Below are 72,089 nucleotides of genomic sequence, written 5' to 3' on the forward strand. Positions count from 1 at the left end.
AATAGTCAAGAAAATGCATACTGTTCTGAAGTAGGTTTTGGACAAAATATTACGTTATCTCTCTACTCTTAAATCCAATCCATAGATTGAAACTGTGATGACATTAGCTCTATATTGAGTGAAATAGACAACTTAATGTCTCAACTCACGACATGTTAGAAAGAAATGAAAAAATGGGATTATATATAAACTTTTTTTTATCAATAACAAAAAAAATAAATAAATAAAAACCATTTCAGACTTATTTAATAATAGGACAGTTTAATGTTTAACTACAAATAGGTTATGTATGAATAACTTAAGATAACTTCAAACACAACAACAAACATTTGTGTTACATTGATACCAAAAGAAAAGTGACATAGGATGAAGCATTAAAAGTCACACACACAATAATCGAAACTTAGATTTTGTAGAGAAGACGCAGAGCTCGTATGAATTGGAACACAGCAAAAATGAGCACAGCAATTCCCACCACAGTGGAACTTGCTCTCCAAAGGTCCCTAAAGTACACCAACCTCAACGATGCCATGGTGTGGTACCATTTGTTCTTGTAATGCTGGTTCAGATCATTTATGGTCTCAAAGTAGCATGTTGATGAGTTTGTCACCACATGTTTGCACAAACCATTGACAAGAGATGCCACGTCCTTGTGACTCCCCAACTCATGCACAATCACTTCCTTCTCAACCAGCAACTCCACATCAAGCTGAGTGTGGATAAGAGAGTCAATAAGAGACACATAGTTGCAAATGTAAGTCTCCTCAGGATAGTGGCACTGCTCAAAGGCAATCAGGTTCCTTAACAGACATTCAGTGTTGTGATCCACCTTCAACTGGGGTATCCTAAAACGTGCCTTGAAGTGGTTCATGCATTGCAAAAAACCTAAACAGAGACACAAACTCAGAATTTGTTTCTTCTCAAAGGTTATGTCTAGTAGCTTTCTCTTCCCATCACCTTTCTCGAAGTACACTCCTGAGTCTTGCAACTTTGTTGCGGTTCTTAGAATATGAGAAGCTTCCTTTTGTTGTTTCTTAGTGGGAAGGTAAGAGAACCTTATCAGATCAGTGAAGTGTGCATGATTACCTTCGCTCTTTGGTTTACAAGTTTCCTTGGAGCTGCAGATTAGGCCATTTTCAACAGAAGAAGACACGTGAGGGTCATAGAATTCGAAGTACTTTAAGGCTAGATTAACAAAGCTAATGTGGTGTTCCTTGCATTGGTTATGTAGGACAACCGTTTCATAGAGTTCCACAAGCACAAAAAAGGGTATTTGATTCTCCAGAAGGATCAAGTCCCTAGCGATGTTCCTGGCGAGGCAGAACTGTTTCATGATGAGATCATCACGCTTTTGCTCGTGCGTAGAACTCTGTGATTTCAACTCATAGTTTCTCAAGAAAAGCTCCATGATGAACACAGCATCCAACAGCATCATGTCCACGAATTTCTCTGTGGGCAATTTGTCAGTGAACTTCTCCAAATAGCATCGTCGAATGTCTTGTTCTTTATCCTCGAGGTAGTGTTTGTAGCTCTGCATGAATGGTTCGTTTGACACACGATTCCAGAAGAATTTCATGTATCTTAGCTTGTATTCTTGCATTGTCTCGAGTCCTTGTTTTCCGAGGTGAATTGGGCCTATTGAGATGCACTCAGGAGTGTAAGCATCCTTGTTCACTTCTCGGAGATTGCTACGGTCAGACAACCTTAGCTCTTCTGGGACTCCAATGTCGATCACGTGCTTCACCATCTCAGCAAATTTGGGTTGAGATGAGGAAGAAGCAACATCATGCACCATTGTTGCACCAACCAGTTTCAACTTCCTTTAATTGTGCAGGAACATGACTTTAGTATGAAGGAACAAGAATTCAAGTTCCAAACCATTATCGTACAGTGAAAGTCCTTTTGTTTTCAATTAAAGTTTTCAACCACAAAGCATATACGGCAACACCAATTCGTAAATGACTCCACCTAACATATTAACTAACCTTGTATATAGGTTTAGAAATAAATATACATTCCTTAAAGATAAGTTTAAAATTAAATGATGTGAAAAAATATTAAAATAATAATATTGAAAATTATAATGTGTGATATAAAAAATAAACTGGTCAATATATCATTACCCAAAAATCAAAGGATTAAAAAGGAAAATCATATTTCCACCACCACAGATTTTAAAAAACTTGTTTTAATAATAAAATATTATATTCATACTATACTTTAATAAATAAATATAGTGTTACTTTGACAATGTTGTATCATATATTATATTATATCTGAATTGAGAAATTGTGTGATTTTACAGTTATAAACGGATTTATTTTCACTATTTTCTCAAAGAAAAATTTCTATTTGTAATATAGTATAAAGGTTGTAAATAGTATTTTATATTGTAAATAAATTTTAAAATAAAATAATATTATATTATACTGTAAAGAGTTGTATAAAATATAATCTCAAGCTAAAAAAATAAAATATTTATATATTTTATTGAAACAAACTTATTTTAACACTTTATAATTATTTTATGGTTACACTTTTTTGGACAACCTGTATTATTTAGTTTCCAGTGTTATATTATACATCCTAGAAGCAAGTTTCATAAGAAAATAAATGGAAAATATTACATATTGAAAGACACTATATTATATTATAATCATATTATATTATAATTGTCATCTGGTTAATACAATTTCAAAATCGATTTACTTTAATTAAATTTATTTTTCTTTTTAATTGTAATTTGATGCATAATTATTAATATATAAGTATGAAAGAGTGTTGCAGTAAGAAAACAAAGACAGTAAAACGAGTTTTATATAAAATTTATTTTGAATGCACTTTATTGACATATCTTTGTTTCATGTGACATCTTTTTCACGTGGCAAAATCTAATTTTGCATATATTTGACATCTAAGAATTATACATAGAACAAATCACATTCAAGATACAGAAACAAACATTATAATACTCACTCAAAGTATGTAACCATGGCTCTTTTCAACCTTAGTTGAAAAACCTGCAATATTTTCATTTTTCTCATACCAACATATCTGAGATGAAATGGTTGAAAACCATTCTGAAAACAAACATAATTTTCCTAAGAGGCTTCTTAGTGAAAAAGAAAGTAGTTTAGCAGACTTCAACCCCAGCCAGTATCTAAAGAAATCACAAAAAGTGAGGTGTGTTGCAACAAATAGCTAATGAATTATGTTTCTGAGAGAACTAGCAAATTCAGAACATGTAACAAATCAGCAAAGAGATATGAGGAAATCAGTAGATACCATGATTAAAACACCAAAATGGACACAAAAAAAGGATATAGTTTGAGAAATTGAGAATGGATACAGAACCTGTTAGTGGAGAGAAATTGGAGCTTTTGTTTCCCTTCAATAGTAGTTGTGACAGTGTCACTCCTTCTCTCTCACTTTATGTTGCCCAAAGGTATAGAGTTTCACTACAAAGACTTCATGCAACTTTATTGACTTTATGAGTGAGACAAGTCTTGGCTGAATTTTTTAGGGAAAAAGTATTTAAAAATAAAATCCCAATGGAAAAAAAATCCCAAACTGGACTGCTTTTGGGTTAATTTCCCACAGTACAATTGTCAATGGGTGTGACTCTGCTATTGAATCATAATAAAACTCTACGACATCATCATTAAAAAAATAAAATAAAATAAAAATAAAATAAAATAAAAATATATATATATATATATATATATATATATATTTTGTTGATAAAAACGACGTGAATGAACTAAAATCGATGCTTAAAACGTTAGATTTGTGATGATCAACCATCGAACGAAAAAGTTGCGAAGCAAAGTGATATTTCCGTCGATCACCGTAAGCGACTCACATTACGTGGATCAAATCGACAAAAACCGAACAGTTGGTCAGACTGACATAAAAACAACCTAATATGTGACACAGATGTAAGAAAAACGTGTATGCGTCGATTTATGGTCAACAAAATTAAATTAATGAGTTACTAAATAAAAACTAAATTTAGATACAATAAATAATTAGTTACTATATTGATTAAATTAAATATTATTTTATAAATTAAAAAATTATGAGTATTTAAAATGATTTTTATTATTAAAAATATTTATAAAAGGTTTCTAAATTGTTATTTAAACTAGTTATTAATGTTTTATCTACTAATATTTTATATTCTAAATTAGTTTTTAAAAAAATAAAAATTAATAAATATTAAAATCTTAATAACTAATAATTACATACCAATTTATAAACTATATTATAAATTTTTATTAATAATAGAAACTATTTTACAGATAATAATATTTTAGTTTAAAGATAATCTTTAAACTAATAATTAAAAAGGAGAAAAAGTAGTGATAAGCACTGGTTTTTAAAATATCTTAATTGGTAAAATTATTTGAAGTGATATTTATAGATAGTGTGATAGGAATTTTGGAGTTTTCATCTAACATGCTAAGTCATTACCGTTAAAGTCCTTTCTTTTCAATTAAAGTTTTCAACCACAAAGCATCTACGGCAACACGAATTTGTAAATGACTCCACCTAACATTATATCATGTTCTCTTATTTATATAATCATAATAAATGTTTTTGTTTTACTAGAAATAAATGTTTCATATTTGTCAAATTTCAGTGAAAAGAATAGTATGCATTTTTATTTCATAACCAAAAGAATATATTATCAAACTTACACCTTTCCATCCCATTATCATCCCTAATTAGGAGGTGATGGAGTATATTTTGAATTATATTTATCTTAATCAAATTTATTGAACATTTTAAAGGATTTCTATTTGTAATTTGCTAAGATATTAACTAACCTATATTAATATAAAAGATTAAAAAGGAAAATTATACTTACACCACCACCATTTTAAAAAACTTGTTTTAATAATTAAATATTATAATTTTTGCAAGTGATAAAAAAACCTTTTCAAGGACGATCAAGCCTGGACTGTCACAAATTAATATTTTCTTCATGATTTATATCATTATTAACTTGTATTAAATTGATAGAACTGACACTACAAGAAAAAAAGTTTTTAACGTTCGTTAATTTCCAAAGGTTTATTTTAAAACCTCCACAAAATAACGAAGGTTTTTTTAACCTTTGTTAATTTACAAAGGTTTATTTTAAAACCTCCATAAAATAACAAAGATTTTTTTAACCTTCGTTAATTTCCAAAGGTTTATTTTAAAACCTTCGTTAAATTCTAAATATTTATTCTAAAATCTCATCAAAATAATAGAGTTTTTTAATTTTTTTTAAGTGTCAAAAATTTATTGTAAAACATCAATAAAATATATTTTCTCAATTCTTAATAAATAGATATAATTAAATTTTTTAGTGAGTTTAGCCTAAACTGGTATACATATTTAAATATGCTTTGAACTTAGGTCTTAGAGGTTGATTCATTAATTGAAGTTAGAAGGCACTTCATTAATTGAAATTATTATTTAATTCTTAAAGATTGTTTTTATGAATTTCAATAAGTAAAAATAAGTTGTGTGTGAAGTGACATTAACTTATCACATATATACATCATCATAATTTATTTTTTGGTTACATGTGCAGTATCAAATTTTGAAGAATCATACACTGGAAACTATTCATTATAATAATATTAATAATAATATTTATAATAATATTAATAATAATATTTATAATAATATTAATAATAATATTTATAATAATATTAATAATAATATTTATAATAATATTAATAATAATATTTATAATAATATTAATAATAATATTTATAATAATATTAATAATAATATTTATACTAATATTTATACTAATATTAATAATAATATTAATAATATTAATAATAATATTTATAATAATATTAATAATAATAATAGTAATAATATTAATAATATGAATAATATTAATAAATATTAATTATAATAATAATATTAATAATATGAATATAATATTAATTATAATAATAATATTAATAATATGAATATAATATTAATTATAATAATAATATTAATAATAATGTTAATATAATATTAATATGTATAAATTATGTTAATAATAATAAGTAAAATAAAAATGATAATATGACCAAAGAACTTCTATGGTCTAGTGGTTAACCCTTTCTTGGTTATTGGAAGGACTTGGGTTCAAATCTTGGTTGATGTGTTTTCTTTGCAATATTAATTGTGGGTGCTTGGGTTTTTTTTTTACGGAGGTTGTGAAACCTATGGTATTTAATGGAGGGAAACACGTTCCCCAGGGATGGTTTAGCGAGGGAAACCGCAACCCAGGGTAAACCACTTAATGGAAGTTTTAACCTTTGGTAATGTAAAAATAAACCCTCGTTAAAACCATTTTTTCTTGTAGTGTGAACTCTGATTTATAGGAGCATATATGTGATACAAACCATGATAAAGATCAATTTGATCTATCATCTTCAATAAATTCTTCTTTTGAATCGGGCAAGCATCATGTAAGAAAACTATTTGACAATTTAAAGATAATGTGAGTTTTTGAACATAGATGATATTTAAAGACAATTGTTGTATTTTATAAAACATTGTAAAGGACAAAATCTAAAGAAAGATTAATGGTTCTAGCATAGTAAGCATTAACATGTGTAGTATTTGAAAGATTTATGCACAACACTTTAATCTCAATCTCACACAATATTCCCATGATCTTGAAGCATTTCTGTGGACAAGCATCCAGTAGATGTTGATCTTCAAAAATGCTCCATAAAGAATCTATTCTTACAGTCACACTTTGGCAATCATGAAAAACAGAAAAAAAATTTCTTGTTGGGATTGTACCATTTCAAGTTGTACAATCTAGAATTTTGGATCCAAAAACACTTTCTAGATTGTAGAATACATAATGCATCAAGCTAGATACTATCCGGAAGGTTTTTTTTTTAAAATCTAATATTAGTTTTCTGATTGTATGATCCAGAATGTGTATTTTTTTAAACGTATTTTGGATAGTACAATCCAGAACATATTCCCAAATTTAGAAAAGCCTTGTCAATTTCATAATGTAATTTTTAAACGTATTCTGAATTGTACAATCTAAAGTGTATTCCTGAATGTAAACAAGCTTTCCAAATTATGTAATTTAAAATATGTTTTTTTAAAATATATATTTCAGATTGTATAATCCAGAGTGTATTAGATCCACAAAAGTCTTCCAGATTGTGCAATCTAGAGTACAAAATCTATTTGAGATTGTACAATCCATAATAGAATTTTGTAGTCTATATTATGTAATCTTCATATTTCACAATCTAGAATTGAAAAAAAAAACATGGATTCAGAAGGGTATTTTTGGGATTTACATAATTATAGGGGTAAAAGAAGAAATTATCATAGTGCTAAAAGGAAGCGTGAATAGAGTTTAATTAAAGGCAATTTCTTCCTGCATTCCTACATTTTTCTTCCTGCACACCCACAATGAATGTCCCTATTATTTTTTCAAAACCCTAAAACCCTTAAACCTAAACTGTTCTTTTTCTTCTCTGTTTGCTTCTCAGCCGCGTCGTTCCATTCCTCTTTTTCAGAGGAGCATCGTTCCATTGTCTCTCCATGGACCCCATTGCTCTATTAGCAGCACGATTCCATCTGGCGTTTCTGTTGGTGGTTTAGGGTTGTGGCTCGGAAACTTGCTGGGAGAAGAGTAGTTTCTCTTGAAGGTAAGTAAATTTTTTGTTCTTTCAAATCTGCAGTTCCACAATACAGTCGATAGTTTTACGGAATAAGAAATCCGTATTTATTTTTTGCATTCTGGTAAAATTTTGGATTGACACTTCAGGTAAAATTTTGGATTGGCACGTCTGGTAACCTCCCGAACTAGTGCTTCTGGTAACCTCCCGAACTAGTGCTTCTGGTAGTACATGAATGACAGTATTAATAAAAAAAATTGTGTCACTCCCTAGTTTTGAAAAAACTATGATCCAACAATGTGTGAAATTAAAAGAAAAATAAATAAAAGCTAGGGTTCATGCAAAAATGGATTAAATGGGAAACACATTCAATGTCCATAACAAGCACATACATGTTGCGATTTAAGGGAGAAAAGCTACATAGTTGAATGAAGAAACCTCAACTAATATGCAAATTGATGGTAATACAAAATACTCTTTTCACTAATGCCAGCAAAATTTGGTTATTTTATGTTACCTAATCCATTATCATCACAAAGCCAATCAAAGTTGCAAATATTATTTTTAATTATTGGAATTCAAACTTTTGAAATTTAAATTCAGGAAATTTTATTCTAAATCATTAGAAAATAAATAAGAAAAGGTGGTAGATTGATGAGTTATTGATTTTATAATATATGGGTTGTCTCTTTGATGAACTATGAGTAAATAAAATGTAAAACATTAATGTATTCTGATTCAGAAATCCATAACTTAAAAAAAAGCATTTTGGATTTAGAAATCCATAACTGAAAAAAATCATTTCGGATTCAGAAATCCATAACTGAAAAAAAAACATTCCAGATCCACCAATCCGTAATAGAAATTAGGCTTCTGGATTCGGTAATCCAGAAATCAACAATTTATGCAAATTTTGTTTCTGGAACACCCCGTTATCGAGAAAACAACACGATTCACTTCCGAATTGATGAATCCGTAGCACACTCCCAGATCCCGATTTCTGGTAACCCAAAAAACTCCAGCTTTTTCAAATAAAAGGTGAAGGTCAGTTTCGGGATTTGCAATATTATAGGGGTGCAGAAAGAAAAATGTAAGGGTCCAGAAAGAAGAAGCCTTAATTAAATTAGTGTTTGATTTTGTTAGGGTCAAAAAGCAAAAATGCAGGGTCATGTTCCAAATGCAACAACAGAAGGGGAAAATGAAAAGAAGAAAAAAATTGATATTAAGAAAAAATTAAAATAAAATTAATAACTGATATTCTACATAAGTAATAATGGAAGCTGTGTGGCCCCCACAAGATATATATCAATGTCATGTGTAGAAGGACTATAAAATTTGACTAATTTTGACACAAAAAGTCATAAAGCCTTAATTTCGAACTCTTCATATTGTGTCCAAATTTGACTAAATTAAAAGAATCTCCTGTATTATTTCTAATAAAGCAGATAACATTATTTTATGTTTTTCTCTTAAAAAATAACTCGTGTATTTTTTTATCTTTTAATTTTGATCTAATTCTTTTCAATAAAATTACACATATTACTTCAAATGTTCATCTTTTACTTTATATTTTTTTAAATTTGGCCTGAATTAATTTTGTATAGTTTTTCTATAATTTTAGTATTCTAAAATGTACCATCTTACCTCTACAAAAAAAAAAACATACAAAAGTTTCCTTTAATAAGGAATCGAACTAAAATTTTATATATTAACTATATTCTTTAAAATATGCCCAATCTTTTTCTTACATAAAATCAAATATATTATTATTTTATTTTAAAATTTTGTTTATATTAATTTGATTAAAAAGACATAATACTTTATTATTAAAAGGGGTTATAAAGTGGAAGTGAGAGAAAAAAAAAACTAGTGTCAAATAAACTGTTTCCTTAAACTATTTCACCCATGATAAAGTTGGAAATGTTATTCATTTTCCTATTTAAAGTATTAAAGTATAGTGTTAAAGTTTTATATAAATTATAGTAATTTAATTTTATTTAATACTTTTTTTACTTTTAATTTTCCAAACATTATTGACTCTCTGGTTGGTACAACAGCAAAGAAAATGAAAAAAAAAAACAGAAAATCAAAGTATTATAGTTTAATCTAAGATCAAATGAAGAAAAAGCCTTAGATTTTTACTTTCAAAGTAAAGCTTTATCTCCTTTTAATTTCAGTCGCTATAAAAAAATCATCAATATTATGTTTTCCATACTTTAAAGTCCTCAATCATATATTTAGATAATAGTTTGAACAAGCTACCAAACAAAAACATGCATTCATAATTTTATAAAGTGGCATGAAGTCTTCATCAGTTTCTACTTGGTCAACATTCTTTTTTTTATTAACAATAATAAATAAATAAATAGAATCATTTCATGGATGATTCAACCCTTATACATATCAAGACACTGTAACACACGTCTCCCAAACACCCACTCCTAAACGAGGAAAAAAGTCACCATCTAACATAAAACAACCCAAAAACAATCAAAGCCTCTAAAGGGAATAACAAGGTAACTCAACAAACAAACAAACTAAAAGCCTCCTAAAGAACATCCAACCCAAACTCACAAACAACCATCACTCAACCCACACAAGAAAATCAACCAAAGAAAACAATAATCGAACAACTTATAACAAATTGAGACAAGATATAGGAGCCAAACACCAATCAGAAAAGGAAGGTAGATCATAGAATTCAAAGTACTTTAAGGCTAGATATCAAAGTGGATTGCTTTTGGGTTAATTTCCCACAATAGATATCAAACTAATTTTAGAGACCATAATAATTAGTTACTATTGGATTAGATTTGATACTATTTTAAGGACTAAAAAAATTATTGGTATCTAAAGTAATTTCTATTACTAATAATTTTTTTTATATAGTTTCTAAATTGGTATATAACTATTAGTTATCAAGGTTTTATCTACTAATAATTTAGATTTTAAATTAGTCTCTAAAAGACTAATTGAGACCAATTTAGAATCTAAAATATTAGTAACTAAAACTTTGGTAACTAATTTAGATACCAATTTAAAAATCATTTTATAAACTTTTATTAATAATAGAAATCGTTTACGATACTAACTATTTTTTAATATCTAAAATAGTATCTAATTTAGTTAAAATAGTGACTAATTATTTTTAGTCTAAAAATTTAGTTTCTATTTAATGAATTTTTTTGTAGTGTGACTCTCCTATTGAGTCACAATAAAACTCCACAATAGCATGTTTATGGTCCTACAAAATTAAATAAAATTAGTATACCATAAAAAGATTTACCACAAAATATGAGTTTTTGGAGAAAATATTACGTAATGAAATTATCCTAATAACAATGTAAGGAAAAGTTACTTTGTAAGGGAGAAAAAACTAGTGATAAGCAGTGCTTTCTAGAATATTGTAATTGGTAAAATTATTTGAAATGATATTTATATGATAGTGAAGTGAAATGAGAACATGCAACAATGAGCAACTAGTTTAAACTTGTGCAGGGACATAACAAGAATTAAAGTACTAAGTCATTATAGTACAAAGTCCTTTCTTTTAAATTAAAGTTTTCAACCACAAAGCATCTACGGCAACACGAATTTGTAAATGACTCCACCTAACATTAAATATATCATGTTTCGTGATCACAATAAATGTTTTTGTTTTACTAGGAATAAATGAGAAATAAAACTCATTGGTGGTATAATTTTAATATCACGTTTTTCTCACTTTCATTTCAATTTTTGTAAAACAAACTCTTTATAACAAATATTTAAGCCGATATATACTTATATATGGAATGATAATCCAATTTCATATTTGTCAAATTTCAGTGAAAAGAATAGTATGCATTTGTATTTCATAACCAAAAGATTATATATCAAACGGACACCTTTCCATCCATTATCATCCCTAATTAGGATCGATGAGGTATATTTTGAATTATATTTATCTTAATCAAATTTATTTAACATTTTAAAGGATTTCTATTTGTAATTAGCTAAGATATTAACTAACCTATATTAATATAAAAGATTAAAAAGGAAAATTATACTTCCACCACCACCGATTTTAAAAAACTTGTTTTAATAATTAAATATTATAATTTTTGCAAGTGATAAAAAAAAAACCTTTTCAAGGGTGATCAATCCTGGAGTGTCACAAATCAATATTTTCTTCATGATTTATATCATTATTAACTTGCATTGAATTGATAGAACTGCATTCTGATTTATACAAGCATATATGTGATACAAATCATGATGAAGATCAGATTAACACATAGTTAGCTGGCGAGGTGCGAGGGACAATGAGAGGGTGGAAGGTGGAGGAACCGTGGAGAAGACCGGTGGTGCGTAAACATCAATCCACGGCAAACTCTTTTACCACGTTCTTTTTTATCAAATTTTCCAGATAGTCATGGAGAATATGAAATGCTTAAGTTGTTTCAGAAGTGGGATAGGGTTGAAGTGGGATAGGGTTAAAGAAGTGTTCATATCAAAGCGTTTGAATAGACGGGGCAGAAGATTTGAGTTTGTGAGATTCTTTGATGTAGGAAATGTCGTGATTCTGGAGAGGGAGCTAGATCGTTGTTATATTGGAAACATGAAGCTTCATGTTAATCTACCAAGGTATAGGAGAGAAGGGTTTGAGCGTAAAGGTGATGTTCTTAATAAGGCTGAAAAGACTAGAAGTGGTGGTGGCGGTCTTTCTCATGTCCAGAGGAAGAGCAAGGAGGTGTGGAGGGAAAAAAGAGGGAAGGATGTCATTAGAAATGACAACGTTAAGCATTCCTATTCTGATGCAATAAGAAGATCAACAAAAGACCAATGGAGAGGTCCTAGTATAACGACTAAGGCACATATCTTGCCATGGATGACTAATAGTATGGTTAGTTGTATGTTGTCTGAGCTTAACTTTGAGTAGGTACAAGAAGAATGTATTAAGCGGGGGATGAGCATGTTCAAGGTGAAATTTATGGGTGATAACCTCGTCCTCTTGACACCTAAGGCTGAGGAAAGAATGGAAGACATCGTTAAGCTTAACAACGATTGGCTTGACTGTATCTTCGAAGACATTAAACCTTGGTCAGAGTCTCTTGTGGTAAGCTATAAACGAGTTTGGGTTAGATGTTACGGGCTACCCTTTTATCTATGCAGTAAGGAGTGCTTTTCGAAAGTTGTGGAGGAAGTAGCAACGTTGGGTGGAGGTTGACGAAGCTACTCTCTCCTGGAACCGCCGAGAGTATGCCCGTTTTCAGGTGTGTGTGTTAAAGTCTCGTAAGGTAGAGTTGTCTAAGAGTTTTGGATTAATGGGATTATGTACAATGTTACCATAGTTGAGGAGGAGAATAATTATGACGGAGAAGTTTACAAATGTAAGTGTGCTTATAATCATGAAGGCTCCTCTGATAGTGTATCGTCATTTGAATCCATTGTTGAAGATTCAATTTTCTCTGCAAAATTAAGTAACGAAGAGGGGGGAACGAAGGAGGGAGCTGTTGGTGGCCGGAGAAACCCAAAGGGGAAGGGAGGGGTTGGTCAATGAAACAAACAAAAAAGGCATTAGAAAGGGAATGTGCAGAATGCTTTGAGACCTGTCAGCAAAAAATAGTATCTCCTTTCACTAGAAAGGAATTGAGTCCGTAGGGAGTATCAACGGAGGGGACAATTAAACTGAATTTAAAGAGTTAGAGATAGAGAGATTGTACACAGTTGTTTATACTGGTTCACTCCAAACCAGAGCTACATCCAGTCTTCTCAGAAACCCTGAGGAAATCCACTAAGCAATCACCACTTGATCACTTACACAACAACCAAGAGAATGACCTTGAACACCTCAAGAAACACACTCTCCTTGGTCAACACTAAGATTGCTGATCTTGAACACCTCAAGAAGACACAGCCAATCTCAGCAAACACATAAACGAATTGTTCAACAGAGTACAAGGATTACACTTGTTACAGAAGATAATCTGAAATCAATACAAGCAGAATCCTATTCCAACACTTTGATCAAATCACAAACTCTTAGCAATCTCAGCACTTTGAAAAACTCTTTTGAAAAACTTTGTCAAAGATTCTTAATTGTCAAATCTGTTTTTCTGAATTTATTCAAAGATGTAGTTTGTTATCAAATCTTAACAAACTCTTAAATTGCATTAAAAGATTGGTCAAAGCATTTAATGACTGGAGCGTAAGCAGTTAAAACATTTAAAGCTCAGTCAACAAGAAAACAGTTTAGTAGTGAGGTGTGAAAGTAGGGCCCCTTGAGCTTATAGTGGACTATAAGGATGCGAGGTTCTGTAAGGTGGCGCGAGGAATTGGCTGTTGTTTACAATAATGAGAGCCTGGTCATGGTTCTTAACCCTGGAGTAGCCCAGGAGGGGAGCGAACGTAGCATAAGACGGTGGACTGAAATGAGTATGGAGCTGTTGGGGATTGGTGTGGTCTTTAGGGGAATGTCAATAGGGGTTGGAGCTAGATGTACTGTAGATGGACGAGTTGGTGGTTTCTCCGTTGTACTGGAGATGGTTCAGGAGCTGCTGGTGGGTGTGGCGCTGTGGTCTGTAAACTTAGGATCAAGCTGTAGGCAGATGCTGGTTTCGGGTACTGCTTTTCTGAGTCATGGTATGGTGCAGTCTCAGATTGGCAGTTGCTGGGGTTGCAAGGTGCTAGTGCCATGCAAGGGGTTCACCTTTCTGAGCATCCATGTACTAGGATGACTGTTTTCAGTATGGTGTTGTTAAGAAAGAATCACCCAGTGGTTTGGTGCTAAAGATGTCAAAACTGGTGGTGTAGGAGCTAAGATTTATAATCTTAAGCTCGGACTTTTTAGAAGGAAAGCCAGAGCCGGAAAAACTAAGTCACAAAGAAGAAGCTGTCAGATTTATGTTAATTAACGTTTGTTGTAGGTACTGCAGGTACATTTGTTATCCAAGTGAGGAGTTAGTAAGATGTGGGACAGTTGTTGGAATCAATGGAACTTCCTAGCTCTCTTCTGAATGCAGATGATGGATGGGGTCGCTCAAATGATGCCCTGGACCCTGTTCTATAGTGTCTATTTTCTGATTGGTTGCAGGAGTGGCGTGGCCATGATGGGCAGATTGTGGCTGATGCAAGCTGCAAATCTAAGGAAGGTGGGGATGGCTGGACGGCGTGAAGGTTGTTCTATGAAGCAGTGACGAAGGCCTCAAAGGACCATGTGGAAGAACTTGTAATAGAAGACTACCTAATCCCACTGAACCCTGTTCATCATGCAAAGTTGCAAAAGGAGCAGGAAATGAAGAGAAAGGGAGGTGAAAGTGAAGAAATAGAAGACCAGACATGGGTGCGTGAAGCATGTGTTGATTATAAGGGCAGAGTTCCTCTCCGTGCTGCCACTGGTGCAGGAAAGCTTCTCTATTTGTGCTTGCAATTGCAATGACTGAAAGGATAATCTTTTTTGGATTATCGAGCAATCTAGGATGGAGAAGTAGTTTGCATGCTTAAGTAGTATATATATAGCTACACCTAGTGGACAATTTTTTCTGCTTTGCTGGACAAATGGTCCCTGGCCCATGCATGCTGCTATGTATCCAAAGCTGAGGAAAACACTGCTTTTATTTCTCAATCTGGGTGTATTGTTTTTTTTTCTGTTTATGGGTTTTTTAGACCTGCTGTTTGTTCGCTTTGTATAAGGGTTGGGACACCCCTGAAGTGTCTCCTTTAATTTATTTAATTCTTTGCTGATCAAAAAAAAAACAAGAAAACAGTTTTTCTGTTATGGTCCCAAAACAAACAATCGGTTGTTTCCTCGAATCAATCGGTTGTTTTGGTACTTTAACAGTTCAACCATTCAAAACAGTTTTCAATCTTTTTCTCAAAACCTAAGTATAAACAATCGGTTGTTTCGACAAAACAATCGGTTGTTTTAACTTAGTTTGAAAAAATTTTACTTTCACAAAGATTGAGAATGCTAATGCTTTAGATTTAATCACAAAGTGGATTACAACATATAAACTACCCTAGAATAAAGCTTAAACCAGCACAGCAGCATCAAGCATAGCAGAGGCTTCAACATCCTTCAAACGATTTGGATTCTTCAAAACATGAACACCACTTGGTTCAACAATCTCCTCCTATTTGATGAAGACAAATCCCTGATGCTTGTGTTGTACCTGATTAAATCTGAAGCAGTTCCTGCAATAGAACTTTGAGAAAAACATTGAACTTTTGATATTTTGTTAGCATACAGATAAACAGTTAAAGTTCAAAACACCTAATATCATAAACATATTACATAACCCAAACAATTTTATCAACTGAAAACAGAAACTTAAAACACAGCATATATCTTCCCCTATTTGTCTTCACAAATAGACAAAGATAAGAGATAAAACAGGATATTGTTTTTATTACATCAAAATTAAAGCAGCAACAGCAGAAGGAAGAAAATTTTTTAAAAAACCAGAAATATCAGCCAAAAACAATCAATTGGTTATCGAAACAATCGGTTGTTTTTCCTTCATTCTTCTTCATCAGCAAACTGAAGATCAAAGATTTGATTCTGAACAGCTTCAATCTGTTCATCCAGAGTCATAAACCTTGCATCCATGTTGTCAAACCTGGTGCCAATCCTTTGGAAATTACTAACACGGAGATCATGGAGGCTCCTTTGATTTTCAGCAAAGCTATCAAGCCTATTCACCATGAGTCTTTCAAAAGACGACATGGTTTGCATCCTTTCTCCTTGATGTCCATCATCAGCACTTGGTCCAGCATCTTGAAAATCTTCAGGTGGATTTTCATGTTGAACATCCATATCAGCAGGTTCATCTTGTTCAAGATTAGCAGCACCACTAGATGAGGCACCATGATCACCATCCTTGCTTATCCATTTTCCACCTACTTTTGTAAAACCCATCTTGCTGAGTGATCCATTGTTCAACTCTTGAGTTGACTTGACTAGCTCAGAAGTTTCATCTTCAAGATTAACTGGTTTTCAGAGAGAGAGGACTTGACTCTGCTCTGCACAGAAAATGTCAGAAAAAGCTGAAAATCACATGGTTTTCACATGTGATCTTTAACTAGTCATTAAGGCTTTTGAATTTCTAAGATTTTGGAATATATTCCTTTATAATTGTTGTAACTTCTTTCTGAACATAATCAGCTTTCAACACATATCCTTTGACCAAGATTCTCTCTTTTAAATTGATCTGCAACGGATAGAAATTCAAAATAGCAATTAAAACAATTTCTTCATAGTGCTGTCAGACTCAAAACAATCGGTTGTTTTTCTGCAGTAGTTAAAAACTTGATTTTGAATTTTAACCATGAGCAGAAGCAGTTTAAAGCAGATGACATTGATTAAAAAAAATTGTTTAACCATAAGAAAGAACTTTGAAACAGAAATTGAGAACAAATAAAGGAAAGTCTTATCCTTATGTTGATTCTTCAATGAGCCATGTGCTTTTTGATCAAGAAGCTTCTTTTCACTGTTGAGGTCTTTTGCATAGTATTGATTCAGCTTCAATGACTGCCTTTTTCTTCAACAGCTTGATCAGATGACTCAGTTCTTCTTTTTCTCTTTATTTTTCCTGCATAAACAATTTCAAGTAGCAAGATTTGGTCCCCTTACAAATTTGGGTCAGTTTGACTTTTCTTTGCAGTTAGAAACATCACATCCCTTAGGAATCCATTTCATAAAACCTCTTGGAACAAAATATTTTCTAATTTTACAGAACCTAATAGAGTGGCATTTCTTCATGCAGTAAAAGCATGTAACAACCGGTTGTTTCGTCTTAACAATCGGTTGTTTTTCTGATTTTCTTGAAAAACTTTTTAAAAACCTATCTTGCTTGTTCTGTGGATTAAAGCCTAAACCAACCTTTCCAGAAACACAACTTTGAGATGCCAAGACATTCTCAAAGTTTGATTTCTCCTTTGAAAGCTTGTCCACAGTTTCAACAAGATAGTGAACCTTTTTCTCAAGATTTTCACAATTTGTGCAAATGAGAGTATCACACTTGCAAGAGGCATTTTTGAAATGATTTTCCAATTTTTCAAAATCACTTTTTGCTTTTTCCAGATCCTCTTCAAGTGATTTAACTTTCTTTTCAAGTCAACTGTTAAGATCTTTCAATCGGTTGTTTGAAAGAACCAATCTATTAGCTTCATCATGTGTTTCTTGAAAAGCTTCAAGTAATTCACTATAATTTTGTTCATTTAAGGAAGCACATGAACTTACCTCACTTGAGCTGCAAGATTCATCATCATTTTCAGCTACCAAACATATGTTTGCTTTTTCATCTTCACTTGATGAAGAACTTGATGATGACACCTCATTTTCATCCCAAGCTATGTGGGCTCTTTTTGTCTTGCCTTTCTTCTCCTTGTAACTAGTCTTTTTCTCTTTGCTCTTGTTAGGACAATCTGCCTTTATGTGACCTTGCTCACCACAACCAAAACAAGTATAGTTATTTGAATTGAATTCATTGGGTTTCTTGTTTCCATACCTATCCTTGTTGTTGTCTTTGTTGCGGTTTCTCTTTAGGAATTTGCTGAATTTTCTTGACAGCAAACTAAGGTTTTCCTCATCACTAGAATCTTGTTTTCCCTTGTGTTTGGATGCTTTCAAGGCTATGCTCCTTGTGTGCTTACCTCACTCTCTTGAACATTGAGTCTATTCATCTCTAGCTCATGTTCCCTAAGTTTTCCAAACAAAGAAGCAACACTTAATGATGTTAGATCTTTAGATTCGGAAATAGCAGTTACCTTTGGCTGCCATGCTCTATCAAGACATTTTAAGATCTTGATGTTCAACTCTTCTTTATCAAAGGTCTTGCCTAGGCTCATAAGGTGATTGATGATGTGCGTAAACCTTTTCTGCACCTCAGCAATTGTTTCTCCTTTAAGCATTCTAAACATCTCATACTCTTGGATGAGAGCATGCTTTCTAGCTCTTTTAACCTCATTTGTTCCTTCATGAGTGACTTCCAAAGTGTCCCACATTTCTTTTGATGATTTGCATTGCGAGACCCTGAAAAACTCATCAGAATTTAAAGCAGAGGTTATAATATTTTTGGCAATGCAATCGAATTTGGCCTTTTTGCTTTCTGCATCAGTCCATTGAGACCATGGCTTCTCAATGATAGATCCATCCTTTTCAAACTTTGGGGTAAAAGGACCATTTTCAATTGCATCCCAAATTCCTTTGTCAAGAGATTCCATAAATATTTTCATTCTTACTTTCCAAAACTAGTAGTTCAAACCACAGAACAAAGGTGGTCTGTTAATTGAAGCACCTTCCCCAAAAGGTAGTCTATCAGCCATTTAAAAAGATTTTTAGGATCAACTTGAATAACTTTCAAGAACCAAGCTCTTGATGCCAATTGTTAGAAAAGATGGCTTTAAACTAGAGGGGGGGTGAATTGTTTAAAGAGAGTTTTCGCAAACTTTTCAAAACTAGAATGAATTTATTTCAGGAACCAAATGATTCAGCAATTCAGTTAGCCAAAACAACAATCAAAAGCTGTAGTACCAGAAAAACAATCGGTTTTTTCGTAGAAACAATCGGTTGTTTATACCAGCAAACAACAAATAAACTAAATTGAAAGAGTTAGAGATAGAGAGATTGTACACAGTTGTTTATACTGGTTCACTCCAAACCAGAGCTACATCCAGTCTTCTCAGAAACCCTGAGGAAATCCACTAAGCAATCACCACTTGATCACTTACACAACAACCAAGAGAATGACCTTGAACACCTCAAGAAACACACTTTCCTTGGTCAACACTAAGATTGCTGATCTTGAACACCTCAAGAACACACAGCCAATCTCAGCAAACACAAACGAATTGTTCAACAAAGTACAAGGATTACACTTGTTACAGAAGATAATCTAAAATCAATACAAGCAGAATCCTATACCAACACTTTGATCAAATCACAAACTCTTATCAATCTCAACACTTTGAAAAACTTTGTCAAAGATTCTTATTTGTCAAATCTGTTTTTCTGAATTTATTCAAAGATGTAGTTTGTTATCAAATCTTAACAAACTCTTAAATTGCATTAAAAGATTGGTCAAAGCATTTAATGACTGGAGCGTAAGCAGTTAAAACATTTAAAGCTCAGTCAACAAGAAAACAGTTTTTCTGTTATGGTCCCAAAACAAACAATTGGTTGTTTCCTCGAATCAATCGGTTGTTTTGGTACTTTAACAGTTCAACCATTCAAAACAGTTTTCAATCTTTTTCTCAAAACCTAAGTATAAACAATCGGTTGTTTCGACAAAACAATCGGTTGTTTTAACTTAGTTTGAAAACATTTTACTTTCACAAAGATTGAGAATGCTAATGCTTTAGATTTAATCACAAAGTGGATTACAACATATAAACTACCCCAGAATAAAGCTTAAACCAGCACAGCAGCATCAAGCATAGCAGAGGCTTCAACATCCTTCAAAGGATTTGGATTCTTTAAAACATGAACACCACTTGGTTCAACAGATGTGTTGTTACCTTGGTAGGCAGGTGATGCATGCCTAGTTGTAGTTGTCTTGTGCAGGTTATGAGGTGGACCAAAGGTGTTATCCTTTAAGGTGAGTGAAGATCTTTTTGTAAAATCTCTTTGGGGTTGGAGGGCTGGATGGAGGTTTACGAAGTTCTTGGAGCCAGAAAAGCCAAGGAGCACTTGTGGCGTGCATGTGTTTAAGGGAAGAAGAATGGAAGGATTTAGCTTGACGGTATGGTAGTAGGATTTCTAGTAAGGATGCAGGGAGTTTAATTATGGGTAGGTAGATAAAGTAGGGACTGGTATACTGTCAAATGGTATACTGGACGCATTAAAACCATTTCTGGTTCATGGAAGAAGATGAATGCCAGGGCAGTGGATATCTTTAAGCTAGCATGTGGTATGGAGGTTGAGTCAGTTTTGAGATAGAAGCTTGGCATTAGAAGTCATATGATGGAGTAGAAGGAAGGGTAGAAGCTTCTCAATATGGATCAGAGCTAGTGGTTTTTCTGCTACTTGTCCAGCTGCTAAGGGCTACAAGTAAAAGTTTGTAGATTTTTTTCCCACTCTGGTTTATTGCTTATTGCAAGTTGTGTCTTTGCTGATTTTTTAATGTGGATGCACGTTTTAGCACACTCCAAGCCTATCTTTCTTTTTCTTTAGCTTATAAAGTTTAGAGGTGCAAAAGTGTTTACAACAGCCACAATCTTGTTTTCTCCACTTGGTTCTACAAAATGTGGTATAATGGGTGTTGTTTTGTGGTTCCTTGGGAGCTCTTAGGCAATGGTCTCTTTAGATCTTTGTGAAGTTTTTTGGGCTGGTAGAAGGGTTTTCTATTCAAGAAACCAATACCCTTAATTGGTGTGTGTACTGGTATGGGACGAGATCGAGCTGCCCAAGACTCGATCTCCCTGACCGAGATGACCGAGACCCCCGCGTACGACCTGATCAACCGACACATATAACCATTAACGCTCAAACCAAGGTCAATGAAGCTAAATTACCATTAAGAATTAAGTAATGCAACCATAAGTGTGATCCATTCCACTAATCAGGCCCAATAAGGTAAGCTCATTAAAATAATATAACTAGCACACATTCCAAGAAACAAGGTACGTCATTACCACTGTACACACCCAAATGTCGAATACCCTCTTTATTGACTTGAGCGTCGGTGTGTCTTCTGCAGGTACCTCCCCCATTTGGCATTCATTCGAGATTGAGAGCCGAAGGAGTAGCGTGACAACCAGAAGGATCACAACAAAGCCCTAGCAACCTGCCCGAAGAAAGGAGGAAGACGAAGCTTTCAGTAGTTCTCTAGGTCTCATTTCCCTAGCAGGAACAGTTTGGGTTTCTTGGATCCTGTATACGGGTTGAGGTACCCCTGAAGTACCTCTTTTATTATAATTTATTTGTTGCTGATAAAAAAAATGATGAAGATCAGTTTGACCAATCATCTTCAATGAATTTTTCATTTGAATGCAAGCATCATGTGAGAAAACTATTTGACGATTTAAAAATAATATGTTATTTTGAACAAAGATGATATTTAAAGAAAATTGTGGTATTTAATAAAACATTGTAAAGGACAAAATCTAGAGAAAGGTGAATGGTTATAGCATAGTAAGCATTGACATGTGTAGTATTTGAAAGGTTTACCCACAACACTTTAATCTCAATCTCACACAATACTCCATGATCTTGAGGCATTTTTGTGGAGAAGCATCTAGTAGATATTGATCGTCAAAAAGGCTTCATAAAGAATCTATTCTTACTATCACAAGTTGGTGACCATGAAGAACAGACAAAAACTTTCTTGTCGGGATTGTATCATTTTATATTGTACAATCTAGAATTCTAGATCTAAAAACACTTTTTATATTGTACAATCTATAATGCATCATGTTATACAGTATAATCCGAAAGGTTTTTTTTTTTAAATCTGATTTTAGTTTTCTAATTGTATGATCCAAAATGTGTATTTTTTGTTGTAAACGTATTCGTGATTTTTTTTTATTAGCAATCAAGAATATAAATATATACACAAGAACCACTTTAGGGTGATTCAACCCTTATACAAAAAGGTATGAGCAACTTAACCACATAACACATTTCAAATAGCTAAGAAACAAAACAGCTCCTGACAATAACCTGACAGAAACTACATCCAGCATCCTACTAAAGCGAATATAGACAAACCAAAGGAGTGAGACATCAATCAGAAAAAGAAAAACTAGTTATGGAAAACTTAAACGTGAGTCAAGCCCAAACCTTGAACTGAGCAAAAAAATTCAGAAACATCCGATCCTTTTCTTATATAAAATCAAATATATTATTATTTTATTTTTTATTAAAAAACATAATATTTTATTATTAAAAGGAGTTATAAAGTGGAATCATACTCAAATAAACTTTTTCCTTAAACTATTTCACGCATGATAAAGTTGGAAATGTTATTCATTTTCCTGTTTAAAGTATTAAAGTATAGTGTTAAAGTTTTATATAAATTATAGTAATTCAATTTTATTTAATACTTTTTACTTTTAACTTTCCAAACATTATTGACTCTCTGGTTGGTACAACAGCAAAGAAAATGAAAAAAAAAACAGAAAATCAAAGTATTATACTTTAATCTAAGATAAAATGAAGAAAAATCCTTAGATTTTTACTTTCAAAGTAAAGCTTATCTCCTTTTAATTTCAGTCACTATAAAAAAATCATCAATATTATGTTTTCCATACTTTAAAGTCCTCAATCATAATAGTTTGAACAAGCTACCAAACAAAAGCATATGCATTCATAATTTGATAAAGTGGCATGAAGTCTTCATCAGTTCTACTTTTGGCCAACATAAAAGCACACACTCACACACACCAAGTATGAGCATGGAGAAAGGTAGCAGCTACTGAAGAAGAAGATAAACTTGAAACTCTTCAAATAATTTCTCCCCTCAAACAGGTTCTGAATATTCTATCCATTCTCATCTTCTTTTCCAATTCTGGTTTTATCTTTTTTGGTGTTTTAAACACAGTGTCTGCTAATTTCTTTCCTATTATTGCATGTTATCTATTTTCTAGTTCTCTGATATTCATCATTTACTAGCCATTTGCTGGATACACTTTTTCTTGCATCTTTCTTCTCTTTTAGATTGTATTATTATAAACTATGATTGCATCTTAATAAAAAAAACATTAAATTTAATTCAACTGTATAAAATTATTCACATTAATCGAATCTTCAACAATCAAACCTAAACCTAACCATAGATGAAGAGGTTAATCATAAACCAAGAGGTTTCTTATAGTTTTACTTTTTAAAAGTAGGTTTGTCTCATAAAAATCAAAGAGAACTTTATTTGATAATAAAGCATTTTTACAACATATTGGATTATTAATGCAGACAATAGTGGCTTAGTTTTGTATTTTGATAAAAGAAAGTTGAAGTTGGGTTTCTGCAACAATGGCACATGCTTACAAAACTTCTGGTTCTTCACTATCTGAAACCGAATTTGAGATGGTGAAACACATAATCGACATGCCAACTCTAGAGGAGTTAAGGTTGTCTGAGTGCATCATCTACAAAGTTCCTTACAATCTCCGAATGGTGAACATGGATGCCTACACCCCTCAGTGGATCTCAATTGGCCCAATTCATCTCACCAAACCTGAACTCAAGCCAATGCAAGAGCACAAGAAAAGGTACTTCCACTGCTTCTGGGAGCGTGTCTCAAACGAACAAGCCATGAAGATCTACAAGCACTACCTCCAAGACAAGGAAGAAAACATCAGAGAATGCTATGCAGAGAAATTCCCTGACATCCCCAGAGAGAAATTTGTGGACATGATGCTGCTGGATGCTGTGTTCATCATGGAACTCTTGCTGAGAAACTGTCACTGGAAATCTGAAAGATCCAAGCACGAGCACGAGTACAAGCAGACCAAATCGTTTAGGGTGAAGCACAGTGATGATCTTATCTTGACACAGTCCTGGCTCAGCAAGAACATCACAAGGGACTTGATCTTGTTGGAGAATCAGATACCCTTTTTTGTGCTTCAGAGACTCTATGACACTGTTGTTCCTGGTGACAGCAAGAAGGAGGAACATGCCGGGTTTGTTGATCTTGCCATCGAGTACTTTGCGTTCTATGACACCCAAATGTCTTCTTCTGATGAAACCAAATGTGTTCTTGACAAGCACCAGTCAAGGAAAAACTACTTCAGTGGCTCACTCCGAAGTTCCACCAAATATCCTGCTAAGTCAAAGAACAAAGATAGATGCAACAAGAGTACAAAGCACTTCACTGATCTCATAAGGTATAAATCAGTTGACATTATCATGCTTTTAAATTATGCATCACTCAACCCACACCATGTTTAAGAAGTTGTGGCAGCAATGTGGTTCACAATCTAAGAAGTTCGACAGATATTTTATTTTAAATGATGTGTGACACGCGTACTTGTTCTACTGTCAAATTCAAAAAATATTTTTATTTCATTTATTTTAACATGATTTTAATATAATTTTAAAAATAACAAATAAAGTGATTTTCTAAAAAATCAAAATTTATTATATAAACTTTTATTATGAATATACATATATATGTGTCCTTCTATCCAACATTTTAAATATTACATATGGTATATATGGTATCTTATGGTGTATGTGCTACATAGTTCACAATCTTTGCCACATCATATAGTTGTCTATAATTTTCTGGTAAAGTGAAGGTTTGCAACCAACCAGACCATAACTGTGGCTGACCATTATTTAAAATCATGTTTACGAAGCATACAATTCATCAAGAGTTAATAATTCTTTTTTCTAATAAATTAGTAGGTGATCCTGAATGTTTCTGTTATTCTTTACACAACTTCACTGAGTTTTGTAACTTCATGATGTACATGCAATATCTAAATGTATTATGTTTTTGAGATGACAAATATAAATGGCGGTTCAAAATGACCTGATAATATTTTCTCTTTCTCTGGGTGCTAACTAGCATGATGTCCACCAATTTTTTTTCTAGGTACTTTTACCTTCCCAAAGATTGGGAACGCAGTAATGGCTGTGCCCTTCATGTGCTAAGAACAGCAACAAAGTTGCAAGAATCAGGAGTGAGCTTTGAGAAAAATGTGAAGAGAAGGTTGCTAGACATAACCTTTGAGAAGAAGCCAATTCTGAGTTCCTTTCTTTGCTTAAGTTGTTTGCCATACTTGAAGCAGTTCAAAGCACGTTTTAGGATCCCCCAGTTGAAGGTGGATCACACAACTGAATGTGTGCTCAGGAACCTCATTGCCTTTGAGCAGTGCCACTATCCTGATAAGCCTTACATCTGCAACTACGTTTCTCTCATTGACTCTCTCATCCACACTCAGCTCGATGTGGAGTTGCTGGTTGAAAAGGAAGTGATTGTGCATGAGTTGGGGAGTGATAAGGAAGTTGCAACCCTTGTTAATAGTCTAAGCAAACATGTTGTGGCAAACTCAACATGCTACTTTGAGACTATCAATGAACTCAACAAGCATTACCAGAACATTTGGAACCGCACCATGGCAGCTCTGTGGTTGGTGTACTTCAGAGATCCTTGGAGAGCAAGTTCCACTCTGGTAGGCATTGCTGTGATTGTGTTTGCTGTTTTCCAATTCCTACGTGCTGTTCGTGCCTTGTTTTGATCATAAAACCAAGTGTTGTTTGTGCTGCTTCACGTTGATAATCTGCATGTACATGAACTTCTGAAGTGAAACTTCAATTCTAATATTAGCATAGAACACAACAAAACACGTAAGAAAGTGTGTTTGTCATATATATGTGCCTTTCATGGTTCATCACATGAATGATATACACACATTTGGTTGTTTTATTGTGCATATGCAATTATGCATGAGGTATTAATCAATAAACAGTGTGTTAATTGGGAATGTGTAATATCATCGATCAATGCAACAAATAATGCAGTGAGTTCTGAAATATTGTTATGATGCTACACTAGTAAACTCCATTATGCAACTTTACTGAGAGAAAATGTATCAGTAATTAGTTACTCATTTTGGAAAGGGTTATGAATAAACATGCACTCACTATTTTTGTTTGCCTTGTTTTGTCTCATTTTTGCTACGTTTTAGTCTCATTTCTTTCTATCTATTTCTTATTTTTCCATCTGCATAATTTATGACTATATCTATCTTCTTCTTTTTCCCTTTTCTCTCTTTTCTTCTACTTAAAAAGTATATGGACAATAATACTTTTAAAACCTTAAAAAAATAATCTCATTTAACAATCCACTTTAATAATATAATAATATATATTAAAATTTTAAATTAAAAAATAAATTAATGTTTTTATCTTTAGTGGTGTGTGGTTAGATGAATATATAACCATGTCCATGTATTCTATAGATTGTTTCCATAAATATTTAGAGAAGAAAATATGATAAAAATAAAATAAAATAAAATAAAATTCTTCATATGCAATAATTAGTTTATGTATCTAAAGTAGTTTCCAAACGAAATTTATACCAATTTTTTTAAAATTAAGTTTTTAAATAACACCTAAAGTAGTTTTAGTTAGAAGGAGAAACTGATTTTACTTTTCATATTGAAAAATATGTGGATATATTTTTATAGAGATTATATAAAGGAATAATTTACCTAATTATATAATAAATAATTAAATAAAAACTAATTTTAAAAATAAAATTTAATTAGTTAATATATTGACTAAGAGACTAAACAAAATTATTGATATTTAAAATAATTTCTATTATTAATAAATTATTTTTAAATTGGTATCTAATTAGTTATAAGTTTTAGTTATCAAAGATAATTATATATGAATTTAAAAAATTATTTATTAATAATAGAATTATTTTATATATTAATAATTTTTTAATCTCTAAAATTGTGAGTAATTTATACAAGTGAATTTAAATCCATTTACTGAAAGACAAAACAAAAAAGACAAAACAAAAGTTGTTCATACACACAATATTCCAAAATAATGTTTCTTTTTATGAGTGGAAATATCACAATCTTTAAATCTCAAGGTTTAACTTTTCTAGCTTTCTCTATTTTCCAAAGTTGATCCATTATTTTTTGCTTTACACATAATATGGACCACATCAATCTTTTCATCTTTACACTCAATTAATCTATATAATTGGTAGATGATGAAAGGTATTCATAAAATAAAATTATGTAAAGAACTTAAATATGATGCTGAAAACTTAAATTTGCTACCAATAATGGAAATCGACAGGAGATATTTACTACCAAAAATGAAAATTATTAAAAAAAATATTTTAAATATAAAAATAATTAATTATTATATTAACTAATTTTAATATTATTTAATAAACTAAAAAAATATTGATATTTAAAATAATTTATATTATTAATAAAAATTATAAAATAAATATTTAACACTACAAAAAAATCATCAATTAGAAACCAATTTTAGACACAAAAATAATTAGTTGTTATAGTGACTAAATTAGAGATCATTTTAGAAACTAAAAAAAAATGGTTTCTAAATTAGTTTATATTATTGTTAAATAATTTCTAAATTGGTATCTAATTAGCTACCAAGGTTTTAACTACTAATTATTTGGATTCTAAATTTGGTAGTAAAAACCTTGGTTTCTAATTAGATATCAATTTAGAAATTATTTAACAATAAGAGAAACTAATTTAGAAAGTAAAAAAAAATAGTCTCTAAAATGTCTATAATTTAGTCACTATAGCAACTAGTTATTTTTTATCTCTAAAATTGGTTTCTATGTCATGATTTTCTTGTAGTGTAACATTAATTATCAATATTTAACTATTAATTACTTTAAATTAAATTAATTATTAATTAAATTGGTAATTGATAATATATAAGTTTGTATCAAGAGATTTAATAATAAGTAGTTGTTTATTGCGAAGTACTCTTAATGGATATCATTGATTAGTTTTCTTATCAATTTTACAAAACTACTCAATATCTCATATCAGCATTCTCAAACTCCAAAAATTCTTATCATAGCCATAAGAAAAATCTCTTTCTATGGTAGGTTGCATTCATAATTTCTCATTTGAAAGATTTGAGGTAGGTTGCATAGTGCATCTTATAAATACTACTAGGTTTCTAACATTCTCCCATAGATATCTTACTGGACTTCACATTAAATTGTAAAACACTTTTTTTTTATAAATTAAGTAGTGAATTTTAGAAATTATTCAACCTTATAAAATTGATTCAATTGTATTTATTTATATATTATAAAATATTTTTATTTTTAATCGACGTGAGATATCAAACTAGATCACATTTGTATAATTATATGTTTGACATCCACTACTAGAAAATCATTAAATAAAAATCAATTATAAAGATTAAAAATAGTCAGATATTATATTGATTAAATTAGATATTATTTTAGAAAAATAAAAAATTATTAGTATCTAATTAATTTCTATTATTAATAAATAATTTTTAAATTGGTATCTATTTAATAATGAAGGTTTTATAGCTACCAATTATTTAGATTCTAAAATTTATAGTTAAAACTTTGATACTTAATTAGATATCAATTTAGAAACTCTTTATCAATAATACCAATTATTTAGATTTTAAAATTGGTAGTTAAAACTTTGATACTTAATTTAGTCTCTAAACTATTATATAATTTAATCAATATATTAATTAATTAATTTTTTTTTCTAAAATTGATTTTTATTTAATTATTTTATTGTAGTGATATCTATTAAAAGTTTCAACTTCTTGTTTTACGTACTAACTCCATCCATTATTGACATTAGATAAATATCCTCACTCTCTATTTATTTTAACAAAAAAAAATCATTCTCAATATTTAACATTTTCATGTTAATCTACTTTTATCTTAATAAAAAAAATCTTTAACGATAAAAAATATCAATATTGAATTAAATCACAAAAATATCAAATATTCATTTGATTCCTTCTTCTTTCTATAAAAATCTCTACCAATAACAATCTTAGGCATTGATGGTACATAAAATAATTGTTATGCTTTTACGTTGTTGTACGTCACTTTCCAAAAGTTGATTAAACGTGTGGTTGAAATTTTAAACAAGTGCCACCATTAACATTTTATCTATTAATATATTGAAGTTATCCATTATTAATCCCAATTTTTTTATGCCAATTAATATATATTTTTGAAAAATAAAAAATGATGGAGACTCTTTCTTATAAATTATTCATATCAACCACATTTTCTTTAACTAAATTTAATATTATTGGAAGGAGTCGAATTTTGTATATAAAAAAATGGAATGAAAAATCTCTTAATCTCTTTTACATTTAATTTTATGATTTTAATTATTAAATTTTTATGGGATGAAACAAATGTACATGTTGTAAAGAAATTGTATAATTAAGTACATATTTTTTAGATAATATGTGAAGGAAAATATCTATCATATCATGGATGCTCATTAATTTAAGAAAAGATGATCTTGTGAAATTTCACCTGTATTCAATAGAATATATTGGTAAACTTTATCAAATTTTGTAGGACTACATTATTAATGTTGTATTACTTAAATATAATATGAAAATAATTTAAATATAAAATTTTAAATTGAATGTTATGTTAATATGCATAATAAATAAGTAACCGTAGTTAAATCCAATTAAAAATAATCATTTAGACACTTAACTAAAATTTATTAAATAATTCATAAATCTAAAGGTTAATTTAATCTTTAAATAATGATATAAGATTTTAGTTTTTACAAATTTTACACTATAACATATTTCTTTGTAACGTATTTTTATCTTTCTTCAATAATATAATATTACCCTCAAATCACTCAAAGAGCACAATTTTATTTTTGTATTTTTAATATAGAGACATAAAGTCCTTTTTTACCAAGTGTTTTCTAAATTTATCTATACTATTTATATTAATTAAATATATATATATATATATATATATATAGAGAGAGAGAGAGAGAGAGAGAGAGAGAAACTAATATCAAGTGCTATATTTATTAGAACAAGTTACTATTTAAAAATAATAATAACACATTCTAAAATACATATTAAAAAATATGTTTTCATTATTAATTAGAAAAAACTATTATGTGAAACTGTTTTGTTAGACAGGTGCAATGATATTTCCTTCGTTTTTTTTATTAATAATGGTTTATGAACATAAATTACAAAAATAAATTATACTATTTTGTTAATATTATAATCTGTAGTAAATTATAATAATATTGATTTACTGCCTTTTATAGTTTTCCTTTAGTATTGGAACATTTTGTATTATTTTTCTCTCTTTGAAATAAGAATATAGCGAAGTAATAATTAATATTATTTAAGAATTGTAAAATGATAAATAAATAAATAGAAATATAATTTTTTCATATCGGATTAGAGCATGTTAAAACAATAATTGTTCACGAGAGTTGTAAAACATTTTCTTACATGTGCTATTTTTTCAAACTTCAAATTAATTGATAATTTTATAAATTATATAAAAACTAAATAAATATGTATGTTTTAAAAAATTATAATTAAATTTGTATAGTTATAAAGTTAGAAAAATTAGTCATCGACGATTTTAAGTATAATAGAAATTTATTAAATAAATATAAAATAGTAATGATTTATTATTAGATTAAATTAGTTTTTATCCTTAAACACAGATTTAAAGGGACTAAAGCAATTTAAAAAATATTAGTCATTTTGAAGAACTATTTTTTTTTTTAATTTTAGAGATCTAAATTAGAATTAATCTAAATTGAAGTGACTACACTAATTAATTAAATTTATTTTTGAAAATAATGCAGTTTAGGAAGATTAATGATACTGAAAAAGCAGAAGCAAATACTCACTCACCTACCTGAGTGTTATAGAACTCATTTCGTGCACCAAAAAAACAAGAATTAAAAATCTGAGCTACCAATATTTTCATGCAATTAATTTCTTGGACCTTCAATGTCCATTGAATAATTGATCATTGAATTAACTATTTATCATACTCTGACAAAGTAGTACATATTTCGTGAATGCCAACTATTTCCAGCCTTCAAACAATCCATTTTTATCATTAGAACTGACAAGCATTAACAAACAAAACTTGAACATCAGTAATCACTTCTGTTCTAGTGAAGAATTTTTTTCTTTAACTAGTTGGTTTTTCTCTTACTACATCTACAAAGGGCACCCTAAAGTTCAAGCACACACCAGAAAGAGACTGAGAAAAGATAGAGTTTAGAAGTGAAGATCAAGGAGCTTGGACCTGAGAAATTGTTAGAAGAAGAAACAGTCTTTCAGGTTCATACAATGTGCGTTGTAGTTAACACAAGTTTGTGATAAGATAAATTTGTGATAAGATAATACCCAACTGGATCCTTGTAGTAGTTAAATTTTTTCAATCACTAATTGTGGTTTAGGCCATTATTTATGGAGTCATCAGTTTTTCACTCTGTAACTGTGATGATCTTTTGTGATGAAAAGTCTACTCTAGTTTCTGTGCTCTTCTCTCCCCCTCCCCCCTTTTTTCTGTTCTACTTCTGGTTTTTCATTTTGGTTGTTTTGTTTTATTTGTTTGAGATGTTGCCAATGTCACCTTACAATGATTATCTTTCCCTCTGTGTTCTAGTCTTTCTTATGTTTGTAGTTGATATTTAAAAATTCTAACTTTATCTTATACAAAGCAAGAATGCTTTTAGTCAAAGGGGAAAAGTCATTTGTTTGTTAAAAAATATCTTCACTTTATGTCTGTACATGAAGATGGATGGATCCTTTGTGTATCAGTGGAATCTGCCCTTTCCTTTTTCGAAGTCAGTTATCTTATTTTGAAGAGACATGTCTGCAGTGTAAATGTCAATTTACTTCTTTGTATTAAAATACATCTTTACTATACTTGATAGCATGGATTTGCATATTTATTTCCCAAGAATGCCAAATCTTGGTTTGATGTAGATAATTTGTAGGAATTTTGATGGTCATATCTCTACATAGCAAGTGTACTGAAGAAAGAAGTTTTTATCATTTTTTAGAAGTTTTGAAAAGGTAAACAGTAGAAATCCAAACTATGAACCCCTTTAGCTTGTTGTGAAGATAAGCCTTTTCTTTGTTGCCTGGAAGTCTCTAGAAGATTCTTCAATCTTTTTGGTGCTTGCTATTTTGAAAATAGACAATAAGAGTTCAAGACAAACAAATTTTCCAAATCTTGAAATTTTGAAAATGAAAACAGGATTTGTCTGATGGCTGATATGTTGTTTGCTCAACAGAACCACAAAAAAGAGTTGTCATGGGGACTGCTGTTGAACATAACATCCAACACATAATTAACATCCCAGAAGAGATTGAGCCTGCAATTTGGCCAGAATGCTGTATCTACAAGGTACCAACTAGTCTTTTGAAGGTGAAAGATGTGGCCTACACTCCTCTATTGGTCTCAATTGGTCCTGTCCACCATAAGAACACTCAACTAAATGAAATGCACGAGCAGAAACAAAGATATTTTCATTTCTTTTGGGCACGCCTAAGCCAAATGAGCAAGCTTGATTTAGAGCATTACAAAGCCTTCCTAGAACTAGAAGAGAAAAACCTACGACGTTGTTACCAAAAGAAATTCCCTGATATCAGCAGGGAGCAATTTGTGGAGATAATGTTGTTGGATGCTGTGTTCATCATGGAGCTGTTTCTGAGAGAAGCAAAAAAATGGGAACATAAGGAGGACCATCTAATAACTCAAGGATGTGTTAGCAAAAGTATCCAGTGTGACTTGATGCTGCTTGAGAACCAGCTTCCAATGACAGTGCTGGAAAAACTATATGATAAAGTTGTCCCAAGCAATGTCAAAAACCACACCAGATTTATTAACCTTGCTCATGAGTACTTTGGATCTTATTATCCTCATGAACAATCTTCAGAAAACAAGTTTGAGCTAAGAAAGTGGGAGAAATCACTACATTTCACTGATCTAATTCGAAATGCCTATCTCCCTAAGAACCTGAGCAGTCAGAAAAACTATAGTCATAAAGAGTGTGTACTAAGGACCGCAACAAAGTTGAATGAGGCTGGGATAAGCTTTGACATGGTTCATGACGGAAGCTTACTTAATGTTAAGTTCGAGAAAAAACGATTCTTCAGCTGGTTTCTTTGTTTGGGTTGTTTGCCATGCTGCAAGTTGTTCAAAGCTCGGTTTCTGATCCCCCAGTTGAAAGTAGACCACACAACAGAATGTGTTCTGAGGAACCTAATAGCCTTTGAGCAGTGTCACTATCCTGAGGAACCTTACATTTGCAACTATGTTTCACTGATTGACTCTCTTATTCACACCAAAGATGATGCAGAGTTGCTGGTCGAGAAAGAAACTATTGTACATGAACTGGGAAGTGATCAAGAATTGGCAAATCTGGTTAATGATCTTTCCAAACATGTGGTGACAAATTCAACATGCTACCACCAAATCATGGAAGATGTTAACGAACACTACAACAATAATTGGAAATGGGCAATGGGTACATTGAGGTGGGTTTACTTCAGAGACCCTTGGAGAAGCAGTTCTACTATAGTGGGGGTTGCTGTCCTAATATTCACTGCCTTCAACTTCTACCGTGTTACTAATCTACTCTTTTAGTAAATTGAGAATTACATTGAATTGATAACCAATAACTGTCTACATGTGTGTGATGAGGGAAAATGTAAATCCTTAACTCAGCTTTTAAATGAGCCTGTATCTTTTTAAACAAGCTACTTGAGTTGGTTGATTGTTATGAACTGATACACCCTCTAAGTAAGAACATATTAGTCAAAATTGTTTAGAGGGAGAAAGATTCCCCAGGTTTTAAATGGATCCAGTTTGATCAAATTTCATAAACTGAGGAAGTTATGATCAGAATACTTCATACAGCCCCAAAATATCCCATGCAGGATTTTACTTAAACCATTTCACTTGAACCCAAGTAACTACTATAGCCTCCAGTACACAAACCAAAACAAGTTAAAATCACTTATCGAAATTACAAAATAAGATCAAAATCAAAGATTCTAGACATCAACAATGAACTTGGACAGAAGCTGAACCAGGAAAGACTAACAATAGCTGCTTACAATGAAATCATGCATGAAAATGAAACATTAGTCCTATTGATTAACTGAAAGCGCCTTCCGTTTATATCGGACCATCACTTTTCCCTTCACTCCCACAACCATGGCATTCCAGTCGATCTCAGGAAAAGGTGACACCAGCTCCAGTTCAAAATTCCTCAGCAGATGAGTCCATATTGCTTTAATCTGCAGATATGCAAATGGCTCCCCAAGGCATCCATGTCTACCCCCTCCAAACGAAATGTATGAGAATGCACCAGCCACCTTGTCCTCTTCCCTCCCCAGAGAAAATCTATCGGGATCATACTTTTCAGGGTCCTTGAAAATGTGATCTAGCCTGTTAGCAAAAGCAGGTGATGTAGCAATTATATGACCTTTGGGAATGTCATACTCTTTCCCCTCTCGGGTTGTGACACTAAAATCACTGTGTGAACTTCTCAGCAGCATGATCAGAGGAGGGTGGAGTCTCAAGGCTTCTTTGATGCACCTATACAACACATCCATTTCAGCCAAAACATCGTGATCAACTCTGTCCCCATGCTTTTCCATCAACTGCTTCTGCTCCTCCTGCACAGCTGAAAGGTACTGGTTGTTACATAGCAGATATGCACCAGTCCAAGTGGAGGTAATTGAACTTGTGTGTTGACCCGCAAAAAGAGCAGCAATGAGGAGTCCAGTCACTTCAGCTTCAGTTGTTGGGCGACCATCTTTGTATTTTGAGTCGATGAAGCACTGCAGCATGTCATCTTCTGATTTGCTGGCACTCTTGCGAGAAGATATGATGGTTGCAAAGATTTCAGCTAGCTTCTTGCGTGCCTGATCACGGCGCTTGTGAGCTGGGATAGGCAGGTATGGGAAGAGCACACTGATTGGAAGCATCCCATTATCAAGATCATGGAACAATGCAGAGACATCATCAAAGAGCTTGTCCCGAACTTCACGCCCCAAGAGACATCTACTCGCTGTCAAGATGATAAGATGCTCAAGCTCATACTTCAAATCAACCTCACCACTTGGTCCCCACTTTGAGAAATAGTCCTGCAAATTGAGTTTGGTTTGGGATACAACAGGCTTCAATATCCAATTGTTATACAGCCAAGAAAAATTACAAGGTAAAGTTTAATATTAACGACATTATGAAAGAAAACTATCAAGTTTGAAGAACTTCTCCAGCTTAATATCAGAATGAACTCAAGTAGCAAAATGAAACTTTGTTGACAATTAAATGGCATATTCTCGTGAAGAAAAAAAAAAGTATGCACATTTTGTTATAAATAACGAAATTGTTAATTTTACTACATATTCTTGTAAAAGATTTATAATGCCACTCTTTTCACTCTATTCCAAAACCACCTTGTCTCAGATCCATGGAGTTGGATAATAATGTTCAGTTAGTTGCTGTTGCATAAAAGTTGGAATAGGCAACGCCATGCAGAATACACAGATCATGACAGGTGTTGCCATTGACCACCGAATCGTAGAATTGAACGCCCAAACATGTAATAGTCAATTAAAGCACAAAAGGCAATAACAAAAGCAATGTAACTAAGCGTATATGAGCTTCACAAGTGGCAAATTTGTAAGGGCATGACAAAATGCTCCCAGTCCCCCAATCCATCATTACACCCCCATAAAAATCAAAGAAAACAAAAGGGTTAATGGTGTTCATCATCCCTGTAAAATTGACAATTTTGGGCTTTTATTCCTAACTAAAAAAACATCATTTTTCGTCTTTGTATTTTGTAAACACCCAAAATCAATCTAGCTCTTCAGGTGTCGAATTTTTGCATATTAGACAGAGGGATGAAAGCTTGGGCATCTACAGAAAACATGGAGGAAGAGTGGAGGTTTTGAAAAGTGGGGATTTGAAAATTAAGGGCAAAAATAAAAAAACCTAAGATTGTCCAATTTTAATCCAAAATAAAATAGCTCAACAGATTCCTGTTTGCAATGATTAAATTGAAGACCAACAGAGAACGATTACACATCAACGTGAGAAACCAACATATTAGATCAATCACCAACAGCAACAACAAAAACAACAACAAGAAAAGGACCAAACAAGCACCAACAAGCATACCACCAACCACGCATACCTCTGCTTCTGAAACCATCTGATTGACATAGCTCTTGAGCTTGTTGACCCTAAGAGCCTCAGTGAAGAACCTGAATTGCTCCTGTCTCACGGAGTAGTCAACATCAAAGACCACCCCAGGTCCAAAAGTTGGCACATTGAACTGGTACACCTCTTGCTGGCTGAGATCAGTCTCCGGAGCCTTGAAGAAGTGTGCAGAGACCTCAGGGCCAATGAGGAAAGTGATGTTCTTGTGGAAGAGTTTGAGGGTGAAGACACTCCCAAGCTTAGGGTACTCCTCACGGAGCATAAAGATTGGACCTTTCAGGAAACGGACAAGCCCTCCAATCAAGGGCCACCCCTTCACAAATGGGGGCACCCTCTTCCTGGATTTGGGCACTATGAAGGCTGAAATGAGTTTTGCCACAATAATTGTGGCAACTAGGAGGAGCCCAGTGCTCAAAAACCTGCTATCAATTTCCATGGCTGCTGTGTGTGTGAATTGATGATTGAAAGTGATGAAAAAATGAGAGCAGATTTGGATTTTGATTGGTACAATTGGTGGTGATAACACCAATGTCTAAGAAGGTGACAGATCCAGTGACATGGGTAGATCTGTGTGAAATTGGTGTGTGGCCACTAAGCAGTGTGAAAGTTCAATTGCAAATTTATAGGGTCAGATTGGCTTAGCTGGGCTCACAGTAATCAAAGGGTTTGTGGGATGAAACTGTGGGTTAGGCTTTGGAATTTGGAAGGATATGACTAATATGCATTCACGGACCGAACATTTTGGGTTAATTTTATATGACTTCAAGGGGCAATTGGAACAAATGGGTAAGAAAAAGTTAAATACTTTGGAATTTTTTTTAATTTGTATAACAAAAATAGAAAACAACTAGGCTTAAATCTTCTATTAATATCATTTGCTTATGTGATTATTTTGACTATGCAGAAGGAATTTGAATCTTCTATAGCCGATAATTTCTGACATAAGATGTTTGAAAAGTTCCTTTTGTTTATGTGGGTGCAAGGAGATGATGGAAAATCAAAATTATTATTGATTCAAATGAAAACTTCAATATGATTGTGTTTTATTTTATATAAGGTTATAATTTTTACATTAATTTTAAGTTAATGGGTATATGAAAAAGGACACAGTGTTTTAATATATATTTTAATTACATGCGCATTAAAATATATGCAGGTTTCTAATAAATGTATGTGTGCGAGAATACACAGAATCTATACGTACGAGAAGACACGAGTAGTCTCTTACATGTGTGTGCATGTGTGATAAGACAAAATGCTTTAAGCATTTATGTCATGGATGATAATGCGTGTTGATGGGTTACTTTGCTCATATGGTTACTATTGGTCCTTTCGTATTTAGTCCATAATGTGGGTTGAATTAATCGGTTTTGTGTAAGAAACGTAAATTGATTTTATTGGTTTGTTACATATAAGAACTAGTTTGTGTTTGTGAGTAATTAATAAAATAGAAATTTATGTTTTGTTTATTAAATTAATTTTATATTTTTTTAGATAAATTAGACTTAAAAATATTATTATGATGTTATGATTTTTTTATAAAATTTGAATTTTAATGGTGTTAATAAATTGATTAATAAAATAATTTATTAAATATATATAATTTTTTAAAGTAATACATCTAGACACGTGGTTGCTAAATATTAATATAATACTATATTTTAATTTTATTTTAAAAAAGACTAGATCTTAGTAATGTAAGTATTAAAACCTAAACAATATATGTATTTTAGAAAGACAAAAATATTATTATTGAATTTCATGAACGTGTTATGAATCAGGGATTAAGGGAAGTTTCTTCCTACAACTCCATGTTTTTCTTTTTGCACCCTATACTCCAAAAAATACTCAAATTATCCTTTGGAAGTTAAAATTTGTGTTTTCTATATTGCACAATTCAGAATACAAATTTATATTCCAAATTGTAGAATTTGAAATGAATAATTTTAGAAATTTTAAAAATATGAGGATGTAGAAAGAGATTATGGGGGTATAGAAAGAAATTTCTAGATTTTTAAGATATACAAACTATGGGTTATGCAGGACGAGCTCGCACTTGGTCCACGCGGACTGTTAGTTATGTGGGACAAACTTAAGTGAGCCAACGAGTTGAAATAAGCAATACGCCTCACGTTTTTTTTTCCTAACGAGTCGTGGGTTAGCTTGTAGAACCCACCCCGCATGGTCATACCTAATATACATGTATGTGAAAAAGCTCAATATTCTAAACTTATGCATATTTAAAAAGACATACAATGTTGTAAGTGTATACTGTATGAGAATAAGCTCTAATCTAAATGTATGCATGTTTGAGAAGAGAAGACACACAATGTTCTAAGTAACTGTTTGTGTAAAAAAAAATGTAATGTCCCTAGTATGTGAATATGTGAGACAGGACACATAATACTCTAATTGTATGTGTATGAAAAAACACATAATGTTTTATGTGTGTCTCTTTGAAAAGATGCATAATGTCATTAAGTATATGTGTGACAAGACACAAGGTTTTAAATGTGTGCATGTAAGGGAATTCATTCAATATTCTAGGTGTATGTATGTGTGAAAGACACGTTTTAAGTGTATATATGTGAGAAGACATGTAATGACTTAAGATGTTAATGTGTGAGAAAACATGTAATATTATAAGTGTATATGTGGAAGAATACATGTAATGCCATAAGTATGTTAATGTATGAGAAGAAAGACAATGTTCTAATTATGTGTGCATATATAAACAAAAATGTTGAATGTGTACATACATATAAACACATATATATTGTTGTAATGTATAAATGTAAAAAAATACACAAATACTTCTAAGTTAAGAAAAGAAGACCATAAAAGTTAAAAGTAAAGACTAATTTGTTTCAATAGATAGTTAAAAAAATTCATTTGTATCCTCAAATAAAGTGTTTGAAAAATATTTTATTTATTGAGTGAGAAAAATTTGGAAAAAAAAATAACAAAAATAGTAATAATAATAATAATTATTACTATGATAATAATGGAAACACGGACTGTATTTGTATTTATATTTTCTATTAAGCTATAAGCTAAAAATTAATTATTATATCAATTTTAATTTAATGAATGTAATATTGTTACATTTATGAAGAAATTTAATGTTTTAATTGTTTGTTTGGATGGGAATAATTGCAATGATTAAGTGTGCACATATGTTTTAATTGTGCATGTGCATTAAGGAAAGATTGCAATGTTCTAAAGAATGCATGTGAAAGAATATCCCAATATTCTAAATGTGTTTATCTATAAGAAGATGTAATTAATGTTTTAAATGTGTGCCTCTAACAAAAGAAGTACAATGCTGTAAGTGTATGAATGTGGCTGAAGACTCCCAATATTTTAAATGTGCATATAGTGAAAAGATGGCAATGTTTTAAGTGTGTATATGTAATACAAAATACATAATGTTATAAGTATTTATCTAAGTAAAAACACCAATAAGAAAAGACACTATTTCAATAATAATGTATTCATTTAATATTTTAATTAATAGTATAATTTCAATTATAATGTTTAAAAAATATTATTTACTTATATATATAATAATAATAATAATAATAATAATAATAAATTTATATATTATTAGATGTTACAATAATTATTAGATAATTATAATATCCAATACATTTTAGAGATATAAATCTTATGCTTATGTTTCCTAACCCACTCTTCTATTAAAATAAAAAAAAGAAACTAAATTAACACAAAAATTACCAATAAAAAAATACAATATAATGAAATAATTATTTTATCATATATTAAACGTGTTATTTTCAAATTAGAAGATTAAAAGTATCACTTTAAATTTGAGGAATCACATAACATTTGGCACAAGTTCAAGAGGCGAAAATTTATTTAATTTAAGATTTATTAAATGCAAAAGCAAAGAATGATATTATATAAACGGTTTTTAATTAAAAAATTTAACTAATATTTTTTTTTTACTTTACTATTTATCTATACCTATATATAAAGGGGATTCTCCACTTTAATTATTCTAAATTGTTTGTGTATTTTATCCTTGTTTAATATTTTATTTTATTAATTTATTTTGGTTACTTTTTTTAGGCAAAAAAGTGATATGTAAGAAAACTGTGAGAGAGAAAGAATATAAAAACATCATGTTCTTTCTATAGAGAACCCGCAAATTCAACAAATTCAATTCGTTCGCATTTTCTTTCATATTTCTCAAGCACAAGAGGAAGAACCAAAACCCTAACAATGAGTAAAAAAGCAAAGTGAGTGACCCTTCCGACATCTAAATGCAATTGCACACAGTCTCCCTTGGCTGCCACTACCATCGTTCCGTCTCCTCAATGCCTCCAAAATCCTAATTTTGAGATTCTAAAATTGTGTATTGTTGTTCCTCTTCATATTTCATCATCGTCACTTCACCATGTCTTTCGTCTCCTCAATGCTTCAAAAACCCTAATTTTGAGATTCTGAAACCGTGTATTGCTTCTTATTTTGCTTTTCCTATTTCTTTAATGTATACATTTTTTTTTCAATAGAGATGTTTGATTTATTTTATAAATCAATAACTTCAATTTCTTTACTAATTAAGAATCACATTGATAAAAAAATATAATTATTTTGATTATTATTTCAGAAGTTAATAAAACAGTTTTTGAATTTTAAAATTTTATTTTATTTGTTGTCTGACAAGAGAGTGGATAGATTGATACGTTAGTTTACTGTTTCAAAAAGTTATCTCTTTTTCTATTAAATAAAAAATTCAAGATATTCTCTAAATTCTTTTCCTATTTCATCCTTGCTTCATATTTTATTTTATTAATTTATTTTGGTTTTTGGACATTTTATAATTTCAGAAGTTAATAAAATAGTTTTTTAATTTTAAAATTTTATTTTATTTGTTGTCATTTAACTAGCAGGAGAGTGAATTTTAAAGTGATCCCTTTTCTATTAAATACAAAATTCAAGATATTGTCTAAATTCTTTTCCTATTTTATCCTTATTTCATATTTTATTTTATTAATTTATTTTGTTTATCTATACTTATATCTATATCTATACCTATATATAAAGGAGATTTCCTCTTTAACTGTTCTAAATTTTTTTCCTATTTTATCCTTAGATTAATATTTGGTTTTATTTCATTATTTTGGTTATTGCGTCATTTTCTACTTTTTAAAAATATTTGAAATAGATTATCGGTTTTGAATTGAAATATATGATTTATTTTAAAATTATGAGAGAGAAACAAATATTAAGAAACATGAGTAGTGGACAAAGTAGTGGCAACAATTTTGAAATGTAACATCTTCTTTTTAACTTCTTTCATAAATATTTTAACTCCCCACTTCTTGGGTTAACCTCCACGATTCCCCTTTAACTGTTAACTCCTTATTTTAAGTCCTTTAATAGTGCTCCCCCTTTGACTCCTTATTTTAAGTCACTAACACCCAACCTTCTCAGAATGGTTCCGATGGAGTTATTGGAAAGAAGGCTTAACATATGCAATTAAGAGGTACCATCACTTAGTCAGACACCTAATTGAAAGGGAGACAGGCACAACTCCGTGACTCGATCATTGGTGCACGCTACTCCTCTCCAATCGGTGCACGCTACTGCCGCTTACTAATGCCATAACAACTCCCCTTTCTATTTTTTTTTTTGTTTCGGTTCGTTCTTTTATAATAATTTATTATTTACATCTTTGTCTCCTCTTCCCTTTCTATCTTTTTTTTTGGTTTGTTCTTCTATAATAATTTATTATTTACGTCTCTCTCTTCTTATCCTTTTCTATCTTTTTTTTTTCTTTCTATTGGTTCTTCTATAATAATTTATTATTTAGTCTCTCTCCTCTTTCCTTTTTAACTTTTTTTGTTCGTTCTTTCATAATAATTTATTATTTACGTCTCTCTCCTTTTCCATAACTATACCAACTTTTTTAAAAAATACCATTATCTTTGAGTTGATTTGAGTTCTAACAGGATCATTCATTTTTTAAATTGTTTTTGTTCAATATTTCTGTAATATAAAAATGTGTATATTTAATTGTTGTGTAATAACAGAAACGGTTAGTAGATTTTAATTTTTTCAAAACAAAAAGAATTTAACAAAATAAAATAAAATCAATAGATACAAGTGTATTATTTGTTTTTTTAATTTTTTTTATTCGCTGTTAGTTTGTGATTTTACAGAAAAAGGGTGCTAATTATTAAGGTAGTGTTAAAAAGGATGGTATAATTATGGAAAAATTAAAAAATTAATAATTAGAACCCTTTTTCTATAAAATCCCAAACTAACCGCGAATAAAAAAAATTAAAAAAAAATAATAAACTTGTATCTATTGATTTTATTTTATTTTGTTAAATTTTTTTTGTTTTAAAAAAATTAAAATCTACTAACCGTTTCTGTTATTACACAACAATTAAATATACACATTTTTATATTACAGAAATATTGAACAAAAATAATTTAAAAAATGAAAGATCCCATTAGAACTCAAATCAACTCAAAGATAATGGTATTTTTAAAAAAGGTTGGTATAGTTACGGAAAAGGAGAGAGACGTAAATAATAAATTATTATAAAAGAACATTAGTATAGAAGAACATTATTATAGAAGAACGAACTGAAAAAAAAAAAGATAGAAAGGAAAGAGGAGACAAAGATGTAAATAATAAAATATTATAAAAGAACGAACCGAAACAAAAAAAAAAAAGAAAGGGGAATTGTTATGGCATTAGTAAGCGGCAGTAACGTGCACCGATTGGAGAGGAGTAGCGTGCACCAATGATCTGGTCACGGAGTTGCGCTTGCCTCCCTTTCAATTAGGTGTATGACTCAGTGATGGTACCTCTAAATTACATATGTTAAGTATTCTTTCCAATAACTCCATCGGAACCATTCTTCGTCTTCCTCACTCTCCGTTAAGAGGAAACATACTAACAAAAAGAAGGAACATATAGAAGAATACTTCTCTTTCTTTCGCCTTCTTCTTATTCTCCAAAAGTAAAAGTAATAATTTCTTCTGAGAATGTTGGGTGTTAGTGACTTAAAATAAGGAGTTAACAGTTAAAAGGGAATCCTTGAGGTTAACCCAAGAAGTGAGAGCAGTTAAAAAGGAAATCAGGTATAGATTACTCTCCACTATTGTAGCAATTTTAAAATTTATTTAAAAAATAGTTTTTATGATTTTTTACTACATATAAATCACTTACCTACTTCCCACTTTCTCTCTCTTTCCTTCCCACGTACCTACTCTCCACATTCTTTTTTTTACCATACTTCACACATTTTTGTGGAAAACTAATATATCATAAAAAAAATATAATAAAATTAATAAGAAAAAAAGAGAAAACTCGAGAGAGGAATAAAAATTAGGAATAAATTGATAGTATGCTTTTCATGTTTTATTAATAGTTATAAATTTTCAATTTTTATTGTGTTGTAATATATGAGTTTTTAAAGACAAGAACAACCTTAGTGAATTTTAAAGTGATATCATTTTCTATTAAATACAAAATTCAAGATATTCTCTAAATTCTTTTCCTATTTTATCCTTACTTCATATTTTATTTTATCAATTTATTTTGCTTATCTATACCTATATATAGAGGGGATTCCCCATTATAACTATTTTTGGTGGTATAAATTTATTTTTCTATTTTATCTTTATATGAATATTTTATTTTATTATTTTATTTTGGTTATTTTGTCATTTTATAATTACTTAAATTTAAAACTAAAAAAATAGTTAATATTAAATTTGAAATATGTTTGAGAGGTGCACTACATTTATTATTCCTAATTACTCTCCACTATTGTAGCAATTTTAAAATTTATTTAAAAAACAGTTTTTATGATTCTCTACTGCATATAAACCACTTACCTACTTCCCACTTTCTCTTTCTTTCCTTCCCACGTACCTACTCTCCACATTCTTTTTTTTTACCATACTTCACACATTTTGTGAAAAACTAATATATCATAAAAAATATAATAAAATTAATAAGAAAAAAAAAGAAAACTGGAGAGAGGAATAAAAATTAGAAATAAATTGATAGTATGTTTTTCATGTTTTATTGTTTTATTAATAGTTATAAATTTTCAATTTTTATTGTATTGTAATATGTGAGTTTTTAAAGACAAGAACAGTCTTATGAAATCAGTTAAAAAAAAATCTTTTATAATGTTATCATTTGCATTTAAAATGGATCAATTTCTTCGATATTTTTTTTTTCTTAAATTTTATAATAAAGAAATATCACATAAGTTCCTTTGCAGATAAATTAATATGGTTAACAAATATGAAATTTACTTGAAACTAATATATCAATACCCTTTTATGTTTATCTTATTATTTATTAAGTTACTTTTCTTTACTTTAATTAGTTTTATAAAAAATAGTATTAAAAAATTATATAATTTTATTTTTTAAAAATTATTTACAATTTTAAAATTGTCTAATTAAAAGTAAATATAAATATTTAATTTTTTAAATATTTTGTTAATATTTATTATTTTTCCAAATTTTAATAGATTACATAACAAAAACAAATTTGAAGACTAAATGTTGGAAATAGTAAAGAGAAATAAATACACGAAAAAAAACTTATAGAGAAAGGAGAAACAATACTATTCATATGACAAATATGGTTTCAAAAATGAGATTGACATCTAGTTGACATTTGACTCAATCAATAAAAAATGCAGTTAACAAAAATGTTATTAATGCTCCATACTATGATTTTATTTTTATTGGTGATAAAATGCATTTTAAAATTTTATTTAATTTGATTAAAATTTATATTCAATAAAAATAAAACTAAATTGAATAATTGATAAATTTACAATGTATTACTATTATGTTAGCTATGTTTTGGTAATTTATGTGTCTTCTTACATGTTCGTATTTATTAAAATAAACTTAAATTTATATTGATAATATAATATAAGTGTGTGAATAATAATATTTATTATTCAATTTTAATATTAAATATAATTATATATAAATAAAATAAAAAATAAAAAAACACATACACAGTAGCCGCTAGTTATTATTAAAGTTAATATTATCATTTTCCAATTAAAATTAATGCAATATTTCGCTCCCTACATTAATTTTAAATGATATACTACTAATATTTTAAACATATATTGTGTTTAAATTTAATAGGAAGAAAACAGCAATGATTTAAATTTAAAATAAAAAAATTAATTAGTTTTGCCATTAAATTTATTTTAGTTAAAATTAACAACAATAATAATAACTTGAGTAAGAGAAAAACATTTTAAGAGTTGTGTAATTATTGGGACACGTTTCCAATTATTGAAAGTCTTCATATTTTAAAAAGTCCATAAATTTGCATCACTCTTTTATTAAGATTGTGTCTTTATTTTAAAATATTAGAGACTAAGGGCCTAAATTTTCTTAATTAGAATAGGGTGTCCAAAGTTTTTTGAAAAGAATAAGTAGGTTATAACAATTTTCTGATCTCTAATTTTTTTTAAATTATTTTATTTATACATTATTCTCAAATTTTAATTTCCTTCTCAAACCCTCATTTTTTTCTTTTAATAATAATGCAAAAAATATAGTTCTACTTACCACTCATTTTACGTTATTCAAGTATAATAAAACTATCCTTAAAAGGGTATAATGAAAAATTATTTTTTTACAAAAATATCATCAAAACGTATAAAGAAATTCCCATCTCAACTAAATAATGAAATAATAACAAATAAATAAATAATATATATAAGAGAGAGAAAAGAGGGAGAGAGAGAGAACGTGGACAAGTTAGTGGGAACGAGGCAATAACTGCCATGCATAACCGTAATATCCTAAAGAACATAGAACAGAACATATAAAGAATTTTAACGTAGTAGTGTGAAAAGTAGTTCGTAGAAAATCAGAGAAAAGATTGTTCAGAGTTTTGTGGGATGCATGTGAGAAAAATGCACGGGAAAAAGGAGCAAGAAGAGTATATAAGGAAAGGGCCATGGAAAGCAGAAGAAGACGAGGTGCTACTCAACCATGTGAAGAAGTATGGTCCCAGAGATTGGAGCTCCATTCGATCCAAGGGTCTTCTTCAAAGGACTGGCAAGTCCTGTCGTCTTCGTTGGGTCAATAAGCTTCGACCAAACCTTAAGAAGTGAGACAACAATGTTTCTTCATTTTCTCCTCCTTCTCTGCATGTACCATGTATGACTGTTACAATGCTTTTACAATAGTAACATAAAGGTTTTTCTACTTACTGATTGTAGTGGCAGTATCAGTCATGTTGTGTTAAAATATAAGGGAAACAACAATCACAAAAGCAATTTAAAACCATGGCTGTTGCTTCTACTTGTTTTTGTTTGATGAAAATGGTGTTTTTAAGCTTATAAATCACTCTTTTTTTAATGGGGTTTGCATATTTTGTATTGGCTTTTTGGCGTTTTGTCTCTTGATCTTACCTACAGTGAGTTCAAGTTTTTGCTACAAGTTGGTCCATGTTATTGTGTCCAATGGTTTATGGCTGTTACATGCACCTATGTTTGATGATTTTGCAATAATGGGCTTGCTTAATTGATCTCAAAATCTTGCCTTTTTTCAATGGTGTTTATGGTTTTTCAAAAGCCATTTTTTTGCTAAAGTTCTGTTAAAACCGTAAGTTCGTTGATTTTATCCAAACTTCACGCCTTAAAGATAACATGACAAGAGATGAAAACTTATCAGTTTAAGACAAAGCAAATAATTTTATGCTTTTTATTATCTGATTATTGTCTTCTCTCTTGGCCCTCTCAAAGTGGTTGCAAGTTTTCACTTGAGGAAGAGAGGGTTGTGATAGAGTTGCAGGCACAATTCGGGAACAGGTGGGCTAAGATTGCATCCTACTTGGCAGGGAGAACAGACAATGATGTGAAAAATTTCTGGAGCAGTAGGCGAAAGAGGTTGGCCAGGATTCTGCACACATCAGCAACAACTGCCAAATCACAGAAAAACAAAACAAAAGTTCCTACCCTTCTTGATGTTCCTACTTTGGAGGTAATTAGATGGAGAGGTTCCTCTATTTTCAGGCTTTTGTAGTTCTATCATTATGTTTTCTTCTTCTTCTATAGAATCCATTGTTAATGAATAGAAAAAAGAAAATGGAACTGAAATTTGAGACGCTACATCAGTTTCATTTCAAGCTTTCTTTGTTTTGGTGAAGATGATAAGATTTTACTTTATGCTAAACTACAGATTTCCACAAACAAGACATAACTGAAACTGTGACAGATCAAATCAAATTTCAAGAACTAGTTTGTCCTGTAGATGGTTTATTGTTGTTATTTACTGATGTCACTCAAAGGTTTTAAATGGCAGTCATAGATGTGGGTGTGAACACTCCAAAAACCATGACATTGTGGCCCTGGATCTGTTGTATGTACCTGGAAAAATGAGTAAAATGTTTTATGTGGCTGTGTTGTTTTCACTTCTGCAATTTTGTTTATATGTCCATAACATATATGTGTACTTGTACAGGCTCCAAAGTTCAGTTCATCATCAGAGGGAGAGTCATCATCAAAGCCTCAGTCATACTCACTACCCTTGATTGAGAATTCTGAGGTTATCAAAATGGTGTCTTTGCCAGAGCTCATCAAGTGTGAGTTACCTTGTTCTGACCCAATCCACATTGAACAAGAGTTTACCCTTTTTGAGAGCTATAAAATTAGTGAGCAGAATCAACAGATACCCTTTCCTCAGATGCCAGAACTCCAAAATGATCTCACATTCCCAGTGGGAAGCCAAGATGTCTTGGCCAGAATCGATGAGCCATGTTTCATTGAAGACTTTTGTGCTCTTGATGATGTATCTGAGTTTGGAATAGGTCTGCAACACCCCATTGGGTTCCCTTTCTTCGAGCCACCAGGAAGTTGCAGAATTGAGACAAGGGATACCATTGATAAGTTCAAAAGCAGTGACAGCTTCTTCGATGACTTCCCTATGGACATGTTTGATCTCATGGACCCACCTGCAAGCCCTTCTAACCTATGACTTCTAGGCTCATTGTCGTTTATTCCATGTGTTGTTGTGTTTAAGTCTTGTAATGCAGGCTAATTATTATGTCATACAAATAACTTGGTCATACATTGATGTTTGAAATTGTTGACACTGTTGTCATTCGTAGGATAACCAAAAACAGACATTGCATTTGTCCAAATTGTTGTTGTCTTTACTTGAGTTGCTTCAAACAAGTGATAGCTACTAGTAATATGATCTTTTTGTAAAAGAATGTGTGGCATCGATAAAGTTTGCTATTACATCTTAATTAATTCATCATTGATTGTTGAAGGCATCATTGCGATTATATTCACTTGCTATGCAAACAAGATCACATAAATATTAATATAAGTATAGAAAGATAATAGTTAGGCAAATTCTTAAACCAAAGTAAATTGTCTTATATTGATAAAGGAAAATGTTTCATGCACAGTTAAAATGGTGATTTACAGAAAGACAAAATGATAGATTTCTAAAATATGATATGATAAGAGGTATAGAATGATAACAAATGTATAATAAATGTTTTTCTTAAAAAGGGTACATGTATATCATTTATCTTTAAATAAATTTTGGTAAATAATTTGGAGAAATTCACTGAAAAGTCACCAACATTTTTGGGACCTGTTAATCCGTAAGAGTTGGTTGACACATTAAGATGTTGTTAGTTGCTGTTCTGTTAATAAAGTCCGAATTAATAGAGGTTAGTTTAGGTTCTGTTCTTTTTCAGATTTACCACTTCTTTAGGAGATGTAAACGTGGTTGTTACATTTTGACCTATTTTTCAGGGCTTCCAACATTAGCTTCCTCATATGTTCAGTTGAACTGGAAGAAAATAAAGATTTAAAAATTGGAACCATACAAAATTAATGAAATAAAGATCATCAGAGTGCAGTTTTTGAGGAAACTAATTATTTTGAGCATAACATAGTTTTTTAAGATCTGACTGATCATTGGAAGAAAGTTGAAAATAGCTTTTAAGAGAAAGGATTATTCCTTTCAAATGCATACACAGAAGAACTAATATCATTTACAAGCATTTTCTTCCTTTCTTTCCTAAATACAAACTTTATATTTACAACACAGCAATAGGAAATGTATTCGATTAGGATAAGCCAATGCAACAACAATAATAACAAACCAAGGATTTTCTCCTAAGTAGAATTGTGTACTTAGATAAAGTTGTTTCTTCCTACACTTCCATAAATGATTGGGACACCACCTTAACTCTTATAACTCCAAAAACACCCTTATATAAAAAAGTTAAAATGTTTGAAAGTTTATTATAAAAATATTTTTTTTTATAATCCACCATAACTCTTATAATTCCAAAAACATCCTTATATAAAAAAGTTAAAATGTTTTGAAAGTTTAATTATGAAAAATGTTTTTTTATAGTCTGGATTGTATAATACAATAATTATTTGGATTACATAATTTTATTGACACCACCATAACTCTTATAATTCCAAAAACACTCAAAAAAAGTTAAAATATTTAAAAGTTTGGTTATGAACATATGTTCTTTTTAAATTCTAGATTCTATAATCTTTTACACAAATTAATTGAAATAGTTATATACTTTCTGAATTAGATAATCCATAACTTATTTTTTAATCCAATAAAATGTTAAAGACTAGTCAATCCATAACACAAATTTACCTTCAGGATTACATATTCCAAAAGCCAATTTATGATTTGGAAACCTTCTTTGGATTAGTAGAATCTGGAAGTAATTTTTGAAAAGACACATTCTAGATACATAATTCAAAAACTTTTCTTTTGAAAACAATACATTCTGGATTAGATAATCTGCAGGAAGAAGGACGGTTAGATCATCCATCACCATTGAGTTCTATCATAAACCAAAATTTCAGTAAATTCATATAATGTATCCATTAACTTATTCTGATTATAATGGGAGGAGTACAGCCCTACTTTTCTTTTCATCCTATGTTTACCATTCAATCGAGTGAAGAATAATACTGGTGTTTATGTGTTCCTACTCAATCAAGGTCAAGCATTCTGAATAAAGAAGTCATTTAGTCTTTGGAGGACTCAAGCACGAAGTAGCCACAGTAGTAAGTGAGAATCAGGCCTCGGACGTGTAGATGGCCATTACGTTTTTTGGGTGTATTTTATACCAGTTTGACCATTGTGCACAATAGCTTCAAATTCTCCTGCAGTGAATGATTGGTCTTTCTTGAAAATTGGGCGTCTGAGTTGGATGTATCCACAGTACTCAACATCATACACTTCAACCTCCTTTTGGAATGAAGAAAACGCCACCCCAACTCCTTCCCCTACAAAAGATGCAATCAGATCAGAATTCAGTTTGCATAAATCTCTTGCACACTTCAAAATATACCAACTTCTTCATCCAGTGACCACTACCAGATTCAGTAAATTTCATTCTTGCACATCAATGTAACATGGGGAACAACTCGAAAAAAACATTGCATTTACATAAAAAGGTGTGTTTACAGTTGAAAGTTGAACAATAAATTGAATATTATACCATGTGTGACAAGCAGCAAGTTCTCAGTATGATATTTGTCTGCAAGGTCTTTCACTATTTGCTTATATCTAGGCCTTGTGTGCAAGTTTGGATCTTCTTCCCACTGGGGCAACTGAAGTTCCTCAAGCAAAAAGATTTCATCAGCCCAAGTGACATTTGCATTCATACCTATATAACTGTCAAATGTGCCAAAAATTCTCAGTTGAAAATGAAGATGAAAACCTCCATACCTTTTTATAAACCCTTTCCACATTCTTATCCACTGTGCCCGCCGGAAGCATGGCCTCGAGCTTCGGTATATCGAAACCCCAGTTTCCATCTTTAGGAATCACATCAAGTCTGATCGCTGCTCTGCTCATCATTTCACACAAGCCATATTCAACAGAGACCTGCAGTTGTGGGAAAGAGGGTTAGAAGTTCTTAAACTCAATAGCTGCTGATATAAGAATCTACTCAGGATTTGTAAAGCATGTTACAATTCTATAAAGAAGAAAAATATGAAACTTCAGTTACTCTTTCACCTAGAAAACTATAGGATTCTACTTCTGCAGATGAAATGAAACTAAACCTCTGCTACAATGTGTGTGTATACACATTGAGTTTTCATCAGTGAGACAAAGGTTTAAATGTTAGCATTTATCCCATGAAGTCAAACATCCTAAACATACAAATTAAGCATAACCATTGTTTGCATTGCAGTATCATTACTGGAAAATTTATTCAAACATAATTTTGTTTTACTGTAAGAGAAGTTAATGTTTGTCCTTGGTAAACTACATTAGTACTACACACGCAATATAAAACATGCTCAATCACTTTCCTCTTTATTCTTTTTAGAGTAAAAGTTGGGTAAGTTCAATTAGAATGCAAAAGTTTAATTTCTATGCATCAAATCATAGATAATCATTAATATGATTTTAAAATAAATATTATAAAACTCTTGTAACTTTCCAAGGCAGGTTCTGATTGGATAATATTAGAGCTCAATGCATGCACTATTGATTTCTTGAGTGAAGACATGATTGTGAATTTGACTGTCTTTTAAATTCGAATTATTTAATTTTATACACAGAATAGCTAAAAGTCAAAGTTGTCATACCAAAATTTTCTCAGCAAGAAAGAACACAAAATTACCACAAAAAACTAACTAAAATGTTACAAAAACGAGTACCACATTATATAAATGCCTCAAAGCAGAGTTTAGAATCTGCTTAGTTATTAGTACTACCAGCCAACCCAGTTTTGATCCTTAAATTTAAAAGAGATTATTCTAGTCTCTTAATTTTTTTGTAAAAAATGAGTTCAGTCTTTAAATTTACTGTTTACTACTAAAAATTAATCTTAAAGTAGTATATTTTACTCCTTTAAACTAAAAAAGGTTTTTTTTTTTTCAAATTTAAATGATTAAAATATATTTTCTAAAAAAATTAGGGCTCAAATCAGGATTCACCTCAGATTTCAGAAACCAATTAATCCTTAAATCTATAATTTCAATTAAACTTTGATGTTGACATTCTGCAAAAGAAAAGAAAGACGATTTTGACCTTGATTTTAGAGGGATCGATGGGGACGCCATCGCCAGTGAGGTTGCTGGGGTCCTCTTCGTCGGACACCGCGGAGAGGGCGGCGACCACTTCGGCGGCGGTTTGAACGCATCTGTGAAAGGGAGAGACGAAGACGCGGTTGAGAGTGAAAGGTAGCTTTTTGCGGAGCTCGCGACCCGTGGAGAAGGCTCGAACCCGACCCTGTTGGATCAGGGGCGGATCCCAGGGTCGGGTGGCGGAGGAAACCCACATGGGTTCGAAGTTGTCAATGCGATCGCCATGGCGCATTACGACGACGTTTTGGTAGAACTCTGGTGCCGCAACGCCACTTGAAGCCATTTTTGGGTTGAAAGAAAGAAAGAAAGAAAGTATGTTGAACAATTAATGGTGTTGAAGGTAAATGAGGTAGTGAAATAACTTTCTCTTCACAATTTATTTTTTCTTTTGCTTCAAATATTATTCATTTAATTTTATTTTAGGATGAAACACTTAATTATACTTTTAAGACATGAATATCTTTTTCTCTTAGGATTTTATAGAATATTTTGGTGATTGTATTTAGGAATTGATCTTTTTGTGTTTTCCCTTTTGTTTTTTATATGTTGAATATTTATATAAATATATAAAGATAATAGTTATTTTGTTGAATATTTGAATTAAATATCTATATTTATATATAAAAAGAATTTTTTATTATAATTAATTTTTTACACAAATTTATTCATATTTTATTTTTATTAATATTTTATTTTATATATTTCAATTATTTTTATTTTTTAAATATTTATTTAATAATTAATTATTCTTATAATTAATTGAAAATTGCTTTATTTTATCTTATTTTAATATTAATATTAAATTTAAATTATAATTATAAAGTAGTTTGTCACACGTGGACAACACAATTTATTAGATGTAAAACAGTTTATTATTAAATATGAAATAAAACATTTTTTTACATATTTCATCTCTCCTTTTTAATTTTTTTCTTATCATTTGGTTTTGTTATACCTTCTTATTATTTGGTTTTTTATTTTTTCTTAAAAAATATATAAATATAATGAAAGTGTAATCGAATATTACATGAAAGATAAAATTATGCAATCTATTACATGGTTAAGAAATTTACGAAGAATGTGTAATCGAATAATTAATTTATTGCTATATATTACTTATATAATAAATAATGAATAATACAATTAAAGTTATTAATATTTTGTTTGAAGAGATAGAGATATAAAGAGAGAAAAGATAAGAATGTATATGATTTTGGAAGAGATAAAAGATAAAAATAGAAGATAGAAATGAACAAGTAACATTGTATTGGAGTATTTATTTCTTGAGATTTTGATTTGGGTAAAAGTAGAGTGTTGACTAAGTGGTTGAGAATGGCAGGAGGTTTGATTGAAACTGGGTCTTCGAGAGGAAAGAATTATCCAGGAAAACTCACATTTAGAGTCTTCATAACATGTTTGGTAGCAGCATTTGGAGGTTTGATCTTTGGTTACGATCTTGGCATATTGGGTATGTATTCATATGTATTTTTGGAATAACTTTTCCATCTACGCCTCTTTGTGTTCTTTATTAACGACATGAACATGTGCAGGTGGTGTGACTTCTATGGATCCTTTTCTAAAGAAGTTCTTCCCCACAGTCTATGAAAAGGAGAACAACATGAAGCCCTCTGACAACCAGTACTGCAAATTTGACAGTCAAACATTGACGTTGTTCACATCGTCTCTGTATTTGGCTGCTCTTGTTGCGTCAATCTTTGCATCCAGTGTCTCTCGAGTCTTCGGAAGGCGCCTCAGCATGATCTCTGGGGGTGTGCTCTTTCTTGCTGGTGCTGGACTAAATGCCTTCGCTCAACATGTTTGGATGCTCATTGTTGGTCGCATTTTACTTGGCTTTGGAATTGGATTCGCCAATCAGTCTGTGCCAATCTATGTGTCTGAGGTTGCTCCTTATAAGTTTCGAGGAGCTCTTAACATGATGTTCCAACTAGCAATCACCATTGGCATATTCATTGCTAATGTTCTCAACTACGTATTTGCCAAAATGGAGAACGGAGAAGGTTGGCGCTATAGCTTGGGCTTCGCTGCAGTCCCTGCCATCATGATCATCATCGGTGCAATCTTTCTTCCAGATTCACCAAGTTCTTTGATCGAGCGTGATCTGAATGAGGATGCCAAGAAGGAACTCATTAAGATTCGAGGAAGCAGTGACATTGAGGAGGAGTTTCAAGATCTTGTGGCAGCCAGTGAATCCTCCAAGGCAGTGAAACACCCTTGGGCTACTTTGTTGAAGAGGCAATATAGGCCTCAACTTACATTTACAGTGTTCATTCCCTTATTCCAACAACTCACTGACATGAATGTGATAGTGTTTTATGCTCCTGTTTTGTTTAAAACTATTGGTTTTGGAGCAAATGCTGCTCTCATGTCTGCCATGATCACCGGGGGTTGCAACGCAATTGCCACTCTTGTCTCCATACTAACTGTTGACAAGTTCGGGAGACACACTCTTTTCTTAGAAGGAGGTACACAAATGTTTATCTGTCAGATTGTGATTACTATGGCGATTGCATGCAAATTCGGACTTGATGGAAACCCGGGAGTGTTGCCAAAGTGGTATGCTATCGTGGTTGTGTGTGGCATATGCATGTATGTGGCAGGATTTGCATGATCTTGGGGTCCTCTAGGATGGTTGGTTCCAAGTGAGATTTTTCCACTTGAAGTGCGATCAGCTGCCCAGAGTATCAATGTCTCTGTTAACATGATCTTCACCTTTGCCATTGCCCAGATCTTCACCTCCATGCTCTGTCACATGAAGTTTGGACTCTTCATTTTCTTTGCATGCTTTGTCGTTCTCATGACTATATTCATCTTCAAGCTTCTCCCAGAGACCAAAGGAATTCCTATTGAAGACATGCATGTTGTTTGGCAGACTCACCCTTACTAGAAAAACTTTGTTCAACCACCTCATGTCCCACATATGGGTCCTTCTCAATGTTGATATTAGAGGTTCATTTCTAGATTTTTTTTAAAATTTTGTCATTGTTTAAACCAGGATTGGTGGTAGATATTTTTTATATTAGGGTTAGTAGTTTTTTATTTCTATATACCTAGAACAATATATAAAGAGGATAAGCCTCTCTTTTTTTTTTTTACATATTTTCTTACTGTTTTACCTTTTAAATATTTTTTTAAATTAAGATAACTACTCACAATAAAAAAAAAACCTACTTACACATTAAAAAAGTTACCTACAATAAAATAAAATAATTTATTTTGATAATTGCTTTTAATAAAAATCTTTCTATAATTTTCAATAGATATTATAATACTTATAGTAATATATAAAGAGAATATACATCATAATAATTAGTCTTGGTATTTTCTCTCTATGAGAAGAAAAACTTCACAACAAAGTACTTATTTATGAATGTTAATAGATCAGTAACTTCATTCAGTTTCATTTCAGATATGAAAGTTAATTTCAATTTTAAAGTCAGTGTCTTTTTATTGCTATTTCTTCTCCCTGGGTTAATAATCCCTGAAATTATGTTCAACAAATATTATTGATTTCATTTCTGGAATATTGAAAAAAAAACATGTTTAGGATTTTAAGAAATTACCTTAAATACAGGAAAAAATTGAAGAAGTGCTTAAAATGAAATCAATAATTAACTTTCATATCTCCAGGTAATACTCATATAACTGGAGTTATAATATATCTGCTAATGAAAATGTGCATACATCCATTTTCATGATTTTTTTTTATTTATTTTTAAACTTAATTTTTGAGTAATTTTTTATGTCTTCGTTGTTTTGAAAGTATGGTTAGTATTTTTCAAGACCGTGGCAAATAAGCTAAAAGAAATCAAAATAACTCAATTTTAAATATCAGAAAACTAAAACAGACTTCACAAATTTCCTCCATTATAATTTTTTTCAATAAAAAATTATAATTTTAAGTAAATTTTTCATTTTATTATTTTAACCCTTAGGCTACTCTTATCTCTTATCTATATATAGAGAATATTTTTCTTAACTGATTTTTTTTTATATATCTACTTTTCGATTTTATCTTTTTATATATATATATATATATATATTAATATTTATTTTATTTTGGATATTTCATCATTATAATTTTTAGTTATTAAATACTTTAGGGATCATTTTATTTTGTAAACTGTTATTCTTTTTTAAACTGATTTTTTTCTTTATTTTTAAAACTAAAGATATTTGTTGCATCTTCATTCACTACAAGAAAATCATGAAATAGAAATCAATTTTTAGAAACAAAAAATAATTAATTGTTATAGTGACTAAATTAGAAACTATTTTAAAGACTAAACAAAATTTGGTTTCTAAGTTAGTTTCTATTAATGTTAAATAGTTTCTAAATTGGTATCTAATTAGCTGCCAAAGTTTTAACAACCAAATTTAGAATCTAAATAATTGGTAGTTAAAACTTTGGTGGTTAATTAAATACCAATTTAGAAACCATTTAACAATAATAGAAACTAGTTTAGAAACCTAATTATTTTAGTTTCTAAAATAGTTTCTAATTTAGTCACTATAGCAACTAATTATTTTTTTGTTTCTAAAAATTGGTTTCTATTTCATAATTTTCTTGTAGTGATTCACTAGATTTTATTTTGCACACACAATCTTGCTTTTGAATACAATAACAAGACTCAGATGTTGTCAATCTCGATCTGATTTTAACTTCCTAGACTGCACTGCCGACAAAAATTAGGTCCATCCATTTTTTTATTTTTTTTTTTCAGATGGCTAAATCCACCAAAAACCTACATGAGATTAAGTCAATCCTTATGGAAAATCAACAAACTAGATTCATCTTATGGGAACCAAGGATTGACAAGGGAGAAAAAATTGCATCAATCCAAGTATTACATAGAGGAAGAAAACTTACATCTGGAAGATCGTTCTCATACGCATCATCTTTCTGGTATTGGATGGATTATTTCAGTTATTGATTGTTCTTCTTTTGTGTTTAGTGGCATCATATATTATGGTCAAATATTTCTATAGTAATTGATAAATAGTTTTATAAATTTCTATACTCACATCAAATAATAGTATATGTATTTTAAAAATAATTATAAATTTATTATATGCATAATATAATTTATGTTTATAGTCATACATATCTTGTCATCATGTTGCATCACATAATTTAAGGGATTACGAATCAATAATAAATAAATAATGATAAAGATAAATGAAATAATTATGCAAATTTTTGGTGACTTTTATTTTTATGAACACAATAGTAATAGTTTATCAAAATTTATTCCATATTTTTTTATATCCTATTTGTTTTTATAATATATATTTTGTTTTATATATTAAATAGTAGTAGCTACAAATAATATATGAGAAATGCTAGAACTTTTGAATAGTCATGGGCAATATAGAGCAACCCAGTTCCAAATACAGAGCAAAGGCAACAACTTTGAGAGTCTCAGTTAATAAAAGTGTGAAAAATTACCTGAACATCCAAAAACCTCACTGGTAGATTACTTCAAATGTAAAGACAACCTCAACCTTTAAAATATAACTATGTTGAATAATAGGTTTTTATATTTGATTTATTTATTGTTGATAAAAAAAAATATTTGATTTATTTTTCCAAATCAAACTGATTTTATTAATAGTTTTACATTTTCAATATGATATTCAAAGTAATTATTACAAAATTAAGCAATTTTGTAACAATTTATTATTGAATTTTAGTATATCTTATTTTTAATGTTATTTATATTTATATTTTATTTGTATTTTAGTATTTTATGTTTATCACTTGAAATTAGTATATAAATACTCTTTTCTTTTATGTTTATCTTATTATTTACTAACCTACTTTTCTTTAATGTAGTTTTATAAAAAAAGTAGTATTAAAAAAATAATATAATCTTATTTTTAAAAAATAAATATAAAAATTTAATTTTTAATTCTTTTTAAAATAATTTTTCTAATGTTTATTATTTTTTCACATTATAATAGATTATATAACAAAATAGAAATTATAAGTGATAAAAAATCAATACGACAAAGACAAACTTGAAGACTAAATATTACAAATAGAAAACAAAGAATGAGCATTGAACAAATGACAAATGAACTATTTAGACGTAGAAAAACTTATAGAGCAAGGAAAAACAACAATATTCATTTGACAAATATTGTTTCAGGAATGAGATTGACATCTATTCGACATTTGGCTCGATCAGTAAATAATGCAGGTAACAAAAATGTTATATAGCACAACAAATATTATTACTTTAAATTTTTTCATATAGTTCTATCCATTTCATTCATTTAACTTAACAGGTTATACTTTTGCACCACATAACTTAAGGATCCAACGATAATGAATCAGACCAAGTAACACACATGTTACTGAACCTGGTTAGTACACTTTTATGCAAAAAGAATATAATTTTTTTAATATATATTATATATATTTAATTAACCTTATAATACATAAGATGTCAGTTTTCAAAAATTTAATTGACGAATAAACTATCCGCGCGAAGCTTCCAGAGAAAGAAGAAACAACACTATTTCAGGAGTAAGATTAACATCTATTCGACATTTGACTCGGTCAATAAATATTGAAGGTAAAAAAATTGTTATAAAACACAACAAATATTATTGCTTTAAATTTTTTTCATATATTTTTATCCATTCATTTAACTTGACAGGTTATACTTTTGAACAACATAATCAAATGATAATGAAGTAGGACCAAGTTGTTGAAGATGGTTGCTGCCTCTTCAAGACATGTGTTTGATGAAGCCATTTGTGTAAATTTCAAGTGTATGTACATTTGCTTTAAGAATGTCTTAGGTATAGTTTAGAGGTTGTTTAAGAGTAGACTTTTTGCTGGGTAACTCACCTCTCAACCCCTGACCATGTGATAAGAGCAAGCACAAATTTTTTGAAACTGTTTTTCACATGTTTTGCAAAAAAACACCCTTACTGCATAAAAATAAATCTGTTCTTTTCTAAATGAATGGATTCTTTTTTAAAATGATGCATTGACTAAGTCTTTCGAAAATCAGGTTTTGTGAATCAAGTATTTTGACTAAGTCTTCTCTCTTTCAAAACGACTGTGTTTCAATAATTAAGTTTTTTTCTGTTATCGTTTTGAAAATTAAATCAGTTCATCTGTAAATGAATGGATTCTTTTTAGTCTGGTGCCATGTGTATCTTAAAAGCTTTTTTCATTTTATCCTTGCACCAGAATGGTTGACTGAGTCTCCTTCACATAACAGATTCTCTAACTGCTTTTGAAAATAAATCTGTTCATTTTATTTTCAATTTGTTCTTTTTATAACAGCTTTAACTTTTTTTTGAAAATCTGTTATAAGTTGTTTTTCTATAAAAAGAAAACTTGTTCATGTGTGGCCAAGAACATCATAACCTCCTCATTAACAATGAATGAGTTCTTCAGGATATCCCAATGCAGGATATCCCAATGCAGTTCAGCTAAGGAGATATGAGAGGTCTTGGAAGTCACTCACAAGGGTACTGAAGATGTGAAGAGGTCAAGAAAACATTCTCTCATCCAAGAATATGAATTGTTTAGAATGCAACCCGAGGAGAGCATTGCTGATGTGCAGAAAAGGTTCACTCATATTGTGAATCACCTCACTGGTTTGCCTCGACAGAAGTTGGCAACCCAAGGTGACTGCCATATCAGAAATCCGTGATCTGTCAAAGTTGTCAACTGCTGCACTCTTTGGGAAATTAATGGAGCTTGAGCTGGAGCTCAAGAGACTCAAAGAGCAGGAAACAGTGGAAAGAAAACCCAAAGGACTTGCACTGAAAGCAAGTGAGCAGAATGAAACCAATGAGGAAAAAGAAGATGCTGAACATGATGAAACAATCAGCCTACTTACAAAGAGGTTCAGCAAATTCCTGAAGAAGAAAAGTAGAGATAGGAACCAACAGAAAAGGGGAGAAGAGCTTACATTTCATGGGAAGAAAATGAAGTATCTTCAACCAGCAGCTTTTCAACTGAGAGTAAGAAAAACAATTTGTGCTTCATGGTGAAATATGAAGGGTCAATCTCTGATTCAGTAAGTGATTTCTCTATGGAATCTGATAACTATGATCAATTGATTGCTGCTTTCAAGGAAACACATGATGAAGCAAATAGGCTAGTTGTAATATGCAGTAAGTTGCAAAAGGTAAATAATGTGCTTGCACCTAAAGTAAAAACACTTGAGGAAGAACTGCATAAGGCCAAAACAGATTTGGTAAGCCTTGAACTAACATGCTTCTATTAAAACCTGTGAAAACTGCAAAAAATTGGAAAAACAAGCAGAGTATTTGCTAAAAACTCTTTCCACTTTCACCAAGGGAAGAGAGAACCTTGAGTCTCTCCTTGGCTCACAGAATGTTGTTTTCAACAAGAATGGTATTGGTTATAACCTTGGAAATGTAACCAATGTCAAAAAGCTTTCAAGTTTTTTTGTTCCAGCAAAATCAGGTTTTTCAGCTTTTAACAGTGGCAAAAAGGCATCTCATGTAACCTGTTTTTACTGCATGAAATCTGGTCATACCTCTAGGTCATGCATTGCTAGAAAACATCTTGTTCCTAAGAACTTAGCCAAATGGCTACCAAAGGGAAGGTTTTAATCTGTGCTGGACCCTATACTGAAAAGGGTACCATTTGTATCATATTTGTTCTATTTTGCAGATAGGCAGCAAGAAAAATCAATGGTACTTGGACAGTGGTTGTTCCAAACATATGACTGGAGATCTTACAAAATTCACTAGCTTAAAGCTCAAAGCAGAGGGACATGTAACCTATGGTGATAATAACCGAGGAAGAATTTTGGGCAGAGGCACTGTTAGAACAGGGAATTCAACCACTATTGAGAATGTGCTTTATGTAGAAGGACTTAAGCATAGCCTTCTCAGTATCAGTCAACTTTGTGACAAAGCATACAAGGTGAACTTCAAGTCAAAAGGCTGCACAATCTCAAGTGACAGCTCTGGTAAGGTGTTGTTTACTGGTAAGAGAGTGAATAACATATACCTTTTGGATATCATGGAAACTAACTCTTCAAATGAGTGTTTACTGTCTAGAAGTGATGAGTCTTGGTTGTGGCACAGGAGGTTAGCTCACATACACACTAATCACTTAAATAAATTGAAATCTAAAGATCTTGTTTCTGGTTTACCTAACATTAAATTTCAGGATAACAGGCTTTGTGATGCTTGTGTGAAAGGTAAACAAATCAGATCATCTTTCAATTCAAAAGACATTGTTTCTACAAAAAAATCCATTGGATGTATTGCACATGGACTTGTTTGGACCCTCTAGAGTTGCTAGCTTGACTGGAAATTTGTATGCTTTAGTTGTTGTGGATGACTACTCTAGATTTACATGGACTTTGTTTCTTGCACATAAAAATAATGCTTACAATGCCTTTAAGAAATTAGCAAAGGTTTTACAGAATGAAAATGGTTGCTGCAAAAAATCAATTCGAAGTGATCATGGGGGAAAGTTTCAGAATGCTAGATTTGAGAGGTTCTGTGAGAAGCATGAGATATCACATACCTTTTCAGCCCCTAGGACTCCCCAACAAAACGGTGCAGTTGAAAGGAAAAACAGATCATTAGAGGAACTAGCTAGAACTATGTTAAATGAATCTAAGCTTCCTAAGTATTTTTGGGTAGATGCAGTCTATACTGCAGCTTATGTGTTAAACAGAACCTTAATTAGACCCATTCTTAAGAAAACTTCCTATGAATTGTATAAGGGCAGGAAACCTAGTGTGAGTCACCTTAGAGTATTTGGGTGTAAATGCTTGGTATTGAATAATGGCAAAGAGAATTTAGGAAAGTTTGATGCTAAATCTGATGAAGGTGTGCACATTGGTTATGCTTTGAATGGTCATGCATATAGAGTCTTCAATAAAAGATTGCTCATAGTAGAAGAATCAATGCATGTTGTATTTGATGAAGCTGATCATAGCATATCTAAAACTGTTGTTGATGACCTTGACTGTAATGAATTTAAATATGTTTTAAATCAAAATGAATCGATTCATATTGATACTGCTTATACACATGCTATGCAAGAACCTACTATGTATGCAGGTTTTCCAAAAGAGTGGAAAACCCCGAGAGAGCTAACCCTTGATAATGTCATTGGGAACATTGAGAAAGGAGTGTCAACTAGAAAATCCTTGAATAACTTCTGTGAAACAATGGCCTTTGTATCTCAAGTGGAACCCAAAACTCTGAATGAAGCCCTCAAGTACAGTAACTGGATTCTGGCCATGCAAGAGGAACTGAATCAATTTGCTCTTAATGAGGTCTGGACTCTTGTTCCTAGAATACCTGAGATGAATATAATTGGAACAAAATGGGTATTCAGAAACAAGATGAATGAGCATGGGGTGATTACCAGAAATAAGGCTAGGCTAGTGGCTAAAAGGTATAATCAAGAAGAAGGAATAGACTATGATGAGACATATGCACCAATGGCTCGGCTAGAAGCTGTCAGATTGCTACTTGCCTTCTCCTGCATCAAAGGGTTCAAGCTATTCCAAATGGATGTGAAGAGTGCCTTCTTGAATGGTGATATAAATGAAGAGGTATTTGTTTCACAGCCACCAGGTTTTGAAGACCATCAACATCTAGGACACGTGTTCAAACTCAAAAAGGCTCTCTATGGGCTCAAGTAAGCTCCTAGGCAATGGTATGAGAGACTAAGTGATTTTCTCACCTCACAAGGCTATGACAGAGGCACATCAGGTAAGACCTTGTTCATTAAGAAGAAAGGAGATGACACAATTCTAGTACAAGTATATATGAATGACATCATTTTTGGATCAAACAATGAAGAATTGTGTGAAACTTTTGTGGAAATCATGAAGAGTGAGTTTGAAATGTCAATGATGGGTGAGTTGAATTATTTTCTAGGCTTGCATGTCAAACAACTCAAGGATGGCATTCTCTTGAATCAAGCTAAGTATTGCAAGGATCTGCTGAGAAAATTTGAAATGGACAAGTGCAAACCAATCAGCACACCCTTTTCAACTAGCTGTCACTTGGATCATGATGAAGTTGGAATTTCTGTTGATGAAACCAAATACAAAGGACTCATAGGATCTCTATTGTATCTCACTGTCAGCAGGCTTGACATAATGTTTGCAGTATGCATGTGTGCTCGGTTTCAATTTGCTTCTAAAGAATCACACTTCAATGCTGCCAAAAGGATTCTGAAATATTTGCAAGGAACTAAAGAAGTTGGCTTGTGGTATCCAGGTAACATTTCATTGAGTTTAACTGGATATTCTGATTCAGACTTTGCAGGTTTCAAAATTGATAGGAAGAGCACCAGTAGTACCTGTCACTTGCTTGGATCAAGCTTGATCTCATGGCAATGCAAAAAACAGGCATGTGTTGCTCTCTCCATTGCAGAAGTAGAGTACATTGCAGCAGGGAGGTGCTGTGCTCAAACCATATGGCTAAGACAACAATTGAATGACTTTGGTATCTTACTTAACCATATACCTATGTTGTGTGATAACACAATTGCAATCAACTTAACCAAAAATCTTGTTATGCATTCAAGAACCAAACACATTGAAATTAGGCATCACTTTCTAAGGGAACACATATCAAATGGAACATGTGAGATTAAGTTCATTGGTACAGATTTACAGCTTGCAGATTTGTTCACAAAACCATTGGCTAAAGATAGGTTTAATTTTCTGCTTAATGAATTGGGAATTATAAATGTCAATTGTACCTCGCAGTGAAAAATTAAATCTGTTTATTTGTAATTGAATGTGTTTATTTTTGGTACTGAAATTATTTGATGACTAGGAAAGAGAAATTCTGATCTTTGACTGATTGACTGACTTAGTGGGCATTAACCATTGTACCTTTGACGGTTTTGGTCATGGTTATGTAACCGATTTGATGCATTGGCTGCTCAATGAAGGTATGGTATGTGTGCATCGTGACCCTAAATATTTGCTGCATATTTTCAAAGATTCTCTGCACAATTTAAGAGCATAAAATCTTCGTGCATATCCATTCATAACTGCTCCATCATCTCATTCATTTTACAATATAAATCTGTGTGAAAATCTGCTACCCATATTGGTTGCCCATTTTCGGTTCTCACCATTTGAAACACAAGAAAATTCTAGTTCAACCATGGCTTCTTCTTCAAGACAGAAAAAGAAAAATCAGGATAAGCAAAGCACCTTTCAAAGGGTGCTAGAAGGTTGGTTTGCTGGAGATGAAGAGGACATCAATGCCTACATTCACGAGATGAGCAGAAAATAGATTAACATACCCAAGGTGTTGGATTTCAACTGGCTGAAATCAGAGAAATTGACTGAAACAAGGTCTGCATTGAAGCACCAAAAATTGAAAAAGCTACTGGAATTAACTGGTAATGTGTATCCTGATTTAGTTAAGATGTTTTACACGAATCTAACCTTAGATGGAAAGAACATTGTATCCTATGTGAAAGGAACCAAAATGAAGGTAACAAGTGATGTTTGGAATTCAGTGGCTGGAATCAAGTATTATGGTCTAAAGGTTGGAAAAGGGAACACAAGTGGGATTCAGTAGTTCAACAAACTTCAATATTACAGAAGCTGTATGAGGACCCCTGCCCAGAGCATAAGCAGATTCCATGCAGGTCATCTGAACCTAACACCACATCTTGTTGCCTACATTATAGCATGGCAGCTTATCCCAAGAGGTACAAATCATGTTGTTTTACATGAAGAGGATTTAATCCTTCTATAATGCATCATGAATCCGATCAAGGTTAACTTGGTGTATATCATCAATGAGCATATGCTGAAATCCAAAAGATTAACAGATTATTGCATTCCTTATGCTATACTTGTTTCAAAATTGATTGACCACTTTGGCATTGACACTTCAAATGAGCGAAATGAAACCATCAAAGCTGTAAGTGAAATTGATAACTCAACTCTCACAAAAATGGGGTTTCATAAAGTGGAGGACAGCTGGGTGATTCTCAAAGGTAAGGATCCTCAAGAAGAACGTGGAGCCTCAAACCTCAACAATGAAGATGGAGATGAGGCTGTTCCCATGGAAAATGACACGGTTCAAGTTGTAGAGCACTCATGTTATGTTATCCATCACTCCTACGGGCAAGAGCCATCTGCTGGTCATGCTGGAAGTCATAGGACAAGCTCTCCATCTACAGAAATCAGAGGAGATTCACCAGCTCCACAATCAGTACATGAAGAAGCTGGTACAACTCATCAGAATGCTATTGTTGCCTATCAAACCCCAGAGTACAGAGGTGAACCATTATCTATGTTTGAAAGGCAAGTTTTGTATCACCTTGATGCCATGACAGCAGAACAGAGAGCATATTTTGATACCACTCAAGAAAGGTTTTAACACCTTGATGATCAAATTGAAGGAGTTCAGTTGCAGCTTGCATAATTATATTACAAAGATTAGAAGTATCTTGCTCTCCATGCTTTCGTTTATCAGTTTTTAATTTTTGTAATGTTGAACAAGTTGTCTTTGTTTTCTGGACTATTATGGTTATGTTTTTGTTTTATCTTTCTCTATGCTTAAATGCTGTTTGATGAATCCAAAGGGGGAGAAAAATAGCTCACCATGCTAGGTGAAGCTAGATGAAACAGGAAGTTACATTCTGCACCTTAAAACTGATTCACATATTATGCAATGTTTCAATTTTCTGGTTTGGTATCTGGTGTAGTATAGGTTCTTAAAGCAACAGAGCTATGGGGATTTGTCTCCATCAAACAGGGGGAGATTGTTGAAGATGGTTGTTGCCTCTTCAAGACATGTGTTTGATGAAGCCATTTGTGTAAATTTCAAGTGTATGTACATTTGCTTTAAGAATGTCTTAGGTATAGTTTGGAGGTTGTTTAAGAGTAGACTTTTTGCTGGGTAACTCACCTCTCAACCCCTGACCATGTGATAAGAGCAAGCACAAATTTTCTGAAACTGTTTTTCACATGTTTTGCAAAAAACACTCTTACTGCATAAAAATAAATATGTTCTTTTTTAAACTGATGCATTGACTAAGTCTTTCGAAAATCAGGTTTTGTGCATCAAGTATTTTGACTAAGTCTTCTCTCTTTCAAAACGACTGTGTTTCAATAGTTAAGTTTTTTTTTCTGTTATCGTTTTCAAAAATAAATCTGTTCATCTGTAAATGAATGGATTCTTTTTAGTTTGGTGCCATATGTATCTTAAAAGCTTTTTTCGTTTTATCCTTGCACCAGAATGGTTGACTAAGTCTCCTTTTCACATAACAGATTCTCTAACTGTTCAGTTTATTTTCAATTTGTTCTTTTTATAACAACTTTAACTGTTTTTTGAAAATATGTTATAAGTTGTTTTTCTATAAAAAGAAAACTTGTTCCTACGTTTAAAGGTGAATCATACAATTGAGAAAACAAGTTTTACAACAAAGAATTAAAGATTTACATAGAATTAGCATGTGTTCTTGAAAGTTTTTACAAATCAAAAGTGTGCTTGTTCTTGGTTGGCTCTAAGGCTTGGTGAGAGGTGTTGCTACTGTGTGAGCAATTTGTTCTACTGGTCTAAGGCAGATTTCTGCATCCTCTATTAGGTGTATTCATTTCATATTTCAAATTCTTGTAAAAGTGTGATTGTGAACTCTTCTTGATAGGGTTTCTTGAAGAGTGTGTGTGCTGAAATAGTGTTTTTCAGCAAGTGTGCCAAGTTTCTTGTAGGGTTCAAGAACAGTGGCTGTGTAAGTGTGTTTGGTACGTTTTGTTTAGTGGATTTCACATTGGATTAGGTGAGACTGGATGTAGCTCATTTGAGTGAACCAGTATAAATGTTGTGTGTTCATTTCTCTTCATCCCTGCACTCGAATTCTTGCTTATCTCTTAATATGCTAGAAATTAAATCTGTTCAATTAAAAATAAATCTGTTCTTTCTAGGCTTGTTCATACAGTTCTTATTTTCTAGAAAATCAGTTTGGTTCTGTGAAGAAGATATATGATCTGTTAAATACAACTGGAACAGGTTGATTGTGATAGGTTACCCAATTGATTGTCAAGCTAATAATTGAACCTTAATCACTTGCAATTGAAGGTCACTGTTTTTGTTGTTCACGGTTTTCTCTTTAAAATCAGTGTGTGTGGCTTGAAAAATAATCTGCATAACCTCAAAAATTTATTGGCTAATATAAACGTTTTTAAACATAAACAATGTCAAAATAAATTTTTTCATTGCCAAGTAAATCGATTTATTTTTTGTGTACTGTGATAAAATCTGATTCTGTGCGAAACTTTTAAAAGGTCAATTCACTCCCTCTTGAACTTTGACACTATTGAACTCAACACAAGTAACACACATGTTACTGAACCTGTTTAGTACACTTTTATGCAAAAAAAACTAATTTTTTAATATATATATATATATAATTAATCTTATAATACATTAGATGTCCATTTCCAAAAATATTTTAATTGACAAATGAACTATCTACATAGAAAAAATTATAGAAAAAGGAGAAACAATATTATTCATATGACAAAGATTGTTTTAGGGATGAGATTGATGTCTATTGGACATTTAGCTCGGTTAATAAATAATGCAAGTAACAAAAATGTTAAATAACATAACAAATATTATTGCTTCAAATTTTTTTTGCACCACAAAATTTTGAAGGATCTAATGATAATGAAGCAGGACTAAGTAATACACGTGTTACTAAACCTGGTTAATACACTTTTATGCAAAAAATAATTTTCAAATAATATATTATAATACATAAGATGTAAATTTCCAATCTTATTTTATTTTTCAAAAAAAGGTTGTGTAGTATACACTACAAGAAAATCATCCAATAGAAACCAATTTTTAGAGACCAAAATAATTAGTTGCAATAGTAACTATTAGAAACCATTTTAGAAACTAAAAAACAATATGATTTCTAAATTGGTATCTAATTAGCTAACAAGGTTTTAACTACCAACAATTATTTAGATTCTAAATTTGGTAGCAGAAACCTTAGTTACTAATTAGATACCAATTTAGAAACCATTTAACAATAATAGAAACTAATTTAGAAACCATAATTTTAATTAGTCCCTAAAATGGTTTCCAATTTAGTCACTATAGCAACTATTTATTTTTTGTCTCTAAAATTGATTTCTATTTCATGATTTTTTTTTAATGATATACTGCATTAACTTGAAGTATAATTTATGACTTTGTTTCAATATAGTGATATAAATTTTTTCTAAGAATATCTCCAAGTTATTTCACATGTCCTAGGTTTATTAAAATAGGATTAAGCTAATTAATACCATTGTGTCAAACTTGATTATGTTTCAAATCAAAGTTTTCACCATATTGAAATCCAAGCCACGGAAAATGTAGGTAAGAAAAACCTAAAAATTAAACTATCCAAATAATGATGGGTGAGAAATCCAAAATGGAAAACATAATTTAGCATTGTGTATTATTAAAACTCATTTTTAGAATTAGAAATCAATAAATAAATTTTTTAAATATCATTAAGAAATTCAAAATTCTATATTTTCTAATAATTTTATTTTAACATGCATACCCACTCTTTTTTTTATCACTATTAAGAAAACCATTAAGTGGTGATTAAAGATATATCATAATGTTATCTCAACATTTATAAGAATAATTATTTATTTATTAATTGATGTTATTAAAACATTAATAAAAAAGATGATAAATCAACCTTGATTTTGATAAAAAATTCTTCAATAATTATTAAGAATAAATATAAGTAATATCCAATTTAAAATTGGTTACATATGGATGGGATAAAGATAGGTATAGTATCCAAGTACTCATTCTAATACTATAAATTAATAATCTTAAAAATTTATATTAACTTTTATTTAATGATTAGTTTTGTAACTTATTGTTTTATGAGGTATTTGAAAGACTGATTTTTTTTGGGTTTTTTAACTAATGTTTTTGCCCAGACTAAGTAGTGGTGTGTTATGTGCAGGTTTCATCGGGTTCTTTCACCTGACAAGATTGGATTGAGGTGTGTGTCATTGGGTTGCACTTGAAAGATGTTTCTGTTGTGTGCAGGTCTATCTAGCTTATGATCTCTTCTTGCAGGTTTTGTTGTTTTTTGTGTTTTTGGCCATTAGGTTTGGCATAAGTCAGACTACTGGCAAAGACATGGTTTAAGTGTTGAGTTTTTTGTCTATCATGAGGATGTGTTTTCACGGGTGGGTTGATGTTATTGGAGACTCTGGTTCTTGTCTTGGATTGTAATTTTGGATAATGTGGTGTAAGTTATGTTGGATTCTTAGCTGGTTGGGTGCAAAAAAACTAGTTTTGTTTTGTGTATAAGGGTTGGAGCACCCTTGAAGTGTTTCATTTTATTTATTTATTCTTCGCTGATAAAAAAAAACTTATTTATATCTCATGCATTTTATCTTTATTTTCTATAATTATTTTATATTTATTGAATTGTTATTTAATACTTTCTGTTCTTACAACTAGGACCAAGAACACTAGAATAAGGTTGATAAGATCAACTCCTTTACAAATCTTCCGAACTTGGGATGGACTCTCTCGGCTTCTCCTCGAGTTGGGCTCTCGGCTTCTTCTCGGGTTGGGCTCTCGCGGCTTCTTCTCGAGTCGGGCTCTCGGCTTCTTCTCGGGTTGGGCTCTTGCGGCTTCTTCTCGAGTTGGGCTCTCGGCTTCTTCTCGGGTTAGGCTCTCGGCTTCTTCTCCTCACGGGTGGGTGTGTGTACCTGCAAGGCGCTCTGATGCCAAAGTTAGATATAGTTTTATGTTCATCAGATAAATTGAATCCCCTTACCTCTTGAGTTGAACCTCTATTTATAAGGCTCTCCTATTGGGCTTAAGAGTTACTTGGGTCTTTTCTTTTTGCACCTAACATTTTGAAAACACACACCTGTATATTTGGGCCCATCTTATGGTCTTTGCTATAATCACTAATTTAATTTTACTTATTTACTTTTTATGTTTAACCTTTCGATTGAGACTTTCGGTACAACCTTTCGGTCGAGACTTTTCGGCCTAGACAGTACACTAGCTCCCAGGCATGAGGATTTGAAAAAGACGTTATGCCTAATGAAAAGGACAAATTTTGTATTTAATACCTTTCGTATCAAAGTATTGCCTTGTTTCGTGTACTTTTCTTGATTATGCCGATTGACATGACGAGTTATAATTGTGATATTGTAACGCTTCGTTTGGAAGGGTTTTTTGTTTTTATTGATTTAGAAAGATTGAACCGAATACTCTCAAAAGGTATAATGTATTTTTCAAGCTCTGTTTCCATTTCTGATGAATTTACAGAATTTTTGGACATGAGTAACGAGGCTATCAGGAAAGTAATTGAGATGAATGAGGATATTCATTCAATTGTTTCATCTGCCATCATTTCTGTTGTGAAGAATAAAGCTAGTAGTGATATGAGTTCAAGTGAAGAAGCTATAAATCTTGAAGTTGAATAAAGAGTTGGTTGAATCCAGCAAGAGTTTTGAATAACATAATGTTTTCTTTTTTTTGAAGATGTGTTTACCTTTCGGATTTCCTTTCGGTCAACCTTTCGGCCTATAACTTATTGAAAATTGATAACAATTGTTTGAAGCCGTTTACTTTTCGAATTTTCTTTCGGCCTATAACTTGTTGAAAATTGATAACATAATATTTGAAGTCGTGTTTACCTTTCGGATTTCCTTTCGGCCAACTTTTCGGCCTATAACTTTTGGATTTTGTGCATACTAGTCCCAATGCTTCTTCTCGAGACATGTTCTCGTAGGCTAATATTCCTTCTCTTACAAATTCGGTGATTGAGCTTGCTAACCGGACTTTACTAATTGGCAAAGCAATAAGAGAAGAGACTAAGGATGTTGTTTCTTCTTTTGAACTTGAAAAATTGAAAAAGGAAGCAACTGAATCAAATGAGAAGATCAGATCCTTAACTTCCCAAGTTGAAGAGTTGTCTAAGGCTAAGGATTGTTATGAAGCCGAGAAAGAGTCTTTGAAGGATGAGGTTACTGAGTTAACGGCTCATAAGTTATCCCTTGACGATGAGATTCAACGATTGAAAGGAAACTTCGCTGATCTTTCTGCTGTGAAGAAAGCTGAAGCTGATAATAATCTTCGTTTAGAATCTGTGATAAACCAGTTGAATTCAAGAGTTACTCGAGCTGAGGGTTATGTTGTTCAGCAACACAAGTTGGATTTTGAAAAACCTCTCCAGCAAGCCGAGTATTTTAAAAGATTCCATTGGATGCTGGAAATTTCGACGTGGGCAAAGATTTTTATAATGACGAACTGATGCCCATCAGTGAAATTCCTTATGATGAAGATGAAGATGAAGATGGTGGCGCTGATGATGATAGGCATGCCGGCGCCGAATAGTTTGTTTTAGTTTGTTGTTTTGTAATAACTCCCAAGTAAAGTTCCAGGGTTCTTAACATATTTTGTCCTAGCCACTTAATGGTTATTTTGGATGTATAACATCAAGTTATATATAATATTCTATTTACTTTGCACGTATCCCAATTATTTGCTAGTGAATAATCTTTATTTATCACAAATGTGCA

General features: G+C 31.2%; 7 protein-coding genes across 8 annotated transcripts; 4 read left to right on the plus strand and 3 right to left on the minus strand.

Moving 5' to 3' along the window:
• Positions 1 to 267: 267 nt before the first annotated feature.
• Positions 268 to 3,478, minus strand: LOC137819663 (UPF0481 protein At3g47200). Its single transcript, XM_068623564.2, has 2 exons — positions 3,355 to 3,478; positions 268 to 1,820 (listed from the first exon to the last, which is right to left on the minus strand). The coding sequence occupies exon 2, from the start codon at positions 1,793 to 1,795 to the stop codon at positions 404 to 406; it is 1,392 nt and encodes a 463-aa protein (XP_068479665.1). The 5' UTR covers positions 1,796 to 1,820; positions 3,355 to 3,478; the 3' UTR covers positions 268 to 403.
• Positions 3,479 to 22,913: 19,435 nt separating this feature from the next.
• Positions 22,914 to 26,235, plus strand: LOC137818923 (transmembrane protein, putative (DUF247)). The gene is made up of 3 exons (XM_068622582.1): positions 22,914 to 23,100; positions 23,542 to 24,455; positions 25,169 to 26,235. The coding sequence occupies exons 2-3, from the start codon at positions 23,602 to 23,604 to the stop codon at positions 25,812 to 25,814; spliced, it is 1,500 nt and encodes a 499-aa protein (XP_068478683.1). The 5' UTR covers positions 22,914 to 23,100; positions 23,542 to 23,601; the 3' UTR covers positions 25,815 to 26,235.
• A 4,770-nt stretch (positions 26,236 to 31,005) lies between these two features.
• LOC137812707 (UPF0481 protein At3g47200) lies at positions 31,006 to 33,878 on the plus strand. Of its 2 annotated transcripts, none has more exons than XM_068614877.2 (2): positions 31,006 to 31,460; positions 32,412 to 33,878. In XM_068614877.2, the coding sequence occupies exon 2, from the start codon at positions 32,432 to 32,434 to the stop codon at positions 33,764 to 33,766; it is 1,335 nt and encodes a 444-aa protein (XP_068470978.1). In that variant the 5' UTR covers positions 31,006 to 31,460; positions 32,412 to 32,431; the 3' UTR covers positions 33,767 to 33,878. The 2 variants fall into 2 exon arrangements, with proteins under 2 accessions (XP_068470978.1, XP_068470987.1); XM_068614886.2 differs by having other exon boundaries at positions 31,173 to 31,449.
• A 156-nt stretch (positions 33,879 to 34,034) lies between these two features.
• Positions 34,035 to 37,338, minus strand: CYP51G1 (CYTOCHROME P450 51G1). Its single transcript, XM_068614868.2, has 2 exons — positions 36,333 to 37,338; positions 34,035 to 35,274 (listed from the first exon to the last, which is right to left on the minus strand). Exons 1-2 carry the CDS (start codon positions 36,792 to 36,794, stop codon positions 34,273 to 34,275), a joined length of 1,464 nt encoding a protein of 487 aa, XP_068470969.1. The 5' UTR covers positions 36,795 to 37,338; the 3' UTR covers positions 34,035 to 34,272.
• Positions 37,339 to 46,308: 8,970 nt separating this feature from the next.
• On the plus strand, positions 46,309 to 48,406 carry DUO1 (myb-like HTH transcriptional regulator family protein). The gene is made up of 3 exons (XM_068623265.2): positions 46,309 to 46,505; positions 47,143 to 47,380; positions 47,861 to 48,406. The coding sequence occupies exons 1-3, from the start codon at positions 46,309 to 46,311 to the stop codon at positions 48,371 to 48,373; spliced, it is 948 nt and encodes a 315-aa protein (XP_068479366.1). The 3' UTR covers positions 48,374 to 48,406.
• Positions 48,407 to 50,240: 1,834 nt separating this feature from the next.
• LOC137819091 (uncharacterized) lies at positions 50,241 to 52,907 on the minus strand. Its single transcript, XM_068622832.2, has 4 exons — positions 52,442 to 52,907; positions 51,128 to 51,286; positions 50,898 to 51,009; positions 50,241 to 50,682 (listed from the first exon to the last, which is right to left on the minus strand). Exons 1-4 carry the CDS (start codon positions 52,778 to 52,780, stop codon positions 50,498 to 50,500), a joined length of 795 nt encoding a protein of 264 aa, XP_068478933.1. The 5' UTR covers positions 52,781 to 52,907; the 3' UTR covers positions 50,241 to 50,497.
• Positions 52,908 to 53,829: 922 nt separating this feature from the next.
• LOC137818909 (sugar carrier protein C-like) lies at positions 53,830 to 55,458 on the plus strand. The gene is made up of 3 exons (XM_090296552.1): positions 53,830 to 53,965; positions 54,048 to 55,006; positions 55,059 to 55,458. Exons 1-3 carry the CDS (start codon positions 53,830 to 53,832, stop codon positions 55,140 to 55,142), a joined length of 1,179 nt encoding a protein of 392 aa, XP_090152678.1. The 3' UTR covers positions 55,143 to 55,458.
• The last annotated feature ends 16,631 nt before the right edge of the window (positions 55,459 to 72,089 follow it).

Source organism: Phaseolus vulgaris, chromosome 10 (assembly GCF_051622355.1).
Source record: "Phaseolus vulgaris cultivar YP4 chromosome 10, ASM5162235v1, whole genome shotgun sequence".
NCBI classification, from domain to species: domain Eukaryota; kingdom Viridiplantae; phylum Streptophyta; class Magnoliopsida; order Fabales; family Fabaceae; genus Phaseolus; species Phaseolus vulgaris.

Excerpts from the sequence above, each read along its gene's own strand:
- LOC137812707 (XM_068614877.2), top strand. The coding sequence starts at position 32,432 with ATGGGGACTGCTGTTGAACATAACATCCAACACATAATTAACATCCCA.
- LOC137819091 (XM_068622832.2), bottom strand. The coding sequence starts at position 52,780 with ATGGCTTCAAGTGGCGTTGCGGCACCAGAGTTCTACCAAAACGTCGTC. Across the intron at positions 51,010-51,127 it reads TGGAAAGGGTTTATAAAAAG|TTGCCCCAGTGGGAAGAAGA; the intron begins GTATGGAGGTTT and ends GAGGAACTTCAG. Across the intron at positions 50,683-50,897 it reads CTTGCTGCTTGTCACACATG|GGGAAGGAGTTGGGGTGGCG; the intron begins GTATAATATTCA and ends CATCTTTTGTAG.
- DUO1 (XM_068623265.2), top strand. The coding sequence starts at position 46,309 with ATGCACGGGAAAAAGGAGCAAGAAGAGTATATAAGGAAAGGGCCATGG. Across the intron at positions 46,506-47,142 it reads CTTCGACCAAACCTTAAGAA|TGGTTGCAAGTTTTCACTTG; the intron begins GTGAGACAACAA and ends GCCCTCTCAAAG. Across the intron at positions 47,381-47,860 it reads TTGATGTTCCTACTTTGGAG|GCTCCAAAGTTCAGTTCATC; the intron begins GTAATTAGATGG and ends GTACTTGTACAG.
- LOC137818909 (XM_090296552.1), top strand. The coding sequence starts at position 53,830 with ATGGCAGGAGGTTTGATTGAAACTGGGTCTTCGAGAGGAAAGAATTAT. Across the intron at positions 53,966-54,047 it reads TTACGATCTTGGCATATTGG|GTGGTGTGACTTCTATGGAT; the intron begins GTATGTATTCAT and ends GAACATGTGCAG. Across the intron at positions 55,007-55,058 it reads AAATGTTTATCTGTCAGATT|TGTTGCCAAAGTGGTATGCT; the intron begins GTGATTACTATG and ends GAAACCCGGGAG.
- LOC137819663 (XM_068623564.2), bottom strand. The coding sequence starts at position 1,795 with ATGGTGCATGATGTTGCTTCTTCCTCATCTCAACCCAAATTTGCTGAG.
- LOC137818923 (XM_068622582.1), top strand. The coding sequence starts at position 23,602 with ATGGCACATGCTTACAAAACTTCTGGTTCTTCACTATCTGAAACCGAA. Across the intron at positions 24,456-25,168 it reads CACTTCACTGATCTCATAAG|GTACTTTTACCTTCCCAAAG; the intron begins GTATAAATCAGT and ends TTTTTTTTCTAG.
- CYP51G1 (XM_068614868.2), bottom strand. The coding sequence starts at position 36,794 with ATGGAAATTGATAGCAGGTTTTTGAGCACTGGGCTCCTCCTAGTTGCC. Across the intron at positions 35,275-36,332 it reads AGATGGTTTCAGAAGCAGAG|GACTATTTCTCAAAGTGGGG; the intron begins GTATGCGTGGTT and ends CTCAATTTGCAG.